This window comes from Triticum aestivum, chromosome 5B (genome assembly GCF_018294505.1).
Source record: "Triticum aestivum cultivar Chinese Spring chromosome 5B, IWGSC CS RefSeq v2.1, whole genome shotgun sequence".
In the NCBI taxonomy this organism is placed as follows: Eukaryota; Viridiplantae; Streptophyta; class Magnoliopsida; order Poales; family Poaceae; genus Triticum; species Triticum aestivum.
This window is the reverse complement of record NC_057807.1, coordinates 376685564-376757652: the sequence shown is the minus strand read 5'-3', so window position 1 is coordinate 376757652 and position 72089 is coordinate 376685564. Positions and strand designations below refer to the sequence as shown.

The 72089-nt window shown below is 45.6% G+C and overlaps 2 protein-coding genes across 6 annotated transcripts; both read right to left on the bottom strand.

Moving 5' to 3' along the window:
* Positions 1 to 21603: 21603 nt before the first annotated feature.
* On the bottom strand, positions 21604 to 28463 carry LOC123111935 (uncharacterized). Its single transcript, XM_044532819.1, has 15 exons — positions 28172 to 28463; positions 26903 to 26993; positions 26737 to 26812; positions 26541 to 26625; positions 25614 to 25683; positions 25248 to 25317; positions 24559 to 24604; positions 24423 to 24474; positions 24225 to 24293; positions 23706 to 23911; positions 23509 to 23580; positions 22791 to 22860; positions 22636 to 22716; positions 22239 to 22318; positions 21604 to 22093 (listed from the first exon to the last, which is right to left on the bottom strand). Exons 1-15 carry the CDS (start codon positions 28357 to 28359, stop codon positions 21982 to 21984), a joined length of 1368 nt encoding a protein of 455 aa, XP_044388754.1. The 5' UTR covers positions 28360 to 28463; the 3' UTR covers positions 21604 to 21981.
* LOC123111934 (transcription initiation factor TFIID subunit 2) lies at positions 28387 to 45931 on the bottom strand. 5 transcript variants are annotated; one of them, XM_044532815.1, is made up of 25 exons: positions 45460 to 45917; positions 42887 to 43496; positions 42642 to 42793; positions 42481 to 42547; positions 41987 to 42186; positions 41689 to 41842; positions 38080 to 38164; positions 37895 to 37986; positions 36566 to 36691; positions 36442 to 36495; positions 36028 to 36084; positions 35496 to 35593; positions 35079 to 35414; positions 34916 to 35003; positions 33868 to 33993; positions 33745 to 33801; positions 33199 to 33278; positions 33037 to 33079; positions 32412 to 32498; positions 32220 to 32309; positions 31243 to 31301; positions 31063 to 31153; positions 30799 to 30964; positions 30547 to 30730; positions 28771 to 30092 (listed from the first exon to the last, which is right to left on the bottom strand). In XM_044532815.1, exons 1-25 carry the CDS (start codon positions 45567 to 45569, stop codon positions 29066 to 29068), a joined length of 4239 nt encoding a protein of 1412 aa, XP_044388750.1. In that variant the 5' UTR covers positions 45570 to 45917; the 3' UTR covers positions 28771 to 29065. The 5 variants fall into 5 exon arrangements, 4 of the variants coding, with proteins under 4 accessions (XP_044388751.1, XP_044388750.1, XP_044388753.1 ...); XM_044532816.1 differs by lacking the exons at positions 28771 to 30092; positions 30547 to 30730 and adding an exon at positions 28387 to 28661 and having other exon boundaries at positions 45460 to 45931; XM_044532817.1 differs by lacking the exons at positions 28771 to 30092; positions 30547 to 30730 and having other exon boundaries at positions 30794 to 30964; positions 45460 to 45927.
* Between the last annotated feature and the right edge of the window lie 26158 nt (positions 45932 to 72089).

Genomic DNA, 72089 nt, shown 5'->3' with positions numbered 1-72089 from the left:
AACAGAACCAGTATCAAATACCCAGGTGCTACTGCGAGCTCTAGTAAGGTACACATCAATAACATGTATATCATATATACCTTTGTTCACCTTGCCATCCTTCTTATCCGCCAAATACTTGGGGCAGTTCCGCTTCCAGTGACCAGTCTGCTTGCAGTAGAAGCACTCAGTTTCAGGCTTAGGTCCAGACTTGGGTTTCTTATCTTGAGCAGCAACTGGCTTGCTGTTCTTCTTGAAGTTCCCTTTCTTCTTTCCTTTGCCCTTTTTCTTGAAACTAGTGGTTTGTTAACCATCAACACTTGATGCTCCTTTTTGATTTCTACCTCCGCAGCATTCAGCATCGCGAAGAGCTCGGGAATAGTCTTGTTCATCCCTTGCATATTATAGTTCATCACGAAGCTCTTGTAGCTTGGTGGCAGTGATTGGAGAATTCTGTCGATGACGCAATCATCCAGAAGATTAACTCCCAATTGAATCAAGTGATTATTATACCCAGACATTTTGAGTATATGCTCACTGACAGAACTGTTCTCTTCCATCTTGCAGCTATAGAATTTATTGGAGACTTCATATCTCTCAATCCGGGCATTTGCTTGAAATATTAACTTCAACTCCTGGAACATCTCATATGCTCCATGACGTTCAAAACGTCGTTGAAGTCCCGATTCTAAGCCGTAAAGCATGGCACACTGAACTATTGAGTAGTCATCAGCTTTGCTCTGCCAGACGTTCATAACATCTGGCGTTGCTCCAGCAGCAGGCCTGGCACCCAGCGGTGCTTCCAGGATGTAATTCTTCTGTGCAGCAATGAGGATAATACTCAAGTTACGGACCCAGTCCGTGTAATTGCTACCATCGTCTTTCAACTTTGCTTTCTCAAGGAACGCATTAAAATTTAACGGAACAACAGCACGAGCCATCTATCTACAATCAACATAAACAAGCAAGATACTATCAGGGACTAAGTTCATGATAAAAATTAAGTTCAATTAATCATATTACTAAAGAACTCCCACTTAGATAGACATCCCTCTAATCCTCTAAGTGATCACGTGATCCAAATCAACTAAACCATAACCGATCATCACGTGAGATGGAGTAGTTTTCAATGGTGAACATCATTATGTTGATCATATCTACTATATGATTCACGCTCGACCTTTCGGTCTCCGTGTTCCGAGGCCATATCTGCATATGCTAGGCTCGTCAAGTTTAACCTGAGTATTCTGCGTGTGCAAAACTGGCTTGCACCCGTTGTAGATGGACGTAGAGCTTATCACACCCGATCATCACGTGGTGTCTGGGCACGACGAACTTTGGCAACGGTGCATACTCAGGGAGAACACTTCTTGATAATTTAGTGAGAGATCATCTTATAATGCTACCGTCAATCAAAGCAAGATAAGATGCATAAAAAGATAAACATCACATGCAATCAATATAAGTGATATGATATGGCCATCATCATCTTGTGCTTGTGATCTCCATCTCCGAAGCATCGTCATGATCACCATCGTCACCGGCGCGACACCTTGATCTCCATCGTAGCATCGTTGTCGTCTCGCCAATCTTATGCTTCCACGACTATCACTACCGTTTAGTAATAAAGTAAAGCATTACATCGCGATTGCATTGCATACAATAAAGCGACAACCATATGGCTCCTGCCAGTTGCCGATAACTTGGTTACAAAACATGATCATCTCATACAATAAAATTCAGCATCATGCCTTGACCATATCACATCACAACATGCCCTGCAAAAACAAGTTAGACGTCCTCTACTTTGTTGTTGCATGTTTTACGTGGCTGCTACGGGCTTAAGTAAGAACCAATCTCACCTACGCATCAAAACCACAACGATAGTTTGTCAAATAGACTCCGTTTTAACCTTCGCAAGGACCGGGCGTAGCCATACTTGGTTCAACTAAAGTTGGAGGGGCAGTCGCCCGCAAGCCATCTCTGTGCAAAGCACGTCGACGGAACCGGTCTCGCGTAAGCGTACGCGTAAGGTTGGTCCGGGTCGTCTCGTCCAACAATACCGCCGAACCAAAGTATGACATGCTGGTAGGCAGTATGACTTGTATCGTCCACAACTTACTTGTGTTCTACTCGTGCATATAACATCAACATCAATAACCTAGGCTCGGATGCCACTGTTGGGTTTCGTAGTAATTTCAAAAAAATTCCTACACACACGCAAGATCATGTGATGCATAGCAACGAGGGGGAGAGTATTGTCTACGTACCCTACGCAGACTGACTGCGGAAGCGATGACACGACGTAGAGGAAGTAGTCGTACGTCTTCACGATCCAACCGATCAAGCACCGAAACTACGGCACCTCCGAGTTCGAGCACACGTTCAACTCGATGACGATCCCCGGACTCCGATCCAGCAAAGTGTTGGGGAAGAGTTCCGTCAGCACGACGGCGTGGTGACGATCTTGATGAACTACAGCAGCAGGGCTTCGCCTAAACTCCGCTACAGTATTATCGAGGAATATGGTGGCAGGGGGCGCCGCACACGGCTAAGGAACAGATCACGTGGATCAACTTGTGTCTCTTGGGTGTCCCCTTGCCTCCGTATATAAAGGATCCAAGGGGGGGTGCGGCCGGCCCTAGAGGAGGCGCGCAGGAGGAGTCCTACTCCTACCGGGAGTAGGACTCCCCTCCCGTTCCTTGTCCAACTAGGAGAGGTGGAGGGAGAGAAGGAAAGGGGGGGCGCCGCCCCTCCCTCCTTGTCCAATTCGGGCTAGGGGGAGAGGGGGCGCGCGGCCTGCTGTGGCAGCCCCTTCCTCTTCTCCACATTAGGCCCATAAGGCCCATTAACCCCCCGGGGGGTTCCGGTAACCCCCCGGTGCTCCGGTTTTATCCGATACTCTTCCGGAACCCTTCCGGTGTCTGAATATAGTCATCCAATATATCAATCTTTACGTCTCGACCATTTCGAGACTCCTCATCATGTCCGTGATCTCATCCGGAACTCCGAACAACCTTCGGTACATCAAAATGCATAAACTCATAATATAACTGTCATCGTAACCTTAAGCGTGCGGACCCTACGGGTTCGAGAACAATGTAGACATGACCGAGACACGTCTCCGGTCAATAACCAATAGCGGGACCTGGATGCCCATATTGGCTCCTACATATTCTACGAAGATCTTTATCGGTCAGACTGCATAACAACATACGTTGTTCCCTTTGTCATCGGTATGTTACTTGCCCGAGATTCGATCATCGGTATCCAATACCTAGTTCAATCTCGTTACCAGCAAGTCTCTTTACTCGTTCCGTAATACATCACCTCACAACTAACATATTAGTTGTAATGCTTGCAAGGCTTATGTGATGTGTATTACCGAGAGGGCCCAGAGATACCTCTCCGACAATCGGAGTGACAAATCCTAATCTCGAAATACGCCAACCCAACATTGACCATTGGAGACACCTGTAGTACTCCTTTATAATCACCCAGTTACGTTGTGACGTTTGGTAGTACCCAAAGTGTTCCTCCGGTAAACGGGAGTTGCATAATCTCATAGTCATAGGAACATGTATAAGTCATGAAGAAAGCAATAGCAACATACTAAACGATCGGGTGCTAAGCTAATGGGATGGGTCATGTCAATCAGATCATTCTACTAATGATGTGACCTCGTTAATCAAATAACAACTCTTTGTTCATGGTTAGGAAACATAACCATCTTTGATTAACGAGCTAGTCAAGTAGAGGCATACTAGTGACACTATGTTTGTCTATGTATTCACACATGTATTATGTTTCCGGTAAATACAATTTTAGCATGAATAATAAACATTTATCATGATTATAAGGAAATAAATAATAACTTTATTATTGCCTCTAGGGCATATTTCCTTCACTTCCCCCCTTACTCCCCTCTTAAATCTCGGGACGAGATTTCTTGTAGTGGAGGAGAATTGTGACGCCCGGATAGTTAAGCTACAGTGAACCTCCGCTAATGATGCCACGTCACCTCGGATTACTGTTTATAAACTCGCGCCAGTTCGAAACCTAGTTCAAACTTTAAGAATTAAGCAAACAATAAAAGTTTTCAAATCTTAAAACTAAAATGTTCGGGGTGAACCAAATATTACATAGGTAATTATGATGGAGAAACCATACCTTTATAAGATAGTTAAATACTATAAGATAATTGAAACAGTAGTGAAAACTATTATTTATATACTTTTAAATATTAATTAATTATGAAACTAATTTAGCTTGGGTAGCAAGCTAATGTGGCAGTGGCATATTTGTTAACAGCAAATTAGGCGCCATTATAGTATTTTACAAAAACAAAAATAAATGGAAACTAAAAGAAAACATAAAAGAAAATAAAGGAAAAAAGGAAAATAAATAAAAGAAAGAAACTAACAAAAAAAGAGGGAGCCCCCTCCCACGGCCCACTGGCCCAGATGGCCTCGGTACCAAACAGGCCGGCCCAGCCAGCGCCTACCTCACCCCCTGGGGCGACCGAACCCTAGCGGTTCCTCCCCACTCGCACCCACTCACTCCCCCCTCGATCCACTCCTCCCTCTCTCCTCCCACTGGATAGGGCCGACGCCCCGCACCCCCCCACGACGCCGGCGCCCCGTCCCCATCGCCAACCACCGCCGCCCCCGACGCCTTACACCCGCGCCGCCGCCGAACCTCACCGGACGTCATCGCCCCTCTCCTTCGCCCATTCGTTCCAGATCGGGACCATGCCTCCCCGACGGCGCGACGTCGCCGGATCACTGAGGCCACCTCGCCCCGCCGTACCCGGCCGCGGTCGTCGCTGCTTCCGGCGAGCCGCCCCGCGCCATCGCCACCAACGGGCCCCCCTTGCTGGCCCGCATCGTTCTAGATCGAGGCAACCGCCTCGACCTCGTCGCCGGACCACCGCGTCGCCGCCTAGTCCTCCACCTTCCCGACGGACGCCTTCCCCGACCTCCTCCCCGCCGGCGCCATCGCGCCTCACCGCCGAACTCCCCTACAACGGGGGTGAGAACCCCATCCCCCTGCTACCCTCTCCCCCCGTTCCGCTGCTGACCCCTGGCCGCCTCTAGCGCCGGCCCGCGCCCGCGCTGGCCGTGGTGGCCTCGCCGCAGCCGGGCACAGCCCTGGCCGGCCTCGTCTCCCCTCGTGTGGTGGGCGCCTGGGTGCGCCCCGCACCCACACGCCCGTAACCGCCCGCACACTCACGGGGCTCCGCCCCAGCAACCACGCCCGAGCCCGATAGGCCCCTCTGGGCCCATGACAAACGGGGCCCACGCCCTAGAACAAGAATTAAAAAAAGATTTAAAAAAATAAAAATAAAAATAAATAATTAAAATAATTAAAATATTAGTAAATTAATTAAAGAATTAATTAACTTAATTAATCCTGATTAGACTAATTAATCATTTAATTAACCTGACTAATCTACTAATTAGATTAATTAATTTAGTTAGTTAGTTATCATTCAATGACATGCGGGACCCACCGTCAGGTTGACCAGTCAACCCTGTTGACTGCTGACATCAGCATGACATCATGCTGATGTCATTAATCTATTTTTCGAATTAATTTAAATAATTAATTAAATTCCAGGAATTAATAAAATCTTTAGAAAATCATATCTTTTAATCCGTAACTCGGATTAAATTATTTTCAACATGAAAGTTGCTCAGAACGACGAGACGAATCCGGATACGCAGCCCGTTCGTCCACCACACCCCCCTAACCTATTAAACACGCAACTTTTCCCCTCCGGTTCATCTGTCCAAAAACGCGAAACACCGGGGATACTTTCCCGGATGTTTCCCCCTTTCGCCGGTATCACATAATACCGTGTTAGGACATACCTAGCACCGCATATTGCCGCGTCTTGCTTTGTGTTGCATTTGATTGCTCTGTTATTTATTGTGTTCCCCCTCCGTTACTCCTTTCCGGTAGACTCCGAGACCGCTGTCGATGTCCGTGTGTTCGACTACATCGAAGATGACCCCTCCTTGCCAGAGCAACCAGGCAAGCCCCCCCTTTGATCACCAGATATCGCCTACTCTTCTATATACTGCTTGCATTAGAGTAGTGTAGCATGTTACTGCTTTCAGTTAATCCTATACTGCTGCATAGCCTGTCCTTGCTACTATTGTTGTTACCTTTATCTGCTATCCTACTGCTTAGTATAGGATGTGTCAGGACCCCGACTCGATGTCACATCGATCTAGCCGGTAACACCTCATATCACTTTGCGGCCTCACGCACGGTATCCCCACGGGTGTCGCCTTACCTTTGCCCGGGACCGTTTGCGCCTTTTGGCTCACGTATATGATAGTGTCGCTAGCATCCATATGATAAGGAGCCCGGGCTGACATGGCTAGTCGTAAACCCAAAGTGGCACAGACTTACAGGGACAGGCATCCATGACCCAGCATCGAACGTGTCGGTCATCAGCGAGTGAATCCAGGCTGTAGCACTGGGCTAGCAGGACTCCGGTAAACCGGGCTGTAGCGGGCTAACAGGACTCCGGTATTCATCGCGTGACATTTCCCCGAAGGGACAGACACAGGAACGAAGAAGGACACATGCCGGCCAGCCTAAGTGTTCCGGAGCAGTAGCAAGCTACCATGGCTCAGTGGAAACACTAGGAGACATTTCCCGGTAAGAGAGGCTACTAAAGATAAACAACTAGATGGTCAGATCCCACACATACCAAGCATTTCAATAACATACACACAATATGCTCGATATGTGCAATACAACATGGCATCACAAAATGACTCTACGACTCAAGTAGTTTATTCAATAGGCTCCGAGGAGCGAGATATTACAAACATGGGTCTCATGACCCCACAATCAGAGCATACAAGTCAAAGCACAAGCGGAAGCTATCATGTCTGAGTACAGACATCTATAAATGAAAAAGGCTGAGAAGCCTGACTATCTATCAGATCCTGCCGAGGGCACAAGATCGTAGCTGAGGTAACAAGCTAAACGTCGAAGACCACGCGGAAATACTAGTGAGACTGAAGTCTCTCTGCAAAAAACATAAAATAGGCAAACGTGAGTACAAATGTACCCAGCAAGACTTACATCAGACCTATCTACATATGCATCATTATCAACAAAGGGGATGGTGGAGTTTGACTGCAGCAAGCCAGCTTTGACTCGGTGGCTATCCTGAACTACGACTGCAAATAACTCTTTTGAGGTGGCGCACACGAGTCCACATATTCACCATATCAATACACCACTATGGATCCGCTCCCGTCTCCCTACGAGAACGCCATCCATAGCACTCACGCTTATCTTGCGTATTTTAGAGTATCCACTTTCACTTGTCTATGAACTGATATAAGCAACCCAGAAGTCCTTTACCGCGGACACGGCTATTCGAATAGATCATATTAACCCTGCAGGGGTGTACTTCTTCACACACGCTCTCACCACTTACCGCCGTTTACACGACATGTACTCGGCAACCTTCAAGCGGAAGCCCAACGTGGGTGTCGGCCACGGCCTGCCTAAACACTCAAGTCTCTAGTCCAGGTTTATCGCCTATTCGGGTTCCATCCATGAGGAGATCCGGCTGGAGTTTCGCTCACAGCCCCAAACGATGTGAACAGGGTTCCGTGACACCAAACGGGCGCCCGGTTTACCCGGCCACGTGCCTACCGCATCACAGCCCACCCCTACGGTCAGCGCTGCGCACGGCCTCCAGCATACTACAAACACCAGAAACTACTTGCAACTCCTGGACAGAGGACAAGGATGATCAAGAAGCCGAGAGGGTCCATTGGTTTCGGGCCCAATGTGTGGTAGTAGCTGAATCATGGATCACAAACACAGAACTCAGTTCCTGAGGACGGCTGCAATGAGACAACCCACCATGTACTCCTACATGGCCTCTCACCGCTACCTTTACCAAATCGTGTTCACACACTTAGCTCTCACACAGTAGGACATGTTCACACGCCTCTGATTCATCCCCGATGAATCAGACCCGACTCAACTCTAAGCAGTAGCAGGCATGACAAACAAGCATGAATGAGTAGGCACAACAGGGCTCAAACAACTCCTACTCATGCTAGTGGGTTTCATCTATTTACTGTGGAATGACAGGTCATGCAGAGGATAAAGGGGTTCAGCTACCGCAACAAATAACAAATATGTCGTTGTTGTCCTAATGCAGTAAAAGAGAGCAGGAGCGAGAGAGTAGGATTGTATCGGAATGGACAAGGGGGTTTTGCTTGCCTGGCACTTCTGAAGATAACATTGAGTCTTCATCAGTGTCAACGATCACATCATCGGTATCACGTCTATCGAGAGGGGACAAGTACCGGCAACACAGAAAGGAGCACAATCAATGCAATGCACAATATGATGCATGATCATGACATGGCAAGATGAATGTGTTTTGGGCTAATGCAACTAGCAACAGATTAAATGAAGTTGGTTTGAATATAGAATTCAAATTCAAACTCCATATGTGATTATTTAAATGCCCTTTATTTGATTTGTGCTAAACAGCAGCTATAAGTTGTTCTAACATGCATGAAGATGGTACAGATGGATTCCTTGAATTTTTCTGATAATTTTTCATATATAATTTATTTCATTTGGAGTTACGGTTAATTTTCTATGATTTTTTGAAGTTTTAGGCATTTTCTGGAATTAATAAATCATTTTAGATTTATTTAAATTCCAGAAAGGAATTATTGCGTCAGCACTAGGTCATGCTGACCTCAGCAAGTCAACAGGGGCTGGTCCGGTCAAACCTGACCAGTGGGGCCCACTGGTCAGTGACTAGTGCTGGTTAGTGACAATGACAGGTGGGACCAGGTCAACAGCCACGTCAGCTTAGTCAAAGCTGACGTGTGGGCCCATGGTGTTTGATTAAAACTTAACAGAAAAAGATAAGGATTAAATAAGGGCGTGGGGCCCATACATCAGCGGCTCTGGGGAGGTTAGCTGGCCGTGATTAGTGCTAATCATGCGACCACGTCGGCTAGGGATGCCGGCGACCACGGCGACGGCGGAACCTCGCCGGAGTAGCTCGGAATGGCACTACAGGCTGCGGTTGGGCACCCTGAGGGCACCAGGAGGAAGCCCGTGCTCCCGCGCATCTAGGGGGACCCACGAGAGGGCGTGGGGTGGCCGGAGTTGAGCGCGGCATCGACCCCGGCGGCGGCCGGAGCTCGGGGGTTCGCGGGACCGGCGCTATGGTGCATGGGAGGAGGGGTTGGTGGGCGCTACGGGCTCCTGGGAGTGCTCTGAGTACGACTGCGTGCTTGGTTTGGACGGAGGCGAACCAAAACGACGACGGCGACAAGTCCGGCGCCGGTGAGGTCTCGGTCTCGACGGAACTATGGCCTAGGGCTCGCAAAAACGAGGGGAGAGAGAGGGGTTCTGCACAGAGGCTCACCGCGGAGCTGTAGGGAGGGTCAGTGGGCTCGGGGGCGCGCCGGAGTGGCCGAATTCGACGGAGAACGGCGCCGGGGCCGAAGCTTGGGGATGATGTCGATGGCGGCTGCTCGGGGCCCTTCTGGTCGCGTGAGACGTCGAGGAGGTCGAGGGAGGCGCTGCGGAGCTTTGGGAAGCGTCGGGGAGGTGAGAGGGGGATGGTGGCCGTGGTGTAGCTCATCGGAGTGGCCATGGCGGCTTCGGCCATGAGGGGAAAAGAGCAGGGGAGTGAGAGGGAGAGAGCAGGGAGGCAAGGGAGCGGACGAGGGGGTTCCAGGGGGGTGTCGTGGCATCCTTAGCCGGTCCGGGGCGGGGCGGCAAGCAGGAGGTGGCTCGGGCGCGTGCGTGCGCGCCGCGGCCACACGCTCGTCCTTCTGTCCGAGGACGAAGACGACAGGAGAAGGGAGTGGAGATGGGCTGGGCCGACTGGGGGGGGGGAACTGGGCCGGCTGGTGGGCTGCACGGGTGGCACCAGGTAAGTCCTTCTCTGTCTTTTATTTCCATTTCAGTTCTGTTTTCTTTTTATTTATTTCTTTTGCCACTGTTTTGAATTAACATAATAATTTAAACAGTGCCAAAGCTCCTCTGAATATTTTATTTTGCTAGATGGACCTTTCCAAAAGCTCATAAAATAATTCAGGGATATTTGAAATTATATTCTAATTATATGAATATAATTCAAATTCAAATAGCTAATGAATTAAATCCAAAGTCCCAAAAATAAATCCTTAAAAATGTTCAATATTTTGGTTGGGACCAGAACCCTTACCAAAAATTATCAAACATTTAAGAAGAGCCATTTGGAGCAATGAATAAGATTTCTAGGGTTTTTGCCCCTCTTTTATTTAGGGTTTTGAGGCTTCCAATAATTCCCTCAGTTCAAATTTCTCAGAATTTAAATATGATGCACACATGAGCTAGCCTAGAGCACTACCAGCAGCTAGGGATGTGACAACTCACCCCCACTAAACAAGAATCTCGTCTCGAGATTCAAGCGTAGGGTAAGGTGAAGGGGAAACGCAACTAGTATAATCTTCACGATCCAGGGTGCACTTCAGTTGAAAGTTGATTTGAACACCATCTTTGCCTTGTCGTCTTGCGCTGAGAAATCCTGCCAACATGGCCTGGAGGGAAGAAGACTCTAGAAGGGTCGATCTTCTCGAAGATCGAACAACTCACGGAATGAGACATAGGACCATCTCTCGGGTTGAGACACGAGATACACATCAAGAGGGGTGGAAAGAAACGGATGACGAAGGTTCACTAGGTGGACAACAATTCCACACTTAAGAAGGTGGTAAACGATTGTCAAGGTGGCGAGGAGTTGGATTGCCATGATACCACGACGAAACATCCTGGAGGAAGGTGATCGTAGAGTATTACCTTAAGTGGCAAAAAGAATTACTTTTGATTCAGAGATCATTGAAACTCTTCATACCATCATAAGGCAATTCACAACGATCGTTTGGAGGGGGTCTGTAGAATGGCATACTCGGACTTGGATGATGTGGATTACCTTGTTGGAGACAACGTAATGGATGAATTTGCTTATCACCGGAGGTGGAAGAGACCCATGGTAGAATGGCATATTGGCGGTGCAAGCTGGGAACAAAATGCAAATGCTGGGAATGATTCTGGTAACTGGGGAAGAACCCAACAATAGAGAGTGAATTCACTGTTGGAGTGGTTATAGCATAACCGAAGAATCTGAGGCAATCCCAGTTAGTGCCGATGATAACACCTAGAGCTTGTGCGTGCTCTCAAGAACTTGAGCATTTCCACAACCATCAAGATTCTACCAATATCCGTGTCAAGGATCCTGGCAACACAGCTTGCTACCATGACGAATGATGATGGATGATGCAGATGCAAAGGAAGATAATACTTTCTCAGATTCACCTTAGCGAGGCCAAGGAAATAAAAATCTGGATGATCGACCGAGAGACATTTAGCACTCCGCTTCTAATGTTCTCCTTGATGTGCTAGTGTAACCCATTCATAGATATGGTTTTATATCTAGAACATCAAGTAAAGGTCGGACTTCGGAAACACATAAATCCATAGGGGCAACTAGGGAGCAAACCCTACGAAATCCTTATGGGGAGGTGGCCAACTTCATCAATCAAGATATTATAATAACAGGTCTTCCGGCTGGTGTGTTGGCCACGACATCCACTTTACCGGTTATCGCGCGACCAATATTATAATTCTTGGGAAATATTCCAACCATCATATCTGCCTGAGATTCAGATCTGGTTGGTGTCAGGATATTCCAGACTCATCGAGTCTAGGAAGAAAAACGGAAATTTGCAACACAAATCGACGAGATGACGTTGCGGGATTCTCGAGAGATGAACTACGATAGCAAGCTCCAAAACATGAGCTGGTTCTGCTACAAACATGTGAACACGTTGTCCCAGACAAGCATGCCCACATGGTAGTCTTACAATAAAACACTACCGAGTTCTGGTTGGGAACCATCAGCGAGGATATCGAAGTTCTTTCATAAGTCCGGATTAGCTCTTATGGAGGAACTCCTTCTCCTTGAACAAATCAATCAGTGGCTTGGTGTGCTAGGGATACATATAGATTGAAGGTTGCAAGTCTTCAAACCACAGCATTCTTCGCACGTGTGCATGACTGATTTGGAATGATTCCAAAGAAAGCAACATTGACTTTCTCGAATCCACGGCGGCAACTTGCATCAGATGCACATGAATTAAAGGAAGTCACTACCTTCATCCAAACATATGCTTCATGAGCTAGCATGAACAAATGCTTCCAAAAATTTCCAACACTAGCTTAATGTTCAACAAAATTATGGAGGAGATAAGGATGTTGTCAATGGGCTCAACAACAATTCATTTAGGTTCCCTTTTAAAAGGAATTCCATGATTGAGTGAATACGGTGATAGCATTGGTCAGACCCAAAAGATATAATGGTGTATTCTCGAGGGATCAACCACGAATAAGACAACATTACGAGCATCGTTGGTACTGATTTGATTTGACGATAGCCCACACTCAAATCAAAGGATTGATAAGACAATAGGTCCAGCAACTGAACACAGGGACCAATCGATGAAGATATCGTCTTTCTTCAATACACACTACACAAAAATATCCCTTTGGAACGAACTAAGTCAGGCAAGCTTTTACCTTCCAACTCTCCAAGTTGTTGTCTAGCTTAACCAACTAGCTCAGGGATATCCATCACAGATTCTTGGAGAAAGGGTGGTTTACAATAAACCAACTTGATCACGAGCTCAACATAGCGGTCAGGTGACAACCTGGTAGTACTTCCGAGAAGATCTTCGGAAAATCACGAACCACCGATATGTTACTAAGCTCGAGAACAATCTTGCTTTTCAGGGCAGGATGATATGATCAATAGAGCAAGGATTTGAAATAATCCTAACTCATCGATCGAGGAGTGAATCAGGAGAATGGACTAGGTAGCACGATCAATCTTAGAATGATGATTCAATAACCAACACACTAAGGATAAAATTATTGTCCTTTAACTACCAAGCAATGGGGTTGCTAGGAGTATTGAGTTCACACATCATGATTCACTTGTCGGCACTCCGGCTGCAACAACACGGAACCGAGGAATGAACAATGATGGCAAGAAGTATCACTGTATCAAGAGTTCATGGGATGGTGTGCAATTCCTATAACAATCTCGATATAGAATATGTAATACTTCAGGGTAGAACAGGATCAAAGGCTGGATTAGCAATTTGATCTGCGGGGCACAACTTCTTTGACCCAATCCTGGATATGGAGGAGGTACTGGAGTTTGTTTCTCCTAGTCATTCTGTGATAGAATGGCTTGACGGACCACAAGAGTAATAGGCATCGATAAACGAACGCACGCATACTCTTGGCTATCAATTGATAGACGAGGGTCAGAATGCAACTAAAGAGAACAACTCAAAGGAACATATAACTTTCTGAGTTGTGGATGCATAGATTAGTATGTCGAACCAAGTTCAACATATTTCTTCCGGATAACCCATGCAGAAGGATAGAACTGGCAGAGTCACGATTTATGAATGGAGAACTCCTCAAGAGTACTCTAATTGTGATTTTTTTTTGATCCAATAAACATCTGCCATAAGCGGTTCATAGTATTTGGAAGAAGGAAATACCACAGACCTCGAGGACTATCGCAAAGTTACTAATATACTAAAGGAACTAGCAACACTATCAACATGATGTAAGTAGGGTGAATATCGGGTTTAAGAACCCAGGAATAGAATACCTATTACTAAGTGGCATCACGGGATGCTTTCGAGAATAAAAGCCAGAATCATCACACTGGGAACACAGAACGTTGCTAGATTTCTAGGTGACTCCCTAAAACACCTAGGGTCATAATAATAACTCCAACATAAATGTCAAGGCAATAGAATACCTCAACTCAACAATTAGTGTGATTGAGCTGGCATAAAGGAACATCGAAACCAGAGGGAAAGGATTTTGCAAATGCATCAGACTGTTTGGAAACCTGGGATGACTCGGACAGCATAACGGCTGTAAATGCTCAGGAAAGATTTGAGACATTCACAAAAATGGTGGCATAACCACTCAGAAGCACAATATCAAGGTTTCGAGATCAACAGATAACATACAGAAGTAGTAGGAACTGAACTCAAGCTTAAATCCAACAATCTTATAAGTCTACTGATTAGTAACACGTGATCCTAATAGAAAGAAGAGATAGCCTAGTTCTTAATCCCCGTAGAAGAGAAGATGACTCAGATCAGAAGGGCATAAGGTATAAGGAATAAAAAGAGCCTTACGTTCCATTCCACAATCAATTCCCTTATATAACTAAAGAATTTCTAGACTCAACTTCGACCAGTTTGGCTTGGTAATCCTACAGGCAGTCAAGCTCTGATACCAACGCTGTCAGGACCCCGACTCGATGTCACATCGATCTAGCCGGTAACACCTCATATCACTTTGCGGCCTCACGCACGGTATCCCCACGGGTGTCGCCTTACCTTTGCCCGGGACCGTTTGCGCCTTTTGGCTCACGTATATGATAGTGTCGCTAGCATCCATATGATAAGGAGCCCGGGCTGACATGGCTAGTCGTAAACCCAAAGTGGCACAGACTTACAGGGACAGGCATCCATGACCCAGCATCGAACGTGTCGGTCATCAGCGAGTGAATCCAGGCTGTAGCACTGGGCTAGCAGGACTCCGGTAAACCGGGCTGTAGCGGGCTAACAGGACTCCGGTATTCATCGCGTGACATTTCCCCGAAGGGACAGACACAGGAACGAAGAAGGACACATGCCGGCCAGCCTAAGTGTTCCGGAGCAGTAGCAAGCTACCATGGCTCAGTGGAAACACTAGGAGACATTTCCCGGTAAGAGAGGCTACTAAAGATAAACAACTAGATGGTCAGATCCCACACATACCAAGCATTTCAATAACATACACACAATATGCTCGATATGTGCAATACAACATGGCATCACAAAATGACTCTACGACTCAAGTAGTTTATTCAATAGGCTCCGAGGAGCGAGATATTACAAACATGGGTCTCATGACCCCACAATCAGAGCATACAAGTCAAAGCACAAGCGGAAGCTATCATGTCTGAGTACAGACATCTATAAATGAAAAAGGCTGAGAAGCCTGGCTATCTATCAGATCCTGCCGAGGGCACAAGATCGTAGCTGAGGTAACAAGCTAAACGTCGAAGACCACGCGGAAATACTAGTGAGACTGAAGTCTCTCTGCAAAAAAACATAAAATAGGCAAACGTGAGTACAAATGTACCCAGCAAGACTTACATCAGACCTATCTACATATGCATCATTATCAACAAAGGGGATGGTGGAGTTTGACTGCAGCAAGCCAGCTTTGACTCGGTGGCTATCCTGAACTACGACTGCAAATAACTCTTTTGAGGTGGCGCACACGAGTCCACATATTCACCATATCAATACACCACTATGGATCCGCTCCCGTCTCCCTACGAGAACGCCATCCATAGCACTCACGCTTATCTTGCGTATTTTAGAGTATCCACTTTCACTTGTCTATGAACTGATATAAGCAACCCAGAAGTCCTTTACCGCGGACACGACTATTCGAATAGATCATATTAACCCTGCAGGGGTGTACTTCTTCACACACGCTCTCACCACTTACCGCCGTTTACACGACATGTACTCGGCAACCTTCAAGCGGAAGCCCAACGTGGGTGTCGGCCACGGCCTGCCTAAACACTCAAGTCTCTAGTCCAGGTTTATCGCCTATTCGGGTTCCATCCATGAGGAGATCCGGCCGGAGTTTCGCTCACAGCCCCAAACGATGTGAACAGGGTTCCGTGACACCAAACGGGCGCCCGGTTTACCCGGCCACGTGCCTACCGCATCACAGCCCACCCCTACGGTCAGCGCTGCGCACGGCCTCCAGCATACTACAAACACCAGAAACTACTTGCAACTCCTGGACAGAGGACAAGGATGATCAAGAAGCCGAGAGGGTCCATTGGTTTCGGGCCCAATGCGTGGTAGTAGCTGAATCATGGATCACAAACACAGAACTCAGTTCCTGAGGACGGCTGCAATGAGACAACCCACCATGTACTCCTACATGGCCTCTCACCGCTACCTTTACCAAATCGTGTTCACACACTTAGCTCTCACACAGTAGGACATGTTCACACGCCTCTGATTCATCCCCGATGAATCAGACCCGACTCAACTCTAAGCAGTAGCAGGCATGACAAACAAGCATGAATGAGTAGGCACAACAGGGCTCAAACAACTCCTACTCATGCTAGTGGGTTTCATCTATTTACTGTGGAATGACAGGTCATGCAGAGGATAAAGGGGTTCAGCTACCGCAGCAAATAACAAATATGTCGTTGTTGTCCTAATGCAGTAAAAGAGAGCAGGAGCGAGAGAGTAGGATTGTATCGGAATGGACAAGGGGGTTTTGCTTGCCTGGCACTTCTGAAGATAACATTGAGTCTTCATCAGTGTCAACGATCACATCATCGGTATCACGTCTATCGAGAGGGGACAAGTACCGGCAACACAGAAAGGAGCACAATCAATGCAATGCACAATATGATGCATGATCATGACATGGCAAGATGAATGTGTTTTGGGCTAATGCAACTAGCAACAGATTAAATGAAGTTGGTTTGAATATAGAATTCAAATTCAAACTCCATATGTGATTATTTAAATGCCCTTTATTTGATTTGTGCTAAACAGCAGCTATAAGTTGTTCTAACATGCATGAAGATGGTACAGATGGATTCCTTGAATTTTTCTGATAATTTTTCATATATAATTTATTTCATTTGGAGTTACGGTTAATTTTCTATGATTTTTTGAAGTTTTAGGCATTTTCTGGAATTAATAAATCATTTTAGATTTATTTAAATTCCAGAAAGGAATTATTGCGTCAGCACTAGGTCATGCTGACCTCAGCAAGTCAACAGGGGCTGGTCCGGTCAAACCTGACCAGTGGGGCCCACTGGTCAGTGACTAGTGCTGGTTAGTGACAATGACAGGTGGGACCAGGTCAACAGCCACGTCAGCTTAGTCAAAGCTGACGTGTGGGCCCATGGTGTTTGATTAAAACTTAACAGAAAAAGATAAGGATTAAATAAGGGCGTGGGGCCCATACGTCAGCGGCTCTGGGGAGGTTAGCTGGCCGTGATTAGTGCTAATCATGCGACCACGTCGGCTAGGGACGCCGGCGACCACGGCGACGGCGGAACCTCGCCGGAGTAGCTCGGAATGGCACTACAGGCTGCGGTTGGGCACCCTGAGGGCACCAGGAGGAAGCCCGTGCTCCCGCGCATCTAGGGGGACCCACGAGAGGGCGTGGGGTGGCCGGAGTTGAGCGCGGCATCGACCCCGGCGGCGGCCGGAGCTCGGGGGTTCGCGGGACCAGCGCTATGGTGCATGGGAGGAGGGGTTGGTGGGCGCTACGGGCTCCTGGGAGTGCTCTGAGTACGACTGCGTGCTTGGTTTGGACGGAGGCGAACCAAAACGACGACGGCGACAAGTCCGGCGCCGGTGAGGTCTCGGTCTCGACGGAACTATGGCCTAGGGCTCGCAAAAACGAGGGGAGAGAGAGGGGTTCTGCACAGAGGCTCACCGCGGAGCTGTAGGGAGGGTCAGTGGGCTCGGGGGCGCGCCGGAGTGGCCGAATTCGACGGAGAACGGCGCCGGGGCCGAAGCTTGGGGATGATGTCGATGGCGGCTGCTCGGGGCCCTTCTGGTCGCGTGAGACGTCGAGGAGGTCGAGGGAGGCGCTGCGGAGCTTTGGAAAGCGTCGGGGAGGTGAGAGGGGGATGGTGGCCGTGGTGTAGCTCATCGGAGTGGCCATGGCGGCTTCGGCCATGAGGGGAAAAGAGCAGGGGAGTGAGAGGGAGAGAGCAGGGAGGCAAGGGAGCGGACGAGGGGGTTCCAGGGGGGTGTCGTGGCATCCTTAGCCGGTCCGGGGCGGGGCGGCAAGCAGGAGGTGGCTCGGGCGCGTGCGTGCGCGCCGCGGCCACACGCTCGTCCTTCTGTCCGAGGACGAAGACGACAGGAGAAGGGAGTGGAGATGGGCTGGGCCGACTGGGGGGGGGGGAACTGGGCCGGCTGGTGGGCTGCACGGGTGGCACCAGGTAAGTCCTTCTCTGTCTTTTATTTCCATTTCAGTTCTGTTTTCTTTTTATTTATTTCTTTTGCCACTGTTTTGAATTAACATAATAATTTAAACAGTGCCAAAGCTCCTCTGAATATTTTATTTTGCTAGATGGACCTTTCCAAAAGCTCATAAAATAATTCAGGGATATTTGAAATTATATTCTAATTATATGAATATAATTCAAATTCAAATAGCTAATGAATTAAATCCAAAGTCCCAAAAATAAATCCTTAAAAATGTTCAATATTTTGGTTGGGACCAGAACCCTTACCAAAAATTATCAAACATTTAAGAAGAGCCATTTGGAGCAATGAATAAGATTTCTAGGGTTTTTGCCCCTCTTTTATTTAGGGTTTTGAGGCTTCCAATAATTCCCTCAGTTCAAATTTCTCAGAATTTAAATATGATGCACACATGAGCTAGCCTAGAGCACTACCAGCAGCTAGGGATGTGACAGGATGCTAGTGTTCCATCAGTGCCTCTGCATTCTTCTCCGTCTGCCATGCTATACTACTGGGCTGTGATCACTTCGGGAGGTGATCACGGGCATATACTATATACTTTACACTATTACATTACCTGTGGTACTGTTCAGAGATGGGGGCTGAAAGGACAGGTGGCTCCATCCCGGTAGAGGTGGGCCTGGGTTCCCGACGGCCCCCGACTGTTACTTTGTGGCGGAGCGACAGGGCAGGTTGAGACCACCTAGGAGAGAGGTGGGCCTGGCCCTGTTCGGCGTTCGCGGATATTTAACACGCTTAACGAGATCTTGGTATTTGATCTGAGTTGGCTACGAGCCTATACGCACTAACCATCTACGTGGGAGTAGTTATGGGTATCCCGGCGTCGTGGTATCAGGCGAAGCACTTCAGACGTCAGCGACGGAGCGGCGCGCGCCGGATTGGAGTGGAACGCCTACTAGGCTAGGTCTGCTTCCGACCGCCCTCGCAACGTGCAGGTGTGCTATGGGCGATGGGCCCAGACCCCTGTGCGCTTAGGTTTAGACCGGCGTGCTGGCCTCTCTGTTTTGCCTAGGTGGGGCTGCGACGTGTTGATCTTCCGAGGCCGGGCATGACCCAGGAAAGTGTGTCCGGCCAAATGGGATCAAGCGTGTTGGATAAGTTGGTGCACCCCTGCAGGGAAGTTAATCTATTCGAATAGCCGTGATCTTCGGTAACAGGACGACTTGGAGTTGTACCTTGACCTTATGACAACTAGAACCGGATACTTAATAAAACACACCCTTCCAAGTTCCACAGACAACCCGGTGATCGCTTTTCCACAGGGCGACGAGGGGAGGATCGCCGGATAGGATTATGCTACTGCGTTGCTACTGGAGTTGCTACTTGGAGATGCTACTTGGAGATACTACTTGGAGGACTTCAATCTACTCTCTTCTACATGCTGCAAGACGGAGGCTGTCAGAAGCGTAGTCTTCGACAGGATTAGCTATCCCCCTTTTATTCTGACATTCTGCAGTTCAGTCCACTGATATGGCCTCCCTACACATATACCCATGCATATGTAGTGTAGTTCCTTGCTTGCGAGTACTTTGGATGAGTACTCACGGTTGCTTTCTCCCCCTTTTCCCCCTTTCCTTTCTTTCTGGTTGTCGCAACCAGATGCTGGAGTCCAGGAGCCAGACGCCACCGTCGACGACGACCCCTACTACACCGGAGGTGCCTACTACTACGTGCAGCCCGCTGACGACGACCAGGAGTAGTTAGGAGGATCCCGGGCAGGAGGCATGCGCCTCTTTCGATCTGTATCCCAGTTTGTGCTAGCCTTCTTAAGGCAAACTTGTTTAATTTATGTCTGTACTCAGATATTGTTGCTTCCGCTGACTCGTCTATGATCGAGCTCTTGTATTCGAGCCCTCGAGGCCCCTGGCTTGTATTATGATGCTTGTATGACTTATTTATGTTTTAGAGTTGTGTTGTGATATCTTCCCGTGAGTCTCTGATCTTGATCGTACACGTTTGCGTGTATGATTAGTGTACGATTGAATCGGGGGCGTCACAGAGAGGGCGTCGTGCCAAAGACGAACGGCGGAGAGTAAGTGGAGGCGGAGGGCGTCGTGGAGGAGAGAGAGCCCGGCGAGGTGACGGAGTCCATGGTGGCGACGGACGGGAGGAGTCGGTGTCGGCTATGGGGAGAACCTGAAAGCAGCTCTGATACCAAGTTGGAAAGATATTTCCTTTTGATTGATTTACAGATCACAGTGCATGGCTTATATCAAGGAGAACTGCACATCCTATATAAGTGGCACTCGGGCCTGACGTGGTCTCTTGTTCCTATATTCACAGCAACGTTACATGAGTACATACAGACTTTGTCTAGGGGTTCCAGCTGGCCCTAACCAGCAGGAAGGATAATGCATGTCGACTTGGACCCAAGTGCGCAGCACAATCATCTTGCACGACCATAGTAGGAGTAATTGGTTTTCCTAGACCACGTACAGGACAGAGTGTGATGGATGAAATGGAATCAGTGGCAAAGGCGACCGCTCGAGGCGAGGTCAAGCAAAGCAAAGGCGCGCGTGCCGTCGTCAAGTCGATCCTGCACGCACGCACGCACGGTTCGTCCCCTAGTGCTACAGGTGGCGCGCCTTCGTTCATCATCTTGGTCTTAGGGAATAGGGACCGACCGCAAGACCAGACCCACTTCCTTTATTTCACGGCTAACCACTTGTCCTTAACCTTGCAAGTACAAGTCAGCCATCCAGTCCAGATAAACAAAGACGAGCCAAGACACGTGCTGGGTTGGATCTCGAGTCCAGATGCGGCTTGGCTTGGCTTGGCTTGGCTTGCCGCCACCTTGTGGCGCCACATGCATCACCATCATCATCACACAAAGAAAGAGGCAGCACAAAAGCAGGTCTACACAAGCAACGACCAGAGGCGACCTGGACCTGGAAAGAAAGCAACGGCGCGGACAAGGAACGCACCAACGCAGCGCGACCCGTCCTTCCGTCACGCGGGGCAATGCACCTAGCAAAGCAAAGCCCCACCCCAAGCACAAGACATGCCGAATCATTTCATGGCAACCTGACGGGAGGGAGGGATGAGAGGTCGACCGCGGCCACAAATGTTGACTTGCGCGCCCGTTCTCGTACTGCAAAGCTCGTCTTTCCGGCGAGCACGAGGAGGAGGGAGAAAGGCCCGCGCATGATGAGGCCGACGTGCGCGCACGAGCAGTGGGCTCTCATCATTTGACAGGATGGACCAGGGACCAAAGCTTTCCGCCGCGCGCCAAAACCTGGGGTGAGAAACAGGGGGGCACATTATTGCCTCATCTATCCATCCATATATGTGCACCAAGGTACGTACGTACTAGGCAGCAAATGCTTGTTCACAAGGAAGATGGGTAACTAACTACTCCAGAAACAGCTGATAACAGGGAGTGGTACACTGGAAAGAGCGGCCACTTTGCTGCAAACAGCTGATAAACTCGTCAGAACTGATGGAGGCGAGATTTATAATTTGGACTCCAGAAACAACAGTTCAAACAACCTGAGGTGAACCCCTGTCAGCTGTTAGGAAGTTAATAACCACCCTTCCTGAAAAACTGTCCAGGTGCAGCCTTTGCCAGGAAATTCAGTGGTTCAAGTGGTTATTCGTGCTGGCACCTATATATGGGTGAGAGCGAATGAACCGCTCGCGCTTTCTTTCTGTAATACTGTCGCTCAAGAAGAGGGATTGCGCACGCGGTACGGTACGGCTCTTGATTTTCATGTCCTCCATTCTGAGCCTGAATAGTTTGTCTTCCTATGCTGGCAATCAGTGTGTTGCTGTTGACACCAGAAGTTGATGTTCTAATCCTAGGGTCAAGACATGTCAACTTCTAGACGATGTCACTTAACGGATCGTCTGAATTCACTGCATCACTAACGGATAACTTGCTCCGAATAGGCACTCGACAAATCGGGCATGATTGGCACTTGTCAGAGCAAGGTCTGCAAGAACAACAAAAAAGAGAAGGTTGGACATTTGCAGACAAATAAGAACGCGCATATCTCAGTATGTAGCTCCAGAGCTTGAAAGTAATAACCTGTGAACGTACAGAGCACGGGCATATTAGTTAATGAAAAGGAATCTTACTCGCATAGAACATGATGGCGGCATGGAAGCAGAACAATGCAGATGTCCCTCTCAAAGCAAATTCGACATAAGATCCGTTCCTGTATTTATGGAAAATTATCAGAAGTATTATTAGCTCACAGAAAGTGTTCTGGTCAAAATTAATCAGAATTGTGTATTGCATCTTAGGTTTTACGGTGGTTCTTTCATGACGACTTGACAAGATCTAGTCTATCCCAGTTATATTGCAATGCGATCCAACTTTTAAATTAGCTGAACATTCTAAAATACAATAACACCCTAATTTAGTTGTTGCAGACTTGCAGCACACTAGCAAATCTGAGAAGACCCTGGTACACATTCATAAGCTGTACTTATTGATCCTTTTTCTTAAAGAAAAACAGGGAAGCAAGCATACATTCTTTAGCCTCTCACACTGCTGTTGGCTAAGCATTGCCATTTTGCTTTGCTCTCCCAATGCTAACTGAAGTCTTTGTATCTGAAAGTATACATGACTAATTAGCTCCATGCAAAAAAATAAGCTAGTGCAGAGAATATTAATAAATAAATAACCTCTTTGACAAGAACTTTTTTCGGCATCTCTTTTACCATCTCAGGGGGATAACTGCAAAATGTATTATACCTGCAAAGGTGCAGACAAATAACAAGACCAATTAATGGAAGACTTCAACTGTCCTGGAAGTATTTATAATGGTTCTAAAGTGATTAGCTATCTTGTTATCTAAATACACATGATTCAAGATACACATGCATAGGTGATCTTTTTTAGTTCATGATGAAAGAGCAGACAGTTGAATTAAATTTATTTATCTCTGAATGGTTCCCAATTGAACTGTATTGAAACAAGAAATCAGTTTTATTATCTTCTAGTTGATTAGTTTGCCCATATTTCAGATAATGTAACATTAGATGGCATCCTCCATATTCGACTATGGGCTCAACGTGGTAAGTTCTTTTAGATAGTGATTATCTTGTCTTCTCCTCTCCTCCCTCAACAAGACACAGACCCACATCTTTCCTCCTGATGCACTTCTGCAGCGCACTACTACATGTCCCCCGGTCCGGCAGTCCCCCTACCCAAAAAGGGTGAAACACAACAACAATAAGAAAAATGATATGCTGCCATTCTGTTTTAAGAGGCAGTGACCTCCATATAGGCAGTGCTTACTTGAATATTTATGTTTTCTAGCTTCACAATAAATAACACTGGCAACCTATAAATCCAAATATTTACATCATCCACAACTAGATAGAATTATGTGGTGAATACCCAGTGTTATTTGTATAGCATAAATGTGCTTGTTCCTCTTTGCTATCTTCGTCAATAGACCATGTAATGAGCCTGAACAGCAGTGGAAATTAACCAGATGAGAATCCAATCAAAACTCCTGTGATAAATATACAGCTTTTAATGTACAGAAGGAGGGACTGAGGTAATGAAGTGAGAAAACTGAGAGCATTTAGAACCTTGAACCATATTGTACCATCTTAAACAACTCATCAATCTTTGATGAGACAGAAATATATCCTTCACTAACAATTCCATCTTGTAATTTCATAACAAGCCTTTCAAAGAATCTCCAAACGGCAAACAGTACAGCAACCACTTGGAGCAAAAGTATAGGTGAGAAAATAACTCGAACTGGGATAAACCGTGAATAAGATGGAGTGCCCTGCAAAGAATATAGACAGACAGAATGTACTTACACTAGCAGTTGAACAATATTTCAATATAGAGTTAATACTCATATTGGCCTTCACAGACACTAGGTGACTACAAGCTTAACACAAAAACTGAATGAGCAGCTCACAAACGGTACCACAATCAATGTGCAGGACAGAATACATAGGATGTTGGCAGTCAGCTCACAGATTTCATATGCCGTATCACATTGAACAGAAGTTGAAAGCACAGCAACGTGGTAAAATAATGCTACCAATCAATTTTGAAGGGAAAAACATTTGGAAAAATGGAACTGAGCAGACCTCTAAGCGCACACATAGGAGAACTTGAGAGATTACGATAGGAATTATCAGTACAGGGCCACCAATATCCTGCACATCACATGGTTTGTCTACATCAGGATCCCTTTTGGAGAATAATGAAATATTGTCGTTTCAGTTGCACACTCTGTTCCTGCATGATGAATTTATTGCTATACCAAGGATTGGCTGTATACCGACCATTGGATTGGACCACCTTATGCAGACAAGAAAAGCAAAGCACTGGGAAATCCTGTAAAATTTGTCATCAAGTAATTAGTGAGGACTGCTCCATGGAATTATACTGTAATTTAAAATGACGGGATATCTTTGTTACCCAAAGTTAATGAATAAATCCCACCACCCCAGAGTAACTGCATCACCTGTGGCAAATAATATAACTTAGCCGATTCAAATGTTAGGGCCGCTTTGATTCAAAAGATTTTTGGAGGAGTAGAACCCTTAGGAATTTTTCCTACGTTGGCCTTTTGATTCGTAGGATTGAATCCTATAGAACTTTTTCCTAAGGAAACATTTGTACTCCCTCTGTAAAGAAATATAAGAGCGTTTAGATTACTATTTTAGTAATGTAAACACTCTTATATTTTCTTATGGAGGAAGTACTACATTCCACAGGAAATCTAGCATCCACTCCAACTTCTCGGAAAAAATCCTTTGTGTTTCCTGTGATGCAATCAAACAAACTCAAATCCTGTAGGGTTCAAATGGACATGCCATTCCAATCCTGTGTTTTTCCTATTATTGCGTTTCTACAATCCTGCGAATCAAAGAGGCCCACTACAGTATTCTGACCTATAGCTAAGTGCTTCATCTTCTTAACATGTTTGACTATGGATGCTACCAATCTATCACTTGTAAACTAGTTATCCTCAAAAAATTACTGTGCAAATTCAGCAGAAAAGTACCTAAGCTAGATACATTGATGTAATCTAGTAGAAAGAGGGGGACATATATAATGTCAAACAGCACAACTAGACCACACTTAATAGTATTTGTATAGCTTACCGCATAGCTTGAGAAGCATGAGTGAAGTAGCTGCTAGTAGAAACACCATGGAAATTGCAACCCAGAAGTGCTAAGGAAATATGAAGCTGTTAGTAATGGTTAAGGTTAAGAGTTCACAGAATATTATCCAGTAATCAACATTGATATCTAGTGTTTTTAAAATACATTGTGGTACACGTATATAAGTATGTCTAGAATTAGCGCACATATCACTTTGTTGGACAAAGCAACATTTATTCAAAAATTTCGGTTTGCGGAAATGATTTCTACTGGAATAAAAAGGCTTATAGTTTAGTTGATTCGGTTAAGCCAACACAGGCCAAAAGTTACAGAACAGCAGGTGCAATGTGTACTCTGGATTCTTACAGGAAGCCTATCCCATATCTCCTCATCAGTGATTGTTTCCCCATGTCCAGGCATTAGAGCACCAAACGTCCTAATGAGAATCGGAAAAGATAGGAAGCACAACAAAACAACTAGAAATGTTAGCTAAAGTATTCTTTACAACATAGTTCTGAAATGGAGAATTGGTCACTCGAAGACCCAGTCATGTGTTCACATTACAATGTGCAAATAGATCCCATAAGAGGTATTCAGAAACCCAGCAGGCAGAAACAAGTATATAAGTGAAAATCATCGATTACTAAGTTATTATCATGTGCTTATTAATTCAATAAGATTATATTCACTGTTCAGCAGTTTCTACAATGTGAGACATTGAGTGAGATGACATCGTACAGGTTGGATTATTACTGACAAAAATGTATTGTGCAACAGAGGTCCATCAGTTTGCATCATAGTAACATCTTATCATGGTTACTTGGCTAGGCAGTAGGAACATTGAATTGAAACCATCGCAAGTTTAAAAATACAATTGTAGTACAGAATGTTATCCAAAATATTATTTGTAATGCATGAAACTGAAGTTCATAAACCTGCAAAATGTTAATTGTCATTGATTGGCAGTTGTAGAGCTTAACTGGATATCATGCTGGGGGCAATCAATAGTGTATTAACTTAGTACGTGAAGATTTAATGCATGCCTTGATTAGGTACCTAATCGGATTTTGTTGGTACATATTAATGAGATTATGATTTGCAAGGAGGGGGCCCACCCTGGCCCCAAGCTAAGCCAATGTTGATTGGACATAGAGGTGTTTAAAATCTTAGAACATTGAGTAACTCGGATAAAATTGGAAACACCAACTTTTCGATGGATTCTAGTAAATTTCCAACAGTGATACATACAATACAAGTACAATTACAGTTTTGCCTTGAAGAATTGTCAGTTACCTGAAATTGTCAACTAACGTAATAATTTCCAAGGCCAGGAGTGGAAGGAAAACAAGCTTTAAATCTAGAAAAGGTTTACCCTGGCCTGCAGATGACAGATAACACACTCAGCTGGCAAGTGAAAATACAGAGACAAACAAAAACGAATGTGTTTTTTGGATAAATTCACAATAAGCTTTGGATTCACCATTAATACCTTCAAGGTAGATACAGAGAAGAAGTTCAAAAGCAACTAGCAAGGGTGTGGCAACAATGGAATGGCATGGAATCCGCTGTAAAGTTGAATAGTCTAATTTACTTGCTGCCAGACATTTCAACTTCAGAATGGAAGAACGAATTTGGAGCAAAGCTAACGGACACACCTGGTAATTTTGAAGCAACGAAGGAGCAGGCAATGAGAATCTATACCGAACAACGGCAGCATGGAATAACCACAGAGGAATGAAAAGCACCCTGCAGATTTGTTGAGCATTTTGAAAGTTGCAACATGCAGAGGGTTACCCTAAGTTCATCACCAGACAAAGTACAGCTTGGTATAATTTAATGAAGACGAAGGCAAGTTGTTCAGCTTTTCTTATCAGAAAAATAGCTGGAACCCGATTTATCTGACCAGTTGCCTCCCAATTCCCATCCGATGGCTGCACTTTTTTTTTGATCTTTCGATGGCTGTACTGAGTAATGTGCAATGAACACTTACATACATGCCAGCGATAACCATGCAGCACAATACTAGAACTCGAGGCCAACAGCACATCATGAGGAGAGGAAAAAATAATGAAAGATGGACAGTAAGCACATGGTCTTAGCTGGTACTCAATTGGACAAAAGAATATACCAAATCACCAATATGACACTCTCTTGGGTCTGATCAACGCCTAGTCTTGTCGTGGCAATCAGCTGTGGACGCAACCTCATCCTCGCAGAGAAAGGGCTTATCCTTGGTGTTAATGCTCACTGCATGCTGGATATGGAAGACCAGCAAAACGCTGCCGTCTTGAACGGGGTCAGGCCTGAGGCTGCCATGTTGTTCGATAAAATCAGTGCGGAAGTGCGTCCGTGAGTATTGCACGGGTCCGGGCATGGTTCAAGTTGGAGCTTGGCACTTAGGAGGTGGCGCGTGTGGCATTGGAATCACCAATTTGTAGACCTTATAACACTGTTTCCTATCTATCAATGCATTACGAAGAAAAAGCTTTTTGCGCTTTCTGGAAAAAAGATCCCCAATAAGACAGCTAGGCCGTTGCCCCGTACAAATTTTCTACAGGGATGTTCTCAAATCACCAATACCAATACATCATTTCCCAAACCGTTTGAGACCCGAATCTGCATGCTCAATTGGATTGCAGCTTTCCCTTCCATCTATAAAGTGCCAGCTACTGTATTTCCTACTGTCGTCCTCCTCAGCTATAAATTCTAAACAAAGCATCGGGAGAGAAAAAAAACACCAGCATGCTCAATCTAACTACCTCAGGGGTGCTATAACTGCACAAGATTCAGAGTGCACAACACAAAGTGACGCACGGTTTCAGGTGCCCGCCCAAACTCTCGCCGAGAGCTGTTGTGGACTGGCAGAAGGTGTGGTCATAGCTAGGGTATGGGGTTGGGGCCTTGGGGGTGGTCAGCTAACTTACCACCAGGAGCGGGAGAAGAGAACGCCGTCGAGCTTGAGGGCGAGGAGGGTGGTGAAGCAGAGCAGCAGCGCGTGCGCCGCCGCCTCCCGCGCCGCCCTCCGCACCCGCCTCCACGTCCCCGGCGCGCCTCTGCTCGCCCGCGCGGCGGCGGAGGCGGCGCCGCCTGATGCTGCTGCTCCATGTGCCATCGTGCGGCGGCGGGCTTCGTTCAGGAGCTCTTTTGTTCGTGATCTGCGTGCGTGCGAGTGGAACGCGAGAGCGACGCGGGGGCCCCGGCCCGTTGGCTCTTGCTGCTCGTGCGCTTGCCAGCTTTGGACTCATCGCACGGTCTGGAAAACCGCATTTCCCGGATAAGGCCATCGCTTTTATTTCCCTTTCTTGGCTAGAACCCGTGTTGTTTCCTCGCCGTTTGGTTGCTTGTCTGGATTCAGTTTGCTATTTCGAGAAGGATTTGCTTGCCGGGACCTTGCCGGAGGCAAGGGCCAGAGTACTAGAGATAAAAATGGACCGAAAGTGTCAAACAAAGCAACGTTATTAAATAAAAAAATGACAAACTATTGCAATGCAGGCAAAATTATCAGCATACAAGTGAAAAAGCCTTCGTCAGAACTGAACTGAACTGCACCATCCAGGATCGAAAGACCTGGAGATATCACAGAATGGGGCGCTATCCTTCGCCCTAAGTTGCCCACCCCTACAGCTGCATCTGAATTACTCCCAGAAATTACTGGGGCACTTGTTGTTTTACAAGATACATTAGCCATTCACAAAAAAAATCTGGCTGCTCATCGTACAATCTACCGCTCGCCTGTTTCTTTTCTACTGTACAGCAATTCAATCCTCGCAAATAGTGGCGTGAGGACCATCTAGGTACGATCTCTCCTCCAAGCCCGCTCAGCCTATCTTCTTCAAGGGCTTGAATTTGATCTTTATTTTCTTGGTCGGCGGTGGCGTCCGTGCCGTGTCTACTGCAGCATCCTTGCTCGAAACCTGGGGCTCGGCGCTTTGCTCTGGAGCCGGTGGCGTTGCTGCCACAGTTCCTTGCGAGTCTGAGGGTTTCACTACTATATCTTGCTGAGAAGTAGCTCTGTCACCTTCCTTCTGCTTTCGGGCCAACTCTTTCTCCATCTTTTTCTTCTCTTTCTTAAGGCGCTTCTTCGCCAGGTACTCGGGGTCATCTTTCTTGTCTCGTTTTTCATCTCGGTTGCGCTTCTTATCTTTCTTGTCTTTTCTCTTCTTCTCTTTAGAGTGCAGCCCATTGACGGATTCTGGAGCTTGGGTTCCAACATAGCTGGTGGATACTCCTTCAAGCTGACTACCAGGCTTATCCACATCTTCCCTCACATTGAGGACAGGAGAGAACTCATCCTTGGGAACCGCATCTAGCCTTGAATCAGCAGCATATATCCTTGAATCGGCTGTACACTGTAGTTCCTTGGAGATTTCATACGTGTCCATTACTTTGGCGTTGCTCACGCTTGCGGACATCCTTGATTCACGGTCATGACATGAGTTCTGCTCCTCAATATTATGATTACTTGTGGTCGGTGGCTCATTTGGCGCTCCAACCATAGGGGCATCCACCGACATAGAACTACAAGGACCCGCTTCGTTTTCATTTCTTCCACCATGTGAATGATCTTGGTGATCAGCACCATCTGCTTTACTGGATGATGCACTACGCCTAACCCTAATTTTGACAACATTCCTTCTCTCACTGCAGTTAGATATGTTATCAGCATCTTTGGAAGGTCCAGTGGCAGGTAAGACCTCACGGACACTAGGAGTGCTAGTGGAAGGTTCTTGAGGCCTTGATAGTTGAGGAACCGAGGAATCAGCTTTAGTATGCTGATCAACTGATACCTCCTGGACCAGTGGAGAGGGAGCAACAAACTTTGGAACTCCATACAGTGTTGGAGACCTGAAATAGGAGATATGTGAGTATAAGGGCACCCTATACAGCAAAACATATTTTATGTTGGAAGGAATGCTCAATGACTACAGATTTGTCCTTAATAATACACTAATGAAACATGGTCATCTTTCTTTAAATGACCATATATATTGACCAAAATTTCAGCTGGCTGTGTCATGAAATAAAAATGGAAAAGTAGGTACCAATTAGTGTTGATCATGCATTACCTTTTTTTAGCAGAATCATGCATTACTTAGCATAATAATAACTAAGGATGCTAATTGGCACAACTCAGCAATACGCCAAATAGCTTTGCAGTTCAACAAACATGTTGAGTACACTTGATTAATTTGTATCCCATTTCAGGAAAGCCAACATATATGCAAAGGTTGCATCTAGCAATATAACAATTAAACGTGAGAGAATGTATCAACCTACACGCGAAGTAACAATTACTAACCTTCCAGCAGCAATTTGCAAAATGCAGAACACATTATGGCGAAGAAGAACATTGTTGTATGCTTTTTTGCTACTGAGCAGGTGAAGGAGACCAAAGAGTGTTGGCAATTTTATCTGATCAGTAACGTTAGATTCAATATTTGCTTGACATATGCGCAAGACATGAACAGCCAACTTTGTCGCACCTGCAATAACTCAATGTCAAGAAATCAAGTTAAACAAAAAGAAGCCTAAAGTACTCTACCAATCTAACCTCGCAAAGATCTTTCTTCATCTGTATATTTCAAGAACAACAAGAGAGCTGCATCTAGCCCCTTATGGTGAAGCTCGAGATCAAGAAGAACCCTGCTGGCTTCTATTTGGACTTTCCATGGTTTATCCATGCTACGGAAAGGGGCAATCAATTCACAAATACGATCCTGCAGTAACAAAAATTTGCACCATATGATTCAGTTATGCAGGAAGAGCACCGACAATAAGACAAGACAGCGAGGACTATTATTGGGATCGTTCTTACAAGGCAAATGGAAGATGATACCCTCTCCGCTATACGTGCAAGAGCTCGAATGCAGCTGACAGTCAAAACCCCATTGTAACCAGGCATAAAGCTGCATGAAATTTTCAGGCCAGTTAGTACAAATCACCTTGATAGGAGGACAGGTAAATGAAAAAATAGTACTAGGACAATTCCACGAACTTGTCAAATTGCAGGAGTCGGTCAATACGCTTCAGAAGAGAGGATAGGAGACCTATGCCCTGAAAAGGAAATCAAATGCCGTTCACCAATATCAGTGGCCTCTCTTAAGGTTTTCTCTAAAGAACAATTGACAATATCTCAAAAGAACGCCCAAGAATATAAACCAAAGGGATGTTAGCCCTATGTAATTTAGGGGCAAATGGATCAACCTACTGACCGATCTCGCCCAATTGGTGGCTCACTTTTTATTCATGGCTCAGGCATTAGGGGCAAAGCAAAAGGATTTAGGATGGACCAATGTATCAGCCCAACCCAGTCCACTTGCATCCTTAATTTCAATGTTGGCAGAATAATATATGTACAAGTTGAAACAACAGGTGCACATTGGGCCAGGGCTGGATTCACTATATCATCATGTCATTTAAAATAAAGAGCAAACCTCCAACATAAATTTACACTAAAATTGGATTAGCAAATAAGATGGAAAAAATTAACTGGACAAATAGAATTGTAGCAGGTACATCACCATGGCATGACCATAAATATGGTCTGACAGGCATGACCATAAATATGGTCTGACAGGAAAAAGCATAATTAGCTCAGCTATACAGAGTGCCCACACTTCCTTAACTGGTAAAAAAAATTCTCATCTAGCAAGTATTCCTTAGGAGTTAGGACTGGAATATCACCAAAGAACTAGCCATGGACAGGGGTGCATGGAAGCTAGCTATCCATGTGCCACACAACCATGAGTTGGTTGCGAGATCTTATGGGTTTCAGCTCTAGCCTACCCCAACTTGTTTGGGACTAAAGGCTTTGTTGTTGTTGTTGTTGTTGTAGCAAGTACTCCTAACAATTTGAGCACAACAGATCATAAGCCTGATCATGCAGCCACTGAACAGCTAACCATCCACAACAGGTATCTAAAAGACAAATACATGGCATACTGTATGTAGTCAATGTGCATCCATACAAACCTGCTGGCCAAATTCTACTTCGCCTATTGCTTGGACCATTGCAGCTAGCCAGTAGACATCAGAGTATACATTCCCGTTGTTATCATTATACTGAAAATGGGCCAGGACAAAGGTAAGTGCAGATGATTAGAATTGTTGTTACATCAACATGTAAGCATAGGGCTATATGTTATTCGTAGATAAAATGCAAACCTTTAGAAGCTGAAGAATAAATTCAATAGCTTGTCTTGGGCTGCTCTTATCTGATGATCTAACAAGAGCTACTGCATGAGGAATTGCCTAATCGAAGGAGCACAAAGAACAAGATCAGTGCAATAACAATGGCTTGATTAAAGATGACCATGATCATTGATTTACTAACTTGATCAACAGCCATCAAATTGAAATGATGTCAGCAACATTCGTATGGATAAAGCAATGAGATTAGAAATCCCCCCACCCTACTTTCTTTCTATTTCATATTTTAGTTGAAATTTCATGATCCAAAAGTCCTTGGAACACTGACTCAATTGAGTTTTTTCTGTAGTACTCAATATTGACAGTTAAGCCTGCAGAATATCCTATGGGGGCATGGTTGCCTCCACAATCAAGAACATACGAATTTTCTTTTCTAGTGACCCAAGAGGAAGTATATCTTGCTATTCTGGTTATTCTCATGAATGACTGTAAGCCCAACTCTTCCAATATTGTCAAAAAATATTGAAACTGCATTTAACAAACTACAGATGAATGTATGAGAAATCTTGGTAATGATGCTATACAATGGATTTTGTTGACATGGTTAATCACAAATACAATTCCTACCTCGGTGCATTACCTCAAGAACAAAGTATTCTGGAATATCATGGAAGTCGTTTGGCCTATCAGTAAAATAAAATAATGTTTATTACACGTTTAGAACACGAAGCAAACATAGCCATGGATACATGATAGTCTGTGACTAAAAACAACAGGTTTATTGAGGAATGCAGATCCTGACCTGGGTAATCCAATATCTGTATCAAACCGGCGGCTTTTATAGAATTTAACCAGATGAAGCAGCCCAGCTAAATCTGTGTCCTAAATGAAGAGAAAAAACAATTCAGGTAAGCAGCAAAACAAACAGTGTAGAAAGTGTCACCAAAGCATGATCCCTTGAAAAATTTATAACTTATCAAAATCTTCTTATGTTTTGACCGTGCAGTGTAAACAAATGAAAATGCCGGCATAAGCTATTAAAAGGGAATTTAAAGATCTAGCCACCTCAAAAGCATACTGCACACATGGCAAAAGTAAATATATAACTTGCTACCGATTCAAGATTTATTTTCATCGTTTGATTTTTCCACCCTATCTTACGCATCCGCATCCACCAGCAGCTATACGAATGCTACATTTGACATTTCACAGAATGGATCTTTTGAAGTAAAACTCCTGAGGATAAAAAACGCCTTTCCAACCCTTTCACCACAAATGTATTAACTCAATAAAGTACATCCTATAAATTATAAATAGTTGCACGCAGGTGGAACTTAAAGAAGTGTACCTCTGATGCAGTTACTGCTAATGCATATGCCGCTTCAACTCTAACTCTCCAAAAGGCCTGTTGTGTTACCAATCAGTACGAAGTGACATTGGAATTAAGGTCTCAAGAAGCATAATGAAATACCTTTGTATCATTTAGGAAATTATTGAGGGCATTAATCACAGCAAAAGAGAGCTGGGGTAATTTCTCCAGAACAGCTATTGCCTGTGACTGGGAAATGACATCTTTGTCCTTCTCCAATTGATTGATCTGCCAAAATGTCTCAAAACTTGAAAGAGTGAAAAATAGAAGAAAAAATGTATGCATATATCCTAATGGCATCATGTTTGGTTAATTATTAATTTGCATTCTTCCTGAAGCTTAGACTGAAGCTTAGACTACAGGCAAAAAGTCATTTCAATAAGCACCATATACAGAAGTCAGACAAATATGAAAGTAATGTTGAAGCTAATTAACTTATCAAGATTCCCTGCTCCACAATGTAGAAGCAACTATACCAACACTCTTATAGACACTTGTCCAATTGTCTTACAGACATCAAGGAAAATTACATTATTTAAAATGCATATGGATATTTTATACATTTATCTGAAGACCAACAAGGAAGCAGAGACCATTTGTATGTATGCAAAAAAAAAATTGAAAGACGCAGCATAAATCTGATCAAGCTCAGGCAATATTGTGGTGCCTAAGGCAGAAGGGAATCAGAACCTCAAGGCAAAAACTGCACTAGTCCAGATTCAATAATCACCTTCTGAACGTACAAAGGATACTTGCCTTTCTGTAGCTTAATCCTCACAACCGAGTATTAGAAGTTTAACACAATTATCAAAATGACAATGTAAAATAAAATGACGATCATAGTTAAAAAAGGCGCGCCTAAGCGAGCGCTTAAGTGCGCCTAGGCTCTAGGCGTTGGCAAAATGCATTGCGCATAACTACGCTTAATCTGTGCATAACTGCGCATAAGCATGCGCTTTGGTCAGTAAAGCGCAAGGCGGTGGCAAAACGCACAATTAACGCCTAGCGCTTTTTTGAACTATGATGACGATAGATCTAGATAAATAGGGAAGACTCCAGCAGTTAAACAAGAAAAAATTACTAATTTCCTTTATACAAACTATGCAGCATTAAATTGAAGTCAACATTAAGTTTATCTGGTGATACGCACCCACATCTGAATAGGCTGGTGAAAATGGATTTCAGCAAGGTATTCCATTTCTGGGTCCACTCTGATCCATAGTAAAGGGGAATCCATGCTGCAGTACACAGATTTGAAATAAGTTTCAAGTAAACTGCAGGACAAAGAAAGAAGTGGATTAGTCAAAATAGACCTTGTGCGGTTCTCTTGAGTTGAAGCATCTACGTTGTCATCAGAACCATCAGGCTTGGAGCCCTTTTTGGTTTTCTGAAACCGCTTTGCTGCTAGTTTGGAATGGCACTGTAATTCCATCACCTGCAACGCTTCACCAGCCATTGGCAGAATCGGATGATCATACACTCCATCAGTTTCATGAACACGTACACTCATCATTCCTGGCCATCCAGTTGCACCTTCTTGAATATCACCATTCACGTGACTATCAGAAACTGGATCAGCTTTTGCTGTACAACCCCGTGAAACAGCTAATTCGACCAAATTTCTCCTTTTATTATAGGAGATTCCCAATCTTGCAAGCAGAAGGAATGCGTAAGCATGTGGAGATAACAAAAAGATACTGGGTAAATCCAAACAAGGAATGCTCTTTTACCTCATAATTGGACATCCACAAGATTCAATCCACCGTGGAAAGAATTCTTTGAGGAATGGACGTTCAAGATTGCCAATCTTATTCGCGAGGTGCCTAAACTGAATAAATGAACATAATCTAATAAATTCAATTGTGTGCATACTACAAAGTTGAGGTTATGCTGCTAAATGCATGTGTGTGTCTTTTTGTTGATGTGCCATGATGGATGAGTTTCATAAGATAGCTACTGCAACAGCATGCAGAAATGAACAAAGAGGGCCCACCGGACTAACATAGAAGTGCTAACATATCGTGAAACTACAGTAATCAGCATGCTACAGTGCTTAGTTTAACATACGAGAAGTTATGGCCCACAATGGAGTGTAACTAGAACATCAGCACAAACATTAGTAGAATATCATGCACCAATCCTAATATATTGAATGTACACATTCCAGGCTAAAAAAGGCATATTCAGATATGCCAGGAGAAGTTCCAAACTAAAGATCACGAGCATAAAGCCGATAAACAACTGGTTAGATGAGAGGTATACCTCTTTCGTACTAAGTGTCCTCGAGGCACGAGTTGAAGCAACTATCATCTGCAGAATCTGGAATAGGAAACGACAACCACATCATTATAAGTGACAATGCTCATAGCAGTCAATCAAGAGGATCTATAAGCATTAAGTACACAAAGACAACAGTAGTTAGATGATAAAAAGAATGCTCGTTCACAACAAACATTTCCTTTTCTTTTGCAGAAAGTATAAATATCCAACAATTCAGCAAGTGTTGTTCATTAATAGTCATGTAATCAAATGACTATCAATCTGTATCCTAGAGATGCTGAGGTATGCAAGTACTTTCAGAAGTAACATCAATTGCTTAAGCAAAACTGCTTCACTGATGTAGACAGCAAATTGTCAAAAATACAAACACCAGAATAGCAATATGCACATAGCAACCTTTCGAAAAGAGTCTGGTCCCATCTGTTTCTCCAATGTTTGAAGAACAGCCACCTGTTTAAAATACGAATGTGAGAGAATGATGCATAAAGCTAGTTGTATAGTTCACAAAAACAAAACTTACTGCCTTCAATGAACGAATTTTCCCATATGAGCCAAGTGTTTGAGTTCCATACAGATCAGTTGAAGCATCAGGAGACCCCAAAGCAGTTGCACCACTGACATCGAACTGGCATACGGTGCAATTGGCCTATTACAAGTACACAGAAGGATTTCAATAAATAACAAACAAGAATCTTGTGAGTTAGATCAAGATAGAATGCATTGTGTCGAGAATAGTTGGAGCATCAAAGCCAGAAAGTCATATTTAATCCCTTTGGCAGATTTATTTAATCATTTGGGTTTATCCCTTCAAAGCAGACGGACAAGATAATCCCAGAAGGTGGGGCAACAAGAACGCTTGGAAGTTAGGACCGCTCAAGTTGGACTTTCTACGCCATATCAAGGTGAATGAATATAAAATAACAGGCAATTGAATCAAGTGAGGAAGTGGTGGGATAACGATAAAATGGCTACAAAGAAATAACAAGCGGCTTCATCAGATAAACATTCTTGAAGGTGCTCCAATTAATTAGGAACATTTTGTCTGAACATTGCGACACACTTATTTTACATTTACAAGATAACATGTTATTTGCATTTCTACTCCTATTTTACAATTTACAAGATAAGAGTATGGCCTGAGATGCATGTGGTGTAGAATGAAATACCTGAAAATACACAAGGTACATCATGTGAAATTGCAAGTGCAGGTACTACGTTGTGTTTGGCTTTGAGGTGGCTTATGATAATCTCGTTTGGCTAACCAGTTTTCACCTACTTTATTGTTTCACTAACCATTTTTTTCTGTTTCCACGCTATTTTCCCACGGCAGATAATAAAAATAGTTCAGAACAGCACAGTTTAGCAACTGCAAACTCAGCCATAGTACAAACCTATCCCAAGGACAAGAGTCAAATTCCTATTGTTATCTACCATAGACTGTTCTAACAGCAAGATCAACTAGAATAGCAATCATTCATTTACAAATTAGCACTAGAAGGTAATGCACAACAGCAAGAACTGTATATAAATAATTCTGACAACAATAAAAACAACATTGTGCCAGTGTACTAATTTCGGAACACTGTAGCATGATGAACTAAGATACAGATGCGTTTTAGCATTAATTAACTCCAGCTTTCCTTTAGAAAGAAATATTACCAGCAAAGACCATTCAAGCATGAACAACTTTCAGGATACTGACTGGACTTTATATTTCAATATGATAAACTAGTTAATTAATCTAGAGAATCCTGGTTCAGACTTCAAAATGGGTAGCATATGTATGATTAACAATTCCATGGTAAAAAAGAAGCTCAATAGAAGTATTTTTGTAGGTAAGACAACAAACCTTGAAACGCCTATAGCGTGCCTCATTATTCCCAAGGTAACGCTTGATAAAAAGGTCAGTAAGAAAACCAGCCAAACCATCCAGTAGCCATTCTGCTCCAACAGAGTATTATATCATCAATACTTCAGCAAATTTTACCTACGTAAGTAGTAGCACATATGAATTAGCGGGTATAGATGAATTACCATCATTTGGCTCTTCCGCACTTGTGTATATGCCAAACCACTGCCTTGCAAGAGCATATGCTAGTTTGATTCTTGTGCCAATAATCTGAACCATTTTATATGTTAGATACAGCAGTAGTAGCTATTATATCTCAACTAGGTAAGCTGAGAATCTGCTAACAAAATTTTAATTCTAATATCAAAGCAGAGCAAAACCTAAACAAGTGAACCTCAGGCTATTCTTAACAATGGATCTGTCAACTATCACCAGCATGCATGTTTATTAAAGCATTATACACCAATCATACCCGAATCTGGCAGAACTATTGCGCATACAGCTAAGAAGACATATTTCTTACTTCTAAAGTTTCGAGTTGGTGGTCGTCCGTTCACTTCCAATAACCCCCCCCCCCCCCCCCCCCTCATCCTGACAAGTGGGCCTTCAGCACGCTAGGTAACCAAGGGGACCTCCTTCCCGATCCATTTGCTCTCCCGTCCCCAATCCCTTCTCTCCTGCCGCCTGGCTCCTCCAATCCCCGTCCCCTTCGCCGCCTGGCTCCTCCAATCCCAGTCCCCTTGCCACAAGTGTTCCCAATCTCCATTCAAATCGCCGCCGCCGCACCGCACCTCCTTCCCGTATCTCGCTCGCCATCGCCGCCGCCGCACCACACCTCCTTCCCGTATCTCGCTCGTCATCGCCGCTGCCGCACCGCACCTCCTTCCGTGTGTACGCTCGCGCCCACCTTCGCCATCGTCTGGAATGCGTGAAGGCCCCACCGCTCAGCGGCACGCCCACTCGCCGTCGCCTGACCACGTGGAGGCCGCAGCCCATGCGGCGCGCTAGATCTGCTACTGCACCGCGTCCACATGAACGCAGCTCCATGACACGCCGACTAAACCGTGCGGCGCTTCCATCTGAGCGCATCTCAGCCTATTCATTTTTGGTACGTCTACACAAGGTTAACCATGTCGCAAGTGCTGAACTAATTAGATTATTGATTATTGAACTGCATATAATTGTTGTAATTGGATTGCAGCTGAATCTTAGAAGGTACGCCATGCACGAGGCACAACTCAGATTCTAATTTTCTTCCACATTGTGTTTGGAGTTCCTGGGCGCTTCTACATACTGCATGCAACACATGAGTTCGTGTCTTTCCAGCTTGCTTTAGGACCCAAAGAATTAGAATTTCGTTTTTTTTATGTGTTATTGAAAGTATAAACATTTAATCAGAAAAAAGGGGCGGGTCATTCACCCCTATTTTTACTCTTGGTAAACCTGATCAATAAGCACTGAACATGGAAATCTAAATTATATATGTATTAAAGGTCCACTTCACTCACCATCAAAGGAAAATGATGGTGCCTTTCAGGTGTTCAGAGAATGACATGTCGCTCTAATTTTATCTTGTTTCTATTTAATGTGGAAAATCTGAACTAAACTATTGTTTGCCACCGTATAGATTACTGTTTTTAAACTGATAGGGCGCTATCCGATACAACTCTTTATGATATTCCATTTGAAGTGTAACTTTCTTCAATAGTTGTGAGGTAGTGGACTTTGGCAGCAATAAAAGATAAATTCACACGATCGTGCTGGTGTATAGTTTATAGTGGTCACAGAAACAGAACTACTTGATAGGCCTGATGGAAGACTGAGTTGATTAAATAAATATCATGTATGAAAGGTAACACTACTACATGAATTGTTCTGTTTGCACAGCTGATCGGAGTCCGAGGGATGCACATGCTAGACTACATTGATATATTATATTTATGTATAACTTTTGCTGAAATTTCAAAACTGCATTGTACACGGCCAGCGACTCCTGGGAACTGCCCTGGCTCGAGTGGTGTGTCCATTAAGCATCCGCTAAGAATCAGCATCAATATATGGGTTAGCAGTGTTGTTTTGTTGGGTAAACACTAGCCGGCAGCGTCACAAATAGACCTTGCCCATGCTCGACAAATAAGTTGGCTTCACCACTGATTTTATGGCTAATGGGCGTGAAATCATGTTACAAGACTGAAACTTAGGCACTGTATTATCTAATTGATTCTGGCAATCTTCATCTATTGTATTCTCTTAGTTAATTTAGAAACTTTCAATACTCATGGTAGTCATATTTCATGAGTGCTGGTTACAAACTACCATTAGTACCACTATTTCAGCATCCTAAGCATGATATTTGTTTAATTTTGTTTTATCCTGAACAAAAAAGGCCAGACAGATAAAAACTGAGTGGGATACTTTACTCTATGGTTCTAATTTCGTTTTGACTTACACCAGATTCTTATATGAGTAACACTGGAAGTCGAAGAGGAATAACTCTGGATCTTGAGAGAATACCATGTACTGCTACGCGAAGGGTAATTCCACTTTTCTCTTTTGTCGCTGAGATATCAGCCTTAAATTTTTTTGGTAGTGGTATAGCCTACATGATAAGTACTGATACCTTCCTTGGGGGATACATTGTACTGCACTGAAGCTAAAATTTCTGTATATTATGCACAATTAATATGAGAAATTCATTTACCTTGAAACTCTACTTGTTCTAGGGAAAGAAATTACAAAAATAGTCATGATAGAACTAATGTTACAAGGTTCATGGATGCAAAAGACACTCACGTTACTGAAAAGTTGGGCTAGATTATATGCACAAAAGAATAACATACAAACAATTAAGCTAGATGGTAGTAACAAATTATATGTTCAAATTGGAGACCTGATCTATTCCCCAAATCAGTTCGTATGTAAGCTTATAATTTTTGGACGGCCTCTACCATAGATGAATCAAAGTTATGAGTTTTCTTTTGATGGATGACAGGGATGTATGGTTAATTGGTTACCACGTTTGTATTTTTAGGATCAAAGACAAACTTAAATAGAGAAGACTCTCCATGGATTAGGAGAAAGAATGTTAGTAGTGTGGCCTGCAGTTGGAGTCTTTTGTATAAATAGCTAAGCAGTGAGATATGACAATTTGATGTATTTGACTGATTCGGTGCTAGCACTCGGACACAATGAAAGAAGAAGACATGAACTAGTGGAAAAGGTTACATTAGATGGCTCTTACGTGCAAACTGCAAAGCCAAAGTTCAATTTTTTTTTACTCAAGAAGTAGATGAAGCATTGATATACTCTTGTATTTGAGATAATGTGAGCTATGATGGTTTCTTTTGTATTTCTAGATATAATATTTGCCGTGCTTCATTTGTGTAATGCTATGAATTCTTATTGTACACATTAATCTCAGTACTATGTTTAGCTCTGCGCTTCTTATCCCACCTCATTTCATGTGCCACCGTGGCGTAGCACGGGCATGATCTGTGAACTATCACCAGCGTGCATGTTTATTAAAGCATTATACACCAATCATACCCGAATCTAGCAGAACTATTGCGCATACAACTAAGAAGACATATTCATAAACAAATCAGTGGGATTAATTGGTCAACTTAATAACCATACAATAACATCTAATGCAGATGACAGACTCATGACACAAAATACGAGGGGCCCTGTATACCGATCCAGAGGGAGTACTGCATACTGTGGTTCGTGAAATAGTCACACACAATATTGGTGGATTTGATAGGGGAGAAAGCAGAGAGAACACAAGCATGCACCTGGTCTATAACTTTTTCATCATTTAAGATATCTGCGCTGAAGATGCATGTGGAGGCTCCAAAGCTTGTTGGCGATACTACCATTTCAGATGGAAGAAAAATTTGCTTGTATAAACCAAAGGGAAATGATGCCGCGAGATAATCTTCGTAACAGCTGCAAAACAACAATCATGAAAAACAAATGTCAAGAAAGTAAAAAAGGTTCAGAAATAAATGCCAAAGCAGCAGCTTCTCAAGATATTAGTAAATACTAACTCCAAACAATAATATTTTGACAAAATTGTGTTTTGTTTAGCACCTGTAAGCATCGTGAAAGAATGAGATGGTGTTATCGAGCTTTGACAAAGCCGGAGATAAACACATGTGGGATACACTTATTCCATTCTTGTCAGGAAGAACTTCAAATGGGCCTACAACCAACGATATCCACTGTGCACTAACTGGAGTGCTCAACTTGTATACATAAGTTTTCCTTGGAGGATCTTCCTTGCTTAAGACCTGCATAGTGCAACATCAGCGGAATGTATAAGCAAAAATGCAGTCAATTATAATGCCCCTAATCAACAAGCCAGGTTGCTCCAGAAATAATACGGCAAGAGATCACATAAGTTTTCAAAGAATACATAGTAGTAGGCATACTACAGCACAAAGTGTGTATGGAAGATAGGCATACTACAACACAAAGTGTGTATGGAAGGTTCATTGTCAACACAAAAAAGCATCAGTTTTCCATTAGCAGATACTACGTTGAGTCGGTTCCTGGCCTCACGGTGATACAGATTGAAAGCATACCTGGTAAAGCAAGTCCCCATTGCTGACTGCGACTAGATCTGTGCTAACTGTAAACTCCAGGTCAAACCTGGGAATAGCATCATGGTATAAAGAGTGTTGTTAACAACCAACATCAACTACAATAGCAAGATGAACAGGCAGAGTTAAGTAAAGTCACTTACGGACAACGTTGCGTGGCACTATCAATGCAAGGGAACCAACAGTGTGCACGCCTTATTTGACTATTACTATGTAAGACACTGTTGACAAAATGAACACCAGTTTCGGCCTTCTCCAAAATATAATCTACACGAACCAGTTTTGTGTTCTTCACCTACAACAATTTACAATAACACATCATAGCTACATGTTTACTCTAGAATTGTAAGCAAATGATATTAAAATGCATTAACAAAACCTTTTATACCTTTTCGTTCTCAATTTGCATTTCATTTTCCTTCTCTTTCTCATTTTCATTTATGACATCCTTTTCCTTTTCCTCGTCCTTTTCCTCTTTCTCCTTTTCCTTCTCTTTCTCCTTCTCCTCTTCAGTTTCCTTCTCCTTCTCTGTCTCCACCTCCATCTCAGTTTTCTCTTCCTTGTCATTGTCTTTTCCATCTTCTGTTTTGTTCTCCTTTTCCTCTTCCTTACCATTTTCCTCCGTAGAACCATTGCAGATTTTAACTGCTTTGTCATCAGAAAATTGAACATGTTTTCCACCAATTCCTTCATGCTTTTCACAATTTTCATTACCCGGTAGCTCAGTGGTTGACTTGACCGATCTCTCAGATGAAATGATGAGATTAGGTACAGCTTCACTGGTTAGAGAAGAGACGTAAGCTGAGCATGCAGCATCAGCAGCAGTCTTCAAACATGATACTGACAACCAACTCGACTGATCATCAACACTTCTCCAATGAGGAGAGTACTCAAACTCAGCAGCCTCACCATCCACCAATATGTTCCTAATCGTCATACTGTCAGCATGTAGAGCGAAACTATCGTTCTCAGCTAGTAGAACTTTCATCTCGGTGTACCTTAATGAGTGGACCAAATATAAAGTTTAGCAAGCTCCCATGGGATCACAACGAACGTTTTGCACTATGGATACTCGATTGAAGATGAACTAATAATGAGGAAATTAGCACAGTACCATCCGAAAATAGGCATAAATTGGAAAAATACCATCAAGTGCAAGAATGGCATGCAGGGCCACGTGTTAGTGTGACTTGATATTATTTTTCAACTTCTTTAGACAGTACTCCCTCCGTAAAGAAATATAAGAGCGTTTATACATCACTAAAGTAGTGATCTAAACACTCTTATATTAGTTTACAGAGGGAGTACTAAGCAATATTGCCCAATTCCATTAGATTTTCAAGAAAACACCAACCACTAATATTTGGGAACCTTCAGGTCCTTCACCCAATTACCCATTGGACATACTCACAATGAGAAGTCAAAATGACTATGTCCACAAGTGCAATCTGGGATTCAATAATCTAAAAAACAATTCATATGCAGAGATCTGGAAGCTCAGGGGGAGTTTGATTCCCAGGTAACATCCCTGCTTTGGCGCCATGGCAGGCGCTGGTAGAGAAGGGAAGGGGGGAATCCGGAAGGAGAGAAGGAAATTAGGGATTCCAGAATTATTGAATTATTTCCTGAAATCCTGGTACACACTACTGCTCAGATGACCAATTTTAACACAGGAAAGTATGTGAACATCTTCCTTATGTTCAGAAGACAACTACATAGATTTGTGTTACATTTTGCCTGACACTTGCATAAATCCAGATTCATATTTCATTTTGATTTCTATAATTACAAGGTTGTTTGGTAATTCCTCATAGCGTTGAGACAGTCCAATCCCCCCATTTAGATTTTTCCAAATCAGGACTAGTTTCTGATGCACAACTAAAATCGCATCTGGAGACATATACTGAATCAATCATCACAAGTTTCCAGAACCAAGTGTACCAATTAGAAATTCCTTTTTCAAAGAAATGCAGAGTCGCATTTGCATACTAAGGAACTACAATGGTAGCCCATTTTTACCAAAACTTATTGCCTCGGAACAGGTTGTACCATAAAAAATTGCGTACAACGGCACATGCCTCTACTCAAACTGACCGTCGCAGTGATAATTTAGCTGTTAAGCACATAAAGTAGCTTGCAATTTTGCCTCTACATATACAAATTAAGAAATTATTAAATGATAATTCAGCTCTTTATGAAGTTCTTGAATCCATTGAATTTGTGTATGAATACCGTGAGAGTGGGAATGTTTCCTTCCAAATTACTGCACTCTCAGCATGCCACAATTTTTATTTTGTTTTTTTAACTTCTCTTACATGAACCCAGCAAGCTATGAAGGAGATGGATTGCTAATCAGGACAAGACTACTGTATATGTTTTATCAGGCTATCAGCTAACTGTAACCTCATTTTTAACAGTTCAACTCGAAAATGCTACTGGGCATTAGCCATTTTGCCTACCGCAGGGAGCACCACGTTTTCTCATGGTGAAAGGCACACTATTATATTGCATAATTAACTAAGGAACTGGATAATAGCAGCAATAGATGCACGGATTGATAAACAGACCAAACTGAAAACAACCAATCCTGACCAAATACAGAGCACGCGGTTAAGCACTACCATTACAATGCAAATGAGTGTGGTCTCTACTCAATTAGCTCCGATTCATAGATAAATCAAACAGGACAAGAGTCGGTGCCTTGGAACTAACTGCCCCACGGCATTGCACAATTTATTTATTTTTTTGAAACGAGCATTGCACAGTTCAAGCTCCAAAGCACAAACACAAACGCTCACAGCACCAATATACCACTCAATCGCCAACTCCAAACCCTAACCCTCGCGGCAGAAAGCATATTACACTAAGCATCCCCAAAAGGCAGCTAAAGTCGCGCGCATTAGGGCACGGGCATGAGTGGGTCGAAGCTATTCAGGCAGAATAAGCGGCGGTGAGGCTCACCCGTAAATCAGCTGGTTCTCCATGTCGATGGAGAGGCACAGCTTCTGGTGGAGCACGGTGGGGCCTCCGCCGGCGCCCCCTTCCGGCTTCTGCTTCCGCGCCTTGGCCATCGCGGCGCTCCTCGAATGCTCCCCTCCGCGCTGCTCCGCCTGCTCCCCTTCTAGGGTTTGGAAGCTGCTAAAAGGGGGTTCGTCGGTCGGAGTACGGTGGTCTCGGGGGGGCTTAGTGAGGTGGTGGTGGCGGAGGCGTGGAGGGGCGCCACGTCACCTGGCACTCCGAGGGACGCGAAGCAGGGGAGGAGGCGAGTGAATTTTATAGGCCAGATGAGCGAGCGCTCGCCGGCGTTGGAGCCCGTCGCGGCTCAGATCTTTCGCCGCCCGCCGGCTGGGCTGCGTGGATCCGGTGTATGGATTGCGGCGTGGGACCGGAAGCCTCGACGGGCGTGACGACTGACATCGTAAGGTTATGTGACGGAAGTCTATAGACCCGGTCTATGCTAGTTGTGCAGCTGGCAGCTACCCTTTTCTTTCATTCTGTTCTCTGGGGTGGTAATCGGCACATCCGTGGCTTTTAGGCTAAGCGAATACTTGAGGATGGGCTGTTTGTGTGGGCCTGGGATTTAAAGTCCGTCCCTCTCAAAAACATCCAAATGGACTTATGGGCCAGTCTAGAGTTTTCCAGCCTTGGGCTTTTCTACCCCATGGATTAGTCAGATTCGAAAGTCCAACTCTGATCTCGAGTTTCTCAAAAAAAAAACTATCTCGAATTCATATGCTCCACTGATGAACAATGAATTCAAATAAAATACCAAACAAATTGTTAAAGAAACTGCAACTTTTACACATCAAAGATGAAATACTCTTCTAGGTGCCTCCAAAATTCCGCACTGAGATGACATCTGAGGAGCTTGATACATAAAAAACAAAATTGGGGCTTGAATTTGAATGTCATCTCAAATCAAAAATTTGCAGGCACCTATAAGCGTCTCTTATCTTTGATGTATCAAGAATTTTAATTTATTTAATATTTTTTCAACTTTAATGTTCACTTGGGTGAGCATAAAAACCACTCTCATAGTACTACCACATTTGGATGTAATAGGTGTTCTGAAAAAAGTTGGATGTAATGGGTATAAACTCCAAATAATTTAGAAAATACAAAGGACAAAAAAATAACTATAAACACAATACGAGATGCTAACGTACAGCTATATGCACATACAATCACCAATCACCCTTATAGGCACACACACGGACATCCTACCCCTATGGGCACATAGAAAAGACACGGCCGAGAGATTTTGAGATTGATGAAGACACTACACGCACCTCGCCGTGGACAGAAAAATCGCCTATACTGAAAGGATATTTCACCTCTATGAGATACACAAGCTTCAAACTAATATTTTATCCCTGGTGGGATGAGGATACAACCACCCTCTTTTTTCGTAGGAAATCGGTTTGTATTACTCACGTAGCATCGCGAGTTCGTGTCCTGAGCCTAGGCACACCATAGTGCGATGAGAAGTTCTACAATATGAATTAAGAGGTGGCTAGCATTATTTTGAGTACGTCTAATGTGAGTAATACAATAATTTCTTTGTTGCCCAATTGGATCTCACAAACGGTGAAGCTATGTTGTCACCTGTTCATTTCTTCTTTTTTGTATAAGATTTACTCATAGTTTAAAAAACCGGACCAAAACGGCGGTTGGACCGAAAATAACCGAAACCAGTGATCCTTGCGGTTTTTTAAGTGCAGCAGACCGTTCGAGCAATCGAATCAGAAAAAACCGGTCGAATCGGCCAGTTTTTGAAAAACCAATGAACCAGGCGGTTCACAGAGAACCGGTCGGTTCGATGTCGTTTCCAGAAAATCCCCTCAATCAACTCGTTTTCATGCAAACAAGCTGGGGGTAGAATCAAAACAGGAAGAAACCCCCTTTTTAGTAGGGTCCAGCCATTTTACGAGCATTTCTCTCGATTTTATCTATGGACAAACCCTATCGGGCGCTGGCCCCCTCCGGCGCAACCCTTGCTTGGCACCATAGCATGGCGATGCCGCTTCTCCCTCATCGCTATGTGCGGCAGCACCAGGCCACCAGCCCGCGCTGCCACTCCTGCGTCCCGCCATCTGCACCACCTCTATTAACGGTTGGGCAGAGGGGCTGCTGCCACCTAGCTACACTGGTTCGTACAACTTTGATCTCCCTCCGCTCCAGCTAAATCGACCAGGCTTCCCTCCGGTTTCCTCCCTTCATTCTAGAGTCCGGACCAGGAGCATCCAAGCAGGATGACCAAGATGCTCGACATCACCTCCGACTACATATTTTTTATCTAGGACCCTGATAACTGCCACACGTGTGTCATATTAGAGATCCGCCCACACACCCAGTGTGGCATAATCAAGAGGCAACCCACACGGCTCATGTGTGGGCGAACATTAGAACCGCCCACACGTGTGGGCGCAGCTACTTCGTGCCACACGCCCAACAAGTATGACTCATCTCTATCTCGTGCGTGTGGCACGAAGCAAATATGCCCACACGTCCTGGCGCAGCTACCTTAGTTACCGCGGGATGACGCTTTAGTTACCCCGGCGATGGCAACTTTAGTTATCCGGGATGGCAAATGTTGTTGTAAAAGCATGGCAACTCTCTCTGTTTTGGTTAACTATAGTTGTCATGTCTAATTTATGGTAGTTGTCGCGTGTAATCAAGCCATAGTTATCGTGTGTGATTAACTACTTGTCACATGTGGTCAAACAATAGTTGCCATGTGTGTTTACTTAGTTGCCACGTACGCGCAACTGTAGTTGCCATCTACCAACGAATCATAGTTGCCATGTGTGTTTACCTAGTTGCCACATACGCGCAACTGCAGTTCCCATCTATCACCATACGAGCACCGTGTGAGCGAAAGAGCAGTTCACCCACATGCGCGTGGACTGGGTGGTGACTGTGTGGGCTAGAACTGGTTCGCCCACATGGTGAAGCTAGCAATCGCACGCTGCGGGTCATGTGGGCGAGCGCTCTAACGCCCACACAACACGCTATGCCTATGTTGCACTGAAATTCCAATAGATTTCTTCAAGATTCGTGCAAAATATAACAAAGATCAAAACATGTGGGTGAAGTGCAGATATGCCACACGTGTGGGCGTTATCATTGAGTTTATCTATTGGTTGGCGCATATATTGATAAAATATGTATTATTTTATTGCTTAAAAGCCGAACCGAGCCGGTGAACCGGCAGTCCGACCAGTAAAAACCTGAACCGGCATGCTCGCCGGTTCGATTACCAGTTCGGTTTTTAAAACTATGGATTTACTACCTCCAACATTCTACTCAATAACAATTTGCTTATGGCTCCATTGTAATGCAAGTAAAATTCCCTCTTTAATGGCCAATAATTTGGATTCAAACGCATCATGACAATGATGAAGTTGGCGGCAAGCACTCATCGCAATTTTCCCCGAGTGGTCATGAAGGATCATAGCACTATCGGTTGTTCCATCTGATACGAATGACCCGACCCTGTTCAAATTCACTCACCGCTCCTTGGGTATCTCTCATCTAACATGTTGTCCAATGAGAAGGATTTTACATCGGGCCTTGGCAATCTAGAACAATATACTTGCCTTCGAACAAATCATTCCCTGGATGTTGGGAAATTTGAAGAATGGATTGGATATAGTCGAGGAGGAATCCAATAGAGACATCAACTTGCGGCCCTGGCTTATGGACCAGCTCATTACGCACATACCAAATTCGCCACAACCACACTAGGAAGTTGAGATGTTGTCCTTCTGCCATATCGCTCAAAGCATGCAATGCCCATTCAGAGCCTGTATTCCGCAAATTCTTCACAGCTGGGAGCGACCATACCGCGGACATAGCTAGCCACAACTTCCTAGCATTAGGACAACATCAAAGCACATGGAAGGTTTCCTTATTTTCCACACCACAAAGAGGGCATAGAGCAGTAGTTTCCAAGTGACGAGAATGCTTTAGAGTCCATGTTGGCAAACAATTGGTTGTGACGCATGCTACCTCTTGAGTACTGCGTTGGATTTCCCCGAAGAGGAGAGGATGATGCAGTAAAGTAGCGTAAGTATTTCCCTCTGTTTTTGAGAACCAAGGTATCAATCCAGTAGGATATCACACACAAGTCCCTCGTACCTACACAAAACGATAGCAACTCGCAACCAACGCTTAGGGGTTGTCAATCCCTTCATGGTCACTTACGAGAGTGACATCTGATAGAGATAATATTTTTGGTATTTTTGATAGATAGATGTAAAGTAAAAAGGCAAAGACAAAGTAAAACAAAGCAAGTAAATAAAGTAATGGAGATTGATATGATGAGAATAGATAGACCCGGGGGCCATAGGTTTCACTAGTGGCTTCTCTTAAGAGCATAAGTATTCTACGGTGGGTGAACAAATTACTTGTTGAGCAATTGATAGAAAAGCGAATGATTATGAGATTATCTAGGTATGATCATGTATATAGGCATCACGTCCAAGACAAGTAGATCGAAACGATTATGCATCTACTACTATTACTCCACTCATCGACCGCTATCCAGCATGCATCTAGAGTATTAAGTAAAACAGAGTAACGCCTTAAGCAAGATGACATGATGTAGAGGGATAAATTCATGCAATATGATAAAAAAACCATCTTGTTATCCTCGATGGCAACAATACAATACGTGCCTTGCAACTCTTTCTGTCACTGAGTAAGGACACCGCAAGATTGAACCCAAAGCTAAACACTTCTCCCATTGCAAGAACTACCAATCTAGTTGGCCAAACCAAACGGATAATTCGAAGAGACTTGTAAAGATAACTCAATCATACATAAAAGAATTCAGAGAAGAATCAAATATTGTTCATAGATAAGCTGGATCATAAACCCACAATTCATCGGTCTCAACAAACACACCGCAAAAAGAAGATTACATCGAATAGATCTCCACAAGAGAGGGGGAGAACATTGTATTGAGATCCAAAAAGAGAGAAGAAGCCATCTAGCTAATAACTATGGACCCGAAGGTCTGAAGTAAACTACTCACACTTCATCGGAGAGACTATGGTGATGATGTAGAAGCCCTCCATGGTAGATGCCCTCTCCGGCGGAGCTCCGGAACAGGCCCCAAGATGGGATCTCGCGGATACAGAAGGTTGCGACGGTGGAATTAGGTTTTTGGCTCCATATCTGATCTGACGGGGGTACGTAGGTATATATAGGAGGAAGGAGTACGTCGGTGGAGCTCCGAGGGGCCCATGAGGCAGGGGGGCGCGCCCAGTGGGGGCGCGCCATCCACCCTCGTGACCTCCACGGCTGTTCCTTGGAGCAGGGTCCAAGTCTCCTGGATCACGTTCGGTGAGAAAATCACGTTCCCGAAGGTTTTATTCCATTTGGACTCCGTTTGATATTCTGTTTCTTCGAAATACTGAAATAGGCAAAAAAAATAACAATTCTGGGCTGGGCCTCCGGTTAATAGGTTAGTCCCAAAAATAATATAAAAGTGGAAAATAAAGCCCAATATAGTCCAAAACAGTAGACAAAGTAGCATGGAGTAATCAAAAATTATAGATACGTTGGAGACGTATCAACGCACCAAGCAAAAATTAGCACCTTCAATGGTGCATTACACCCCCATAATGCACCCAGAGTTTGTGATTTCCATCCAGAGAGGAGTTGCATGAGGTCTGGTTTGGCTAATATCATTCATCAAATGCAATTTTGTAAGCACTGCTGACTGGAAAAATGTTGAAGGTTCTCTTGACCAGACAAGGAAATCCTCCTGATTGCGAGTCGCCATTTTGATCTTCAGAATGACATCGCATCAAGTGGAAAGGTGTTTATTATCAGCACACTATCCCAATTCACATGCATGTTCAACAATTCTAAGACCCACTGCAATAGGCAAAGCGCGTTCGCATAAATAATTTTGGAGAAGGCTTTCCTGAGACCCATTATCATACCTGATGTAGACTTGAGTTCCTTTGCCAATTATGCAGATAAGCCATTTTTTAACAAATTAAGATCATGAGTGATGCATTGCCACGATGGAGATGCACTACCTGAGAAAAATGTATCTTACAGCCTGCCATTAGGTTAATACTTTGCACGGTAGTACACGGGCACACAAGCTATCAGTCATAGTTAGCAATCTCCAAGCTTGCTGCTCAAGCAAAGCTTGATTAAACAATCTAAAGTCACAAAAACCAATCCCCCTATGCACTTTGTTTGACTCGGTCCCTCATGCACTTTAGTTTAGTAACTATGGATTCCATAAAAAAAACTTGGTTTGGTGTGTGGGAGAGATGATGAAGTGTTTTTATAAGGCGATATTTTGATGGGCTCTTTCTAGGGTATAATTATGTGTTATCTACAAATTTATCCAAACACATGTAGGAAGTGTTTTGCGGTGGTGACTGCATGTGTTATATTGGTGCTACAGTGTCACGGGTTGGCATTTATTTATTTATTTGTCAGGTGAAAAGAGGGTGCACAAGACTAATGCATTTTTATAAGCTAGTTGTTGCCTATTGATTTGATAAATCATTGACCTAATTTTGCTTTGCTTCAAAAATTAATAAAGTATCTTCTACAAACAATAAATGAGAAATCTTACGGGCTCTTCGACAAATTTTTATAAGAGCAATAGTTCCACCAGAAACAACACAATCAAGTAAAGCAAATAAACCATCAGCCACATATAGAAACATAAGGGATATCAGATCACCTTGTTATAGCTCAGCAGTGCAAACGAATCCAAGATTGTTCCATTTAATTTTACTAAATACCTAGCAGTGGTGACACATGTCATAATCTAGTCAAACAATCTATGATTGAAACCAATCTTTTGCATCATTTCCCTAAGGTAGTTTTAGTCCACTCTTGTCGGCGTCAGTAAAACTAGGGTATTACTAACCTGGTAAGAGGAGCCTTGAAAATGAAGGCAAAGATATTTCTCCACCTGGGGAATACATTTGAAGACCCTGATGGACCCGTGGAACTATGGTCTGGGTTGTCAGAAGACAGTTCAAGAGATAAGTATAGACCGTCTCCAGCAAGCTCTTCACGCGGCCTTACCGGGAGGACACGTTGACATACCACTAGCCCAACAGGAGGGATGGGTCTTGACTCTGGAGACCACGCAGTGGCTTATACCGGGGAACACTGCTACTTGCATGGAGAAGGAGACTAAGGTCGAATGACTAGTCCATATGTATGGTCTCCGGAAGGACCCTTGCGGCTCAAGCTATCTGGAGCGGCTATAGTAAGATTCACCTTCTACTTACACCGAAGTACCTCACCACTGCCCGACGAATACCGAAGGAGGCGGACAAGTATCCGGGGATAACATGCTGCCATGGAAGGACGTCATCATCACTCGTACAAGCATGCCATGGGCGATGATGCTACCGTGGTACAGGCTATACTAGCCTACTCCAATGTATGTTCAACTAATCAAAACCTCCGGCAAGGCTTCCCTCGACACTATAAATAGGGGAGACCAGAGCCTCACAGGGGGGCGATCTTTTGGCCTTAGAAGAGACACATGCCAATCTTCTCATCTTGTAACAGACACATTGTAGATCTCTACCGAAGGTGGCCCGAACTGGGTAGTTCCTTGTGTTCATCTATAGTTCGTCCACCGCATTTCATCCATGACTTAGGATTGTTGGACGTGTTCAGTCCCTAGCCAAACTCTGAAAGGGTTGTTGCTCACAACTCATATGTACGTTTTTAGAAATTGACAACTCTATCATAAGATTTTGACATATCCAACTTATAGTCATAATAACTCTTTGTGGGGTCCTTCTCTTGCTTTATGTGACGGATACACTCGAACGCCACTAGTGCTTTATTAGTGATCATCCTTCCTAAAATAAAAGCACTTTAAGTGGGAGAAATAATTCCATCCAAAAGAGGCCTAAGCCTATTTACCAAACTTTTAGCAATAATTTTATAAATGGGATTGCAGAGGCTTATTGACCAGAAATCTATTAGCTTGACGGGACTTGGGACTTTTGGAATTAAAACAATCAAGGTGTCATTCACACCCTCACGCATAGTCCCCATACGAATAAATTCTTTTATGACAGTAATCACATCTGTTCTAATTGTCGCCCAATTCTGTTGGAAGAACCATGTTGACAATCAATCAAGGCCCGGGGCCTTTAAAGGCCCAATCTGAAAAGCTACATAAGAGATTTTTTGATCTGAAAATTCAACACACAAACAAGAATTAACTTCCTGAGTAACCCGAGCCTGCATGAGCTGTATGATGTTGGAAATATGCCCTAGAGGCAATAATAAAATGGTTGTTATTATATTTCCTTAATCATGATAAATGTTTATTATTCATGCTAGAATTGTATTGACTGGAAACTTAAATACGTGTGTGGATACATAAGCAAATAATGTGTCCCTAGTGAGCCTCTACTAGACTAGCTCGTTGATCAAAGATGGTTAAGGTTTCCTAACCATAGACATGAGTTGTCACTTGATGACGGGATCACATCATTAAGAGAATGATGTGATGGACAAGACCCATCCGTTAGCTTAGCATATGATCGTTCAATTTATTACTACTGCTTTTTTAATGTCAAATACATATTCCCTCGACCATGAGATCATGCAACTCCCAGATACCGGAGGAATACCTTGTGTGTTATTAAACATCACAAAGTAACTGGGTGATCATAAAGTGTTGGGGAATATTGCATGAAAAACAAAAAAATTGTACGCACACGCAAGATCTATCCATGGAGATGCATAGGTACGAGAGGTGGAGAGCATCTACATACTCTTGTAGATCGCTAAGCGGAAGCGTTTATCACACGGTTGATATAGTCGTACTCTTCGTAATCCGATCACGATCCAACCAATCTAGTGCCGAACGGACGACACCTCCGAGTTTAGCACACGTGCGGCTCGATGACGTCTCCTCCTTCTTGATCCAGCAAGCGGGAGAGGATAAGTAGATGGGATCACAACCAACACGATGGAATGGTGGTGATGGTGGTGGTGGAGCACCGACAGCGCTTTGCTAAGCATCGCCGGGACGAGGCGGTGGAACTACGGAGTAACGGAAGAGAGAGGGGCGCCAAGGGCTTGGTGTATCTTCTTGGGACGCCCCCTCCCCTCTATATATAGGTGGAGGGGCATGGGAAACAGACCCTCCAAGCCCTAGGGCGTAGCTAAGGGGGAGAGGACTTGGACTCCAAGTCCAATCCTATTCCTATTAGGACTCCTTCCTTTTTTGCCTTCCCTAGTCACATGGTCTTTTAAGGACTTGGTGCACCTAGCCCAATAAGGCCAGGGCACATCCGCACAGCCCATGCTAGCCCTTGGGTCATGGTTAACCCACTTGTGGACTTCTAGACCCCTCTGAAATCCTCTGGAACCTTCTGGAAGCTTCCCGGTACAATACCGAAAACTGCACCTTTTCCGGAACCCAAAATATGACTTCCCATATATAAATCTTTACATCTCGACCATTCCGAGACTCCTCATGACATCTGCGATCTCATCTGAGACTTCGAACAACATTTGGTTACCACTCATCAAATATCCCAATACTACTCTAGCGTTAACGAACGTTAACGTGCGACCCTACGGGGTCAGGAATTATGTAGTCATGACCGAGACACCTCTCTGGTCAATAAATAATAGCGGGACCTGGATGCCCATATTGATTCCTCCATATTCCACAAAGATCTTTTATCGATTGAACCTTTATGACAACATACATAATTGAAGGAAATATGCCCTAGAGGCGACAATAAAGTTATTATTTATTTCCTTGATTCATGATAAATGTTTATAATTCATGCTAGAACTGTATTAATCACTAAATTAGTACATGTGTGAATACATAGACAAAACATATAGTCCCTAGTATGCCTCTACTTGACTAGCTCGTTAATCAAAGATGGTTATGTTTCCTAACCATAGACATGTGTTGTCATTTGATGAACGGGATCACATCATTAGGAGAATGATGTGATGGACATGACCCATCCGTTAGCTTAGCATTATGATCGTGTTAGTTTCATTGCTACTGCTTTCTTCATGACTTATACAAGTTCCTCAGACTATGAGATTATGCAACTCCCGAATACCGGAGGAATACTTTGTGTGCTACCAAATGTCACAATGTAAATGGCTGATTATAAAGGTGCTCTACAGGTGTCTCCGAAGGTGTTTGTTGGGTTGGCATAGATCGAGATCAGGATTTGTCACTCCGTATTTCAGAGAGGTATCTCTGGGCCCTCTCGGCAATACTCATCACTATAAGCCTTGCAAGCATTGTGACTAATGAGTTAGTTGCGGGATGAAGTATTACAGAACGAGTAAAGAGACTTGCCGGTAACGAGATTGAACTAGGTATTGAGATACCGATGATCGAATCTCGGCAATCAACATACCGATGACAAAGGGAACAACGTATGTTGTTGTGCGGTTTGACCGATAAAGATCTTAGTATAATATGTAGGAACCAATATGAGCATCTAGGTTCCGCTGTTGGTTATTGACTGGAGACGTGTCTTGGTCATGTCTACATAGTTATCGAACCCATAGGGTCCGCACGCTTAACGCTCGATGATGATTGGTATTATGAGTTTATGTGATATGTTGTACCGAAGGTTGTTCGGAGTCCCGGATGTGATCACGGACATGACGAGGAGTCTCAAAATGGTTGAGACATAAAGATTGATATATTGGAAGACTATGTTTGGGGATCGGAATGGTTTCGGGTGAGTTTGGGCATTTACCAGAGTACCGGGGGGTTACCGGAACCCCCCGGGAAGTGTATGGGCCTTATTGGGCCTTAGTGGGAGAAAATAGGAGGCGGCCAGGTGGAGGGCACGCCCCCCAAGCCCAATCCGAATTGGGTGGGGGGCCGGCCCCCCTTTCCTTCCCTCTCTCTCCCCCTTCCTTCCTCTCCTACTCCAACTATGGAAGGGGGAATCCTACTCCCACTGGGAGTAAGACTCCCCCCTTGGCCGCGCCATGAGAGGGCCGGCCCTCCCCCTCCTCCACTCCTTTATATACAGGGGATGGGGGCACCCCATAGACACACAAGTTGACAATTGTTTTAGCCGAGTGCGGTGCTCCCCTTCATAGTTACACACCTCGGTCATATCGTCTTAGTGCTTAGGCAAAGCCCTGCGCCGGTAACTTCATCATCACCGTCACAACGTCGTCGTGCTGACGAAACTCTCCCTCGACCTCAGCTGTATCTAGAGTTCATGGGACGTCACCGAGCTGAACGTGTGCAGATCACGGAGGTGTCGTACCTTCAGTGCTAGGATCGGTCAGATCGTGAAGACGTACGACTACATCAACCGTGTTGTCATAACGCTTCTGCTTTCGGTCTACGAGGGTACGTAGACAACACTCTCCCCTCTCGTTGCTATGCATCACCTAGTTATAGATCTTGCGTGATCGTAGGATTTTTTTCTGAAATTACTGCGTTCCCCAACAGTGGCATCCGAGCCAGGTCTATGCGTAGATGTTATATGCACGAGTAGAACACAAAGAGTTATGGGCGATAATAGTCATACTGCTTACCAGCATGTCATACTTTGATTCGACGGTATTGTTGGATGAAGCGGCTCAGACCGACATTACGCGTACGCTTACGCGAGACTGGTTCTACCGACGTGCTTTGCACATAGGTGGCTGGTGAGTGTCTGTGTGATGCTCGGGTAATCAAGCTACAGTAACCCTGTGGTAATGATACCACGTCACCACGATTACTGTTGCTGATCTCGTGTTAGTTTAGAACCGATCCAGATTCAAATCCAAAATCAAGCAAACAATAAAAGTTTTTGAATATTGAAACTAAAATGTTCGGAGTGAACCAAATAATGCATAGGTAATTATGATGGAGAAACCTCACCTTTATAAAATATTTAAATACTATTAGATGAATAAAATGGTAGCGAAAACTATTATCTAAATACTTTTAAATATTAAATAATTGCGAAACTATTTTAGTTTGGGTAGAAAGTTATGGTGGCATTAGAATAAGTAGTAATTCTATTTTAGGAACTAGTTTTATATTTTATAAAACTATAATGAATAGAAAATAAAACATAATAGTATAAAGCATGAGTAAAAGAAAAGAGAAACAAAACAACAGACCTAATCTACTCCACTTGGCCCATTGAGGGAGTCCTGGATTAGGGGGTGTCCGGATGGCCGGACTAAGACCTTTGTCCGGACTCCCGGACTATGAAGATACAAGATTGAAGACTTTGTCCCGTGTCCGGATGGGACTTTCCTTGGCGTGGAAGGCAAGCTTGGCGATATGATATGAAGATCTCCTCCCATTGTAACTGACTCTGTGTAACCCTAGCCCTCTCCGGTGTCTATATAAACTGGAGAGTTTTAGTCCGTAGGACGAACAAAAATCATACCATAGGCTAGCTTCTAGGGTTTAGCCACTCCGATCTCGTGGTAGATCTACTCTTGTACTACCCATATCATCAATATTAATCAAGAAGGAGTAGGGTTTTACCTCCATCGAGAGGGCCCGAACCTGGGTAAAAACATCGTGTCCCTTGTCTCCTGTTACCATCCGTCTAGACGCACAGTTCGGGACCCCCTACCCGAGATCTGCCGGTTTTGACACCGACATTGGTGCTTTCATTGAGAGTTCCTCTGTGTCGTCGCCTTTAGGCCCGATGGCTTCTTCGCTCGTCAATTGCGATGCGGTCTGGGATGAGACCTTTCTCCCCGGACAGATCTTCGTATTCGGCGGCTTCGCACTGCGGGCCGACTCATTCGGCCATCTGGAGCAGATCGAAAGCTACGCCCCTGGCCATCAGGTCAGGTTTGAAAGCTTAAACTACATGGCCGACATCCGCGGGGACTTGATCTTCGACGGATTCAGGCCACGACCGGGCGCGCCGCACTGTCTCGATGGGCATGATCTAGCTCTGCCGCCGGACAGCGACCAGAGCTCCGCTTAGGTGTTCACTCCGACCATTAGTTCGGAGCCGACTGCGCTAGCCAGGGACGGACGGTTGGACGCCACCCCAGGAGCCGCAATCTCTGCGGCGATAGAGCCGAATACCAGCCAAGTCCTTTGCAAGGCCGGTAACTCCAAGGTGCCGGACTCCGTTCCGGACTCTGAATATTCCGCACCCCTTTCGATCGAACCCGATCGGGCTCCGATCACGGAGTTCACCGCCGCGTACGTCTTTCAACACTCGCCCTTTGGCGATATCCTAAATTCGCTAAAGTCTCTCTCTTTGTCGAAAGAACCCCGGCCGGACTACGGTCGGGGTGGTTGGGATGCGGACAACGAAGTTCGAATCCCACCCACCACCCACTTGATAGCCACTGTCGACGATCTAACCGACATGCTCGATTTCGACTCCGAAGATATCAACGGTATGGACGCGGATAAAGGAGACGATCAAGAACCAGCACCTATAGGGCGCCGGAAAGCCACCTCATCATACGATGTATGCATGGTGGACACATACAACAGAAACAACAACGAGGACCAAAAGGATGCGGCCAGGGATCGCTCCCCCGAAAAACAATCAAAGCGGCGGCATAAGCGCAAGGTCAAGCCCCACCTCGACAAAGACCTAGCCATAGAGCAGGGTGACTCAATGGACGATGAACATGCCGTCGAGCATCCGTCCAAACAGGGCGGACAATCCGAACAACCAATCCCCGGGAAGATAATATCCCGGACGACCTCACACCAGACAAATTGCTGGAACATCAGAACCTCCACCAAAGGCTCGTCGCCACTGCACGTAGCCTGAGAAAGCAGAAGTGGAGGCTCAAGCGGAATATGCACTCAGGATCAGATGGGGCAAAGTACTCAATATCGCACACAAGTACGACAGTAGTCGCCACACAAAGAGCTATCCGAAGCGGAAACTACTACCGGAATTTGACGAAGAGGCCATAAAGCCCCCACAGTCAAAAAATAAGGAAGACACAAGGTCGGATAGACGACCCTACGATCAATCTCACGCATCAAAGGACGCCACACTCAATATGGCGCGCGATCCGTCCAAGAATTCGCATCAGAAAACTGGCCCAACCAGATCCATCTATAGGCCAAGAAAGCAAGCTCCAGTGAGTGATGCAACGCAAAAAATACCCGAACATCGCGGCACGCCTAAATACAGGGGCGCCGCACCCCCCCCCCCTATGTTTTACCGATGAGGTGCTGGACCATGAATTCCCAGCCGGATTCAAGCCAGTGAACATAGAAGCATATGACGGAACAACAGACCCTGGAGTTTGGATCGAGGACTACATCCTCCACATACACATGGCCAGAGGAGACGACCTCCACGCCATAAAATACTTACCCCTTAAGCTCAAAGGGCCAGCCCGGCATTGGCTTAAAAGCCTTCCCGAAAACACCATGGGAAGTTGGGAAGTGCTTGAGGATGCTTTCCAGGCAAATTTTCAAGGGACCTATGTCCGGCCCCCGGATGCAGATGATCTGAGTCATATAACTCAGCAGAGCGGAGAGTCAGCCCGGAAGCTCTGGAACAGATTCCTTATCAAAAAGAATCAGATAGTCAACTGTCCGGACGCAGAGGCCCTAGCAGCTTTCAAACATAGCGTCCGAGACGAATGGCTTGCCAGACACCTCAGCCAAGAAAAGCCGCAAACAATGGCCGCGTTAACAAGCCTCATGACCCGCTTCTGTGTAGGAGAGGATAGCTGGTTGGCAAGAAGCAGCACCAGCGACCCGAATACGTCCGAACCCAGAGATGGGAACGGGAAGCCGCGCCGTAACAAAGAACCGCGCCGGATAAAGGACAACAGCCCGATGAGCACGGCAGTAAACGCCGGATTCAAAAGCTCTCGGCAAAATCAGAAAAAGCCGCCCCCAAAGACGATAGGGACGAGCTATCCAATCTCAACAAAATTTTGGACAAAATATGTCAAATCCACAGCACTTCGGGGATACCTGCAAACCATACCCACAGAGATTGTTGGGTCTTTAAGCAGTCCGGCAAGCTCAACGCTAAACACAAGGGGATCAACACACCAAGCGAAGATGACGATGCACCCCACGAGTAGAACACTGGAGAACAAAAGAAGTTCCGACAAGAAGTCAAGACAGTAAATCTACTTCATGTGACAAAAGGGAAGAGCAGAACGACACCTATGAAGACACACGCCGTACAGCCAGCCCCGGAGGAGCAACCCCACTGGTTGTTACAACCAATCACCTTCGATCATCAGGATTACTCCAGAGGAGAGCAGAACACAGGATGGACTGCCTTTGTCGTAAATCCAATTATTAATGGACTCCAATTTACAAACGCCCTTATGGACGGCGGCAGCGACTTGAACCTGTTATATCAGGACACAGTCCGCAAACTCGGGGTAAACCCAGTTGTAATCCACCTCGGCAACACTTCCTTTCAAGGAGTAATGCCAGGTTTGGATACCCCAAGTATGGGTTCCCTTACGTTAGAAGTCATGTTCGGATCACCCGACAACTTCCGAAGCGAAAAGCTAACATTCCACATCGCCCCATTCGTAAGTCGCTATCAAGCGCTACTGGGACGCGAAGCTTTCGCCCGCTTTAACGCAATACCGCACTACGCATCCCTTACACTCAAAATGCCCGGCCCAAAGGGCATCATTTCATTACAAGGGAACATAAATTGACCCCCAAAGTACGGGCAGGGGTGCGGCTGCCTAGACAGCCGTCCACAAATCCAGCCCTACTATCCCGGACACGGCTCGACGAGTCCGGCGTCAACATGCTTAATAGCCGCATACCCTCGTGCAAGGGGCTCCATGTGCTCACGCCCGGAGACAATACGGCCCAACTCTTGCTCCAACTATATTTTATTTATTTCGATATAGATTTCTCGCACGCTTATTTTTTACTAAGTTCCTCTCTTTCACAGACGAACATCGTGCTACGCCCGTCAAGGATACGGCACAACGGAGACACAGGCGCAGACGTGCAGCAGGGACCCGTTTCAAGGATCCTTTTTAGATTAAGACCCTGCGTAAACCTTTTTTACTGTCTCTTGTTGATAGCATCCCCCGGTTTTCTCTATAGCCGAGGAGGAGGCTGGCGTCTTGGCATGTGGCCACACCAAATTTTTTGCACGTACCTGGACACTAGGGGCTTTTTTTACCAAGGGCTCTATTTCGGCCCGTCTTCATAAAGACCGAATACTGAGTGTTCGGCGTCGCGAGTTTGGCCCTATATGCATCAGCTCCGAATCATGTCTTTGGTCAAATGTTGGGTTTGCCCGGCTCCTGTGTTTTGCTGCCTTACGTTCCGTTATATCGGCTAACGCGGCACCAGGAGAACTACTGCGATTGTGCCCCGGTTCGGCCAGGTGAGCACCTCAGTAGAGAAAGCCAAAAACTGACTGTCATGATATAGCGAGAGACTGGTCAACCACTCGATGACTTTCGGAATCTTTCGGATTCCCCCGCATTAACGAAGGGCCGCTTCCCGGCCAGGCACACTCACGCCCCGAATTCGGGAGAGCGCGGTGCCCCTAGGGGCTATTCAGTAGCCCCACTGTCAAACTCCTATGGCTAAGTGAAAGTGATAAAGCATTATAGTCCGGTTGCCTAGTTCACCGCGCCATCACCTCCTTTGTAGGACCAAGACGTTGGATTAAGTGTGAAAAGGTGCCTTTTTGCGAACACCCCCGCATTCTATGCGTGGGGGCTGAAGCCAACGACTGCCATCTTTCAGGTTATATACACATATATACATTAAACGGTCGCACAGGAGGCATTATGATTCTTGCAAGCACAAGTATAAAAAGTTTTTTTCCTAAAAACAAAATTCGTTTTACAAATAGTATCAGCTATTCGAACACAACATCCTTCGAGCACTGCGACTCTATTATACGAGCGCCAGGAAGAACTTCCTCAAAATAGTGCTTGGCAGGTACTCGGCTTTCGTCCGAATCCTGTGACGCAACAATACTAGCCTTCATATCTGCCCAGTATGTTTTGACACGGGCAAGAGCCATATGTGCACCCTCTATGCACGCCGACCTCTTCATCGCATCAGCATGCGGCACCGAACCAAGGAACTGCTGCACCAAGCCAAAATAACTCTTCGTCTCCGGCTTCTCCGGCCATAGACGACTCGCAACATACCTCATGGCGAGTCCGGATAATCTGTTCAGCTCCACCCAGGCGGCTAAACGGTCAGACACTGATAGTGGGGGTTCTGGATTGTGGTACTGCGACCAAAAAAGCTCTTCCAACTCATGGTCACCTCGGCTGCGGAAGTGTTCGGTCGCGTCCGCCGCACTTGTGGCCAAATCCAGATAAGCGTTTTCCGCACTCCACTGCCGGTCTAATGGAACATACTTGGGGTCTCCGAACTTCATCCGCAACATATAAGGCTTTCGAGCCGTGATATCTCCGACCTGACGCAACTCCTCCTTCATCGCTCTCATGGCAGAGCGAGTATCCTTGGCTTCGGCAGTGATCTTTTCAAGGTCCTTCTGAGCCGCCTTACCTGCTTGTTCAACAAATTTATAGCGGTCAGTAGCACCCTTCAATTTTTTGGCCATCTCGGCTATTTCCTTCTTGCTCTGGCAGTGAGCAGCCTGTTCAGCTCTTAGCTCTTCAGCCGCTTTAACGGCAGCCGCATCACTTTTCCTTGCTTGCTCCTTGGCTCGGGCAAGTTCCGCCCGAAGGTTCTCCATGGCAGCAGCACCATCTACATAAAATATATATAAGGCCCGAGCATCAAGCTCCTATTACTGGGTGTCTTTTGAACATACCTTGAGCCTCGTCTAGCCGCTTATTTACAAGCGCGATGTCGGCATCCGCTACGTCAAGTTGCCGCTTCAGTTCGGCAGATTCATTAGTCCGGCTAGCACCGAACACCTCGCCACCTTCATAGAATAGGCGCATTTTATACCTGGGGTTATGATCCTCTGTGCGCCGTCACTCGTGACGACACACAAAGTCTCAGGGGCTACTATTCATACAGGGCACATTTAATATGTGGCTCTACCAAAAGGTACACCTTTTTACATACCTCAAAGCCTGTTAGTAAACTCCTGGCAGCTTTGTACAATCCGCTTTCCGTGGATGAAATCCTTCCAATCACCGTATCCATCAACGTACGGTGTTCTTCTGAGATGGACGCCCTACCAAGCAGATCCTTCAGCCCCTCTGCCGGCGCGCAAGAGGGTGCCGGACTAGTCTGACGACCTTTTCCAGGGTCCGGACTTGAAAAAACCCTCCGGGATGATACCTCGGGGTCGCCAGCCTCGTGAGACGGTGGAACAAGGGGAGGCGTTCCGCTCTCTATCATCTCTGGACGAAGATCCCCTGAATATGAGCTCTGCTGAGAAGGGTTGAGATCCGAACTGCAAAATAATGTTTTGGTTATTTTCCTCAGGAATAAAACATGAGTGTGATTCATTATGGAACCCCTCCCTCCACTTACGCCTCGGGGGAGAGCGGGTCCCTTTAGGGGGCGATTCGGCTGGGGCATTCTCCGGTGCCGAACCCTCTGACGAAGATTTCTTTCCCTGTTTTGAGGTTATCACCTCCGGGTCTTCAGAGGCAGTCCTTTTCTTTCCCTGGTCAGGAGAATTTTCGATTCTTCCCTTCCTAACGGCCTCCTTCGTGGAGGCGGTAGCTCCTTGGGTCCCCTCTTCGCCTTCCACCAATGGCGTGACCTCCAGCATCCTGGTCAGCATGGGATTCGGCACGGTCTCGGGCAGGGGGCTGGACACCTGATAAGCTTTGCGTTCGCCATCCACTCCTGTTCGAAGGACAACTCTGCTAAAGGGTAGATTTGATAAAAATATGGATGGTGTATCCAAATACGGGGCTACTTACTTTAGCATCCGGGCAATTGCAGCTCAGACCTGCGTCCTCGGACAAATCCGGACACCTTGCTTGTGATCCGAAGAATAATTTGTACATCTCCATGGGTGTCATTCCCATGAAATGTTGTAGGACTCGTGGTCCCTCCGGATTGAACTCCCACAGGCAGAGAGGTCGACGTCTGCAGGGCAGTGTGCGGCGAATCACCATGACTTGCGCCACTACGGTCAAATTGATATCTCTTTCTAGAAGATCTCGAATGCGGCACTGCAACAAGGGCATGTCTTTGGGCGGCCCCCAGATAAGTCCTTCGTTAACCCATGACGCCAACCGTGGTGGGGGACCCGAGCGAAAAGTAGGTGGTGCCACCCATGTGGTACCCCTAGGGGCTGTGATGTAAAACCAGTCCCGTTGCCACAAGCCGAGCTCCTCTTGAAAAGAGCCTTCAGGCCATGGAGCGTCGTCCATCTTGCTTATTATAGCCCCTCCACACTCAGCATGCTGCCCCTCGATCATTTTCGGTTCCACTTTGAAAGTTTTTAGCCACAATCCGAAGTGAGGGGTGATATGGAGGAAGGCCTCGCACACGACAATGAATGATGAGATCTGGAGGATGGACTCCGGAGCTAGGTCATGGAACTCCAGCCCGTAGTAATACATAAGCCCCCTCACAAAGGGATCGATCGGGAAGCCTAGCCCCCGAAGGAAGTGAGATGCGAACACCACACTTTCACCGGGCTGGGGAGCGGGAACCGCTTTCCCTTGAGTAGGCAGTCTATGCGAGATTTCGCTGGTTAGATACCTGGCATCTCTTAGCTTTCGCACATCTTCTTCCGTAATGGAGGAAGGCATCCACTGGTGTCACGCCCAATATGCGATACTATCCTATAGATACTCGAAGGTCCCACCAAGGATAGAACCACATATTGAAACGCTTTTGCAAGGTGGATATCATTACATCAACATTACATAATAGATAGGGGTACATATAAGAGGCATACAATGCCACACGAATACAACAATACATCATACATAAGAACCACATCCGACTACGGATGAAACACAAATAGAAACTCAAATGACATCAACCCTGCTAGCCCAGGCTGCCGACCTGGAACCTATCCCTGATCGAAGAAGAAGCAGAAGAAGAACTCCAAAACAAGCAACATCGCTCTCGCGTCAAGATCATCGCATAACCTGTACCTGCAACTGTGGTTGTACTAATCTGTGAGCCATGAGGACTCAGCAATCCCATTACCATGGGTATCAAGACTAGCACAGCTTAATGGGAAAGGAAGGGGTAAAGTGGTGAGGTTGCAGCAGCGACTAAGCATATATGGTGGCTAACATACGCAAATAAGAGCGAGAAGAGAGCAAAAGGAACGGTCGTGAAGCTAGCAATGATCAAGAAGTGATCCTGAACTCCTACTTACGTCAAATATAACCCAAAAACCGTGTTCACTTCCCGGACTCCGCCAAAAAGAGACCATCACGGCTACACACACGGTTGATGCATTTTAATTTGGATCTGGTGTCAAGTTATCTACAACCGGACATTAACAAATTCCCATCTGCCTATAACCGCAGGCACGGCTTTCGAAAGTTTATACCCTGCAGGGGTGTCCCAACTTAGCCCATGATAAGCTCTCGCGATCAACGAAGGATATACCTTCTCCCAGAAAGACCTGTTTACAAGACATTTCGACAATGGTAAAACAAGACCAGCAAAGCCGCCCGAATGTGCCGACAAATCCTGATAGGAGCTGCACATATGTCGTTCTCAGGGCACACCGGATTGTCCAAACTTCCGGTAGGCCAGCCCAGAGTTGCCCCTGGTGGCCACCGGCGGTTGACAGGTTGGACCAACACTCACGACGAGCACTGGCCCGGGGGGGATAAAATAAAGATGACCCTCGGGCTCCGGAAACCCAAGGGAAAAAAGGGCTAGGTGAGGCAAATGATAAAACCAAGGTTGGGCCTTGCTGGAGGAGTTTTATTCAAAGTGAACTGTCAAGGGGGTCCCATAAATCACCCAACTGTGTAAGGAACGCAAAATCCGGGAACATAACACCGGTATGACGGAAACTAGGGCGGCAAGAGTGGAACAGAACACCAGGCATAAGGCCGAGTCTTCCACCCTTTACCAAGTATACAGATGCATTAATAATACAAGAGATATTGTGATATCCCAACATAATCCTGTCCACCATGGAGCAATCTTCAACTTCACCTGCAACTAACAATGCTATAAGAGGGGCTGAGCAAAAGCGATAACATAGCCAAGCAATGGTTTGCTAGGAAGGATGAAAAGGTTAGAGGCTGACATGGCAATTGGGAGGCTTGAAGAGCAAATGATAGGTAGCGCAACAAAGCGATAGAACGAAGCAACTAGCATAGCAATGATAGTAGTGAGATCCAGGGTAGCGGTCATCTTGCCTGAAATCCCGCAAGAAAGAAGAACGAGTCCATGAAGAAGACGAACGGGTGTAGTCGAACGAATCCTCACAATCGCAACATTACCGGAACTAAGAAGCAACACCGGAAATAAACAAACAACATGGTAAATGCATAAGCATAAACATGGTATGATGCACAAACAAGTATGATGCATGTCCGGTTTAAAAAAGGCGTGGCATGGCAAAGTGCAACAAACAATACTACAAGTTAAGTGGAGCTCAATATGCAACGAGTTGCATATTGACGAAACACCACATGCAAGTATTTAGTTCGCTCTCGTTTAGGTACACAACAATATTAAATGTTGTTAAACATGGCAAGAGGTGAAGCATGATGAAACTACCTATCTAGGCAAGTTTAAATGAGGCCGGAACAACAAACAACAATTCCGGAAAATCCCCATGTGCAAATTATTAATTTGGTACAGTTCTTCCCTAAACCATATTTTAATGTTGTTAAACAGGAAAATAAAGTGGACCATGTTATTCTATGCATTTTTCCACCCCATTTACATATAAAGTTTATTAAAAACCGAGTTACGGTTAATTAGTTATGAAATAAATCATTTTAGCATGGCATTTGAGAAAAATTAAATAAATAGCAAGTTAAACATATTTAACATGGATGAAAGTGGCAAATTATTAATCTACACAAAATTTTAAGCATTTTACATGTATAAATTATTTTAATCCGATGCACGGTTAAAGAGTTATTATATGCATGAACATGGAGGGTTTTTCTGTAAAATTGATAGTGCTGGATAATTAGCAAATTCGCAGCAGCGGAAAAAAAACACTATGGGCCGAAACTAGCTGGGCGCTGGGGCGCTTTACCATGGGCTTCAGCCCGTCGGTGAGGAGGTGGAGGCAGGCCGCGGGGCGCAGGCTAGGCCTTGGGGAGGCGTTGGGCAGCTGGGCTGCTGGCGTTCCAGACGAACAGGGACGTGGTCAATGGGCGCTGCTGGAGCTGGGCTTCACGCGAGGCAAAAGACGCGAGGCAATGCAGGGCTCGGGAAAAATCTACGTGCGGGTGTTGACGAGTGACTGAGACGGATCGGGCGCATCTTGTCCTCCTGCTCGAAGCAGAGGAGGAGGCGATGGTTGACGACGCCGGGGATGTCGGCAGGGACGAGGAGGAGGGCCGGCGGGAGCCGCGATGGGGATCCGGCGCGGCTCGGGTTCTAGTGGCCGGATCCGGAGGGGTCGGCGAGGTTGGATCTCCATGGGGCTTGAGGACTTGGTGTCCATGGGTGGCGGTGTTGTCTCCTGTGGAGAGAGAGATAGGGGTTTAGACGGGAGGGAGAAGGGAAGAAGAAAGGAGAGACGGGGAAGGAGAGGGCGGCCCTGCTGGTGCTTGTCGGCGTCGGCTCGCTAGCCGGAGGAGGCTCGAGCAACAGCGACGAGGTCGCCTTTGCCGCAAGGATCGGGACTTCCTTTCCCGTCCGTGCATGGAAGACGAGCACGAGCATGGGGCACGGGGGCGATGGCTGGACGAGGGGATCCAGGGGAGGCGCTGGTTGGTGAGGATAGATCGAGAGGTGGAGGGCTATGGATTGGAGGCCGAGAGGATTTTTGGATTAGGGGTGCGGGCTATGGTTGGTGGGGAACCGAGGGAGGCAGTGGATCGAGCAGGTGGTTGGCTCGATCGGATCTGGAGGATCCTGAGGGGAATGGAGACAGCGGCGGCGGCGGCTGGACAGGGGAGGATCCCTAGAAAATAGGGTTTGGTCTAAAAATGGCAAGGTCTAGATATATATATAATGAGGGGAGTTTTAGGGGCGTCCGATCGCCATCGGACGGTCGAGAAATAAATAGGTAGGGGTCCAATTAAGAAAATGAAGATATTTTCGGGATGTTTGGGGATGATTCGGATCCAACAGTGATGAATGAGCGGGTCAGGTCCGGGCAGGTTTCGGGTGCGCACGCGAGGGGGCTGCGAGCTGGCAATAGAGGTTAGGTGGTCACGGAACGGTCAACAAAGGCAAGGGGTTTGATGAGCTCAGAAAAGAGAGAGAAGAGAGTGGTCCGGTTGATCTGAGAGAAGGTCAACCGAGGCACGGAAGAAGCGGCAACTACGAGCGGATGCGGGTTTTATGAAAACATATGATGCGATGCACATGATGCTATGAGATGAGATGCACGCCATGAACAAAGCAAAACAAAAGACAAAAACCCAACCACGGAGGAAATAACATATCGCATCTCCGGAAAAGGCAAGAGTTGGAGTTACAACTATGAAAAGTTGTATCCGGGGCGTTACAACCGGCCTTGTAGGTCGGAGCCGGACATCTTCGAAGGTCCAAAGCGCCTAAAACTAGAGCTTTGGGTGTTGGAACTCGAAGCGAGGGGCGGATCTAATTGGTTTGAGAAGAAGGGAGCCGGGCCTTGGTTCCTTTATAAAGGAGGTGAATACCAAGAGCCCTCCCTATAACCGTTTGAGACTCGCTTTCAATTAGGGAGTCATACCCAAGTCACGGTTGGGTTACCCACACCCGTATTGATGAGAATCCCGAAATAAGGGGACACGATCTCTGCTTCAACAAGACGTGCCAAGGAAACCGCCTCGCTAAACGCGCTGAGGTGGAACAATAAAATGAATAAAAGCCTGGCCGTGGCATGATGTCACGCCGCGGAATACGTCAGCAGATCCGATTGATACAAATATTATTCTCTCTACAATGGAATGTGGAACTTATTTTGCAGAGCCGGACACTACCCTGGTGTTCAACATCTTCTACGGAATATTCGAAGGAGGAACCCGCCTTGCAATGCCGAAGACAACTTGCGCGCCGGACTCGTCGTCATTGAAGCCTGGTTCAGGGGCTACTGAGGGAGTCCTGGATTAGGGGGTGTCCGGATGGCCGGACTAAGACCTTTGGCCGGACTCCCGGACTATGAAGATACAAGATTGAAGACTCCGTCCCGTGTCCGGATGGGACTTTCCTTGGCATGGAAGGCAAGCTTGGCGATACGATATGAAGATCTCCTCCCATTGTAACCGACTCTGTGTAACCCTAGCTCTCTCCGGTGTCTATATAAACCGGAGAGTTTTAGTCCGTAGGACGAACAACAATCATACCATAGGCTAGCTTCTAGGGTTTAGCCACTCCGATCTCGTGGTAGATCTACTTTTGTACTACCCATATCATCAATATTAATCAAGCATGAGTAGGGTTTACCTCCATCGAGAGGGCCCGAACCTGGGTAAAAACATCGTGTCCCTTGTCTCCTGTTACCATCCGCCTAGACGCACAGTTCGGGACCCCCTACCCGAGATCCGCCGGTTTTGACACCGACACCCATCTAACTGAAACCAGCCCAACTCCCCCTCTCATCTTCCACCTCCTGTTCACAGGAGGCTGGGTGGCTTCCCCTCACACGTCTGTGGCCATGGATGGCCACGTGCCGGCCATCCAACGTCTCCCCGTCGCCTACAAGTACTCCCCCAACCATCCAGGCCAAACCCTAGCGTTCTTTCCCTCTCCCCCTCGCGTTGCTTTCCTCTTCCGCATACATGGCCGAACCACCACTGCCAAGCTCTTTGTCGTTGCCGTGGCCACCGGCCTCCCCTCTCCGTACTAGCATGAGCAGAAGAACCGACACATCGCGCTGGTCCTCTCCACCCCTTGGGTTCGTCGCCTCGCTGCCCCAACTCGTCGCCATCATCTCGTCTTCGTCCTCGGTGCCCGGAGCTACTTGTCGCCGATTTGCTGCGACCAAGTCATCCCCAGCCTCGCCGTCCCCTACTCTGCGACCGTTGTGAGCCCTCGCACCTTTCCCCCTTATACTCGCCTTCTCTTTCATCCTCTAGGGCGTAGCTCCGCCATGACCGCAAGCTCCCTGCCTCCGGCCATGTCGTCGTCGTGGACAGCGCATGACCTGGGCCAAATCGAGCACACAAGTGTGCTCGTGGTGGTCCGTAGACGCCACCTAGCTGCTTAGCTTGCTCGAATTCGAGTCGCAGCACCACACTCGCACACATCCGAGCTCCGGCCCCCGCTCTGCTTGTCGCTGCTGTTGCCACCAGCCACCTCCGGCCAACCCGCCGCTGCTAGCGCCGCCGATGCCCTGTGCATGCGTCACCCGCGCCTTGCCTCCCTCCCATGTGTGTGCTGCTGCTACTGCCTCGTGCCCGGCCCAGTCCCCCTTCCACTGCCGACGACGTCTGCCTGCGCGCCTCACTACACCTGTCGGAGACCTCCCTTGCCCGCACGCCTCCTCCCCCATGCTCACCCCCTGCGCATGTGGCCGCGCCCCCAGTCGCCTCCCTGCTCGCGCGACGCTGCAGGGCACTGGTGCTCATCCCGCGCGTGCCGACAACAGCGTTGGCCGCGCCCGTCGCCCCCCGCGGCACATGCTGCCCGTCCGCGCGGCCCCTCGCCGGCGGAGCCTTCCGCTGCCGCTCCGGCCACCCCTCCGCCGCCTCCCTGGCTCCAGCCATCGGCGCCTGTTGTGCCGTGCGTGCCGGCCGGGGGGAATCCCAGCCGAGGCCATGGCCTCGCCCTCGATGGGAGCTCGCGCCTGGTAACCGCTCGCGTGGGCACCCGTTTGGCCCTATGGGCCACTGTCCAGTGGGGCCCCATGCCCTTGTTAAAAAAAGGAATTATAAAAAAGAGAGAATAAAAATAGTATTAATTAATTAATTAATTATCTAAATAAATTAACTTATTTAATCCTGATTAGACTAACCTAATCACTAATTAAACTAATTGATCTGTTTTAGTTAATCACAATCAATGACAGACGGGCCCCACTTCCCTGTTTGACCGGTCAACGGTTAACGCCGACTGCTGGCGTCACGCTGACGTCATGATGATGCAATAAACATTTTTGAATTAAATAATTCTCTTATTTCTAAATATGATTTAAATTTTTGAAAATTAATATAAAATAAATTGTAGCTCTGTTGAAAAAACTTTGTACATGAAAGTTGCTCAGATCGACGAGACGAATCCGAATATGCAACCCGTTCATCCACCACACATCTCTAGCATAGAGAACACACAATTTTTCCCTTCTGGTTCATCTGTCCGAAAACGTAAAACTCCGGGGATACTTTCCCGGATGCTTCCCCCCTTCACCGGTATCACCTCCTACTGCATTAGGGCACACCTGGCAGTATTACCTGTTATGTCATGCATCGTTATGCATCTGTTTGCATTGTATTTATTGCTTCTTCCCCCTCTTCTCTCTGATAGACTACGAGACCGACACTGCCGCTGCCCAGTTCGTCTACGGAGTTGACGACCCCTTCTTCTTGCCAGAGCAACCAGGCAAGCCCCCCCCTTGATCACCAGATATCCCCTATTCTTCTCT

Coding starts and splice junctions, on each gene's coding strand:
- LOC123111934 (XM_044532815.1), bottom strand. CDS start 45,569: ATGGCCAAGGCGCGGAAGCAGAAGCCGGAAGGGGGCGCCGGCGGAGGC. Junction 41,843..41,986: donor TTCTTTCACGATGCTTACAG/GTGCTAAACAAA, acceptor GTTGTTTTGCAG/CTGTTACGAAGATTATCTCG. Junction 35,594..36,027: donor GGACACTTAGTACGAAAGAG/GTATACCTCTCA, acceptor TCATTTATTCAG/TTTAGGCACCTCGCGAATAA.
- LOC123111935 (XM_044532819.1), bottom strand. CDS start 28,359: ATGGCACATGGAGCAGCAGCATCAGGCGGCGCCGCCTCCGCCGCCGCG. Junction 25,684..26,540: donor ACGTTAGTTGACAATTTCAG/GTAACTGACAAT, acceptor GATTCTCATTAG/GACGTTTGGTGCTCTAATGC. Junction 25,318..25,613: donor AGATATGGGATAGGCTTCCT/GTAAGAATCCAG, acceptor ATATTTCCTTAG/CACTTCTGGGTTGCAATTTC.